Raw genomic sequence first — 72,089 nt, forward strand, 5'->3', positions numbered from 1 at the left:
GGATGGATGGATGGATGGATGGATGGATGGATGGATGGATGGATGGATGGATGGATGGATGGATGGATGGATGGATGGATGGATGGATGGATATGGCTATAGCCTTTAGATCAGGCGGTGGCTAACGCCGACAAGCCGTACTACTTGGTGAACCAAAAACTAGATTTATTTTTTTTTTCGTTTAAACAGTGAGGTTGAGGACTTGTACTTTGCAGTGAAGGGTTTACTTTTCACTCGTGCCTTGACTTTAGCCACCAATCAGATAACCTCCCTCTAGTTATTTCTACCCACTTAAAGTCTATTTTGTCCTCCCTGTCCCTAAGCCCCAGTGCTTTGATAAACTCCTCGCCATTAACCTGAACTATAGGGTGAAGCCCTTTACAGAACATTATCAAGTGTTCGGCAGTTTCCTCTTCCTCTCCACACGCACTGCATACTGTGTCTACCCCTTTGTATTTGGCCCGATAAGTCTTCGTTCACAATGCTCCCATCCTGGCCTTAAATAGTCGACAACTACCACGAGTATTATCATAGATCTTTTTCTTGGCAATTTCCTGCTTAAAAGCTCGATAGATCTCTAGTGCGGACTCTTTAACCATGCCGATTCCTCACATATTGGTCTCAGCTTCCTTCACCATCTTCTTAACCGATAATTCTTTATGGTTTGGCCCCCTGCTGTTTTCTAAGTATTTACCAGTCAGTTTTCCGGTTCGCTTCCTCCATTTTGCATCGACATTCTTCATGTACAAGTCGCTAAATATCTTCCTAGCCCAACGCGCCTCCCCCATTTCTCTAAATCGCTTCTGAAATTTTATATTGCTGCTAGCTTCCCTGCCCTCAAATGATGTCCATGCCTTATTACCTTGTACTCCCTGATTTGGTGTATTCCCGTGAGCTCCTAAGGCAAGCCTATCTATTCTACGTTGCTTATTTCTATTCTTGCTTGAACTTCTGATCTCATGCACAAGACCGCATTGCCGAACGTCAGACCAGGAACCAAGACCCCTTTCCATATTCCTCTCACAACGTCACACCTATTGCAATTCCAGAGTGCCCCGTTTTTCATCACCGCTGCATTCCTGTTACCTTTAGTCGTCACGTACATTTTGTGTTCCCTTAGGTACTCGGCTCCATTGCTTAATCATACGCCCAGATATTTGCATTTATCTGTTATCTCTAGCGTGACCACCTGTATACTGAGCTCACTACCTTCATTATCATTAAAAAGATGACTGCTGATTTTCCTTACTGAATCTGAAATCTAACCTATCTCCCTCATTACGCAGATAATCATCAATCTCAGCAAATCTTCCATGTGGTCGGCCATTAGCACTATATCATCTGCGTACATCAATGCTGGTAGTGCCTGTTCAATGAGTTTTCCTTGTTTGATGAAAGAGAGATTGATGCCCAGTCCACTTCCCTCAAATTTGGCATCTAATCCTTGTAGGTACGTCATGAATAACAAGGGTGGCAGAGGACACCCCTGCCTAAGCCCCGTTTTAATTCTGTAGGCTTGGATACCTGTTTTTCCCACTTTATAACTGCCTTGTCACCTTTATGGATATTCTTTAATAGATTAGTAACTGCATCTTCCACACCCAGTGTGTGCAGTATTCCCAACAAGTCCTCTTGAACCACGCTATCGTAAGCTTCCTTAATATCCAAAAATGCTAGCCACAGGGGCCTCTGTTCTTTTTCCGCTATTTCGATGCACTGTGTCAGTGCCAACCGATTGTCTTCCAACCTTCTGTGTTTCCGAAGCCCATTCTGCACTGCCGCCAGCACCCCCTCATCCTCTATTCATGCCTGCAGTCTTTCCTGTATAATCTGCATCGCCAGCCTGTAGACCACTGATGTCACTGTTTTAGGAAGGTAGCTGTTTATGTTAGCTTTGTCCCCCTTTCCTTTATAGATCATGCTCATCTTGCTAAGTTTCCATTCATCGGGGACTTCACCATCGATTATTATTTCGCTCACTGCCTCTCTCAAAGCCTGCTTAGACTTCGGACCTAACGTCTTTATTAGCATAATAGGAATGCCATCTGGGCTGTTGATGTCATACTAGTAACCCTCTTTGAGCCCTTTCCTACTCTCGCTGTGAAATTGGATCCATTGCACCTGTTGATTCATACTTGTCTATTGCGATGCCTAGAGCACTTCTTTGTTGAAATTTTTCTGTCACCCTTGTTCTTATGTATTCAATAGCTTCGCTCTCTCCTAGCCTAGCACCTTGAGCTGCAGATATAAACCTCTGCTCTCGGATCGTCTCATTTCTTAGGGAAATTAGATGGTTCCAAAATTTCGCAGCTGCCTTTCTATCTTTTTGTGTACTTCTGCCGGCCACTGAGGTTCCTTTCTTCTAATCTTTTCATTATTCAGAAGAGATGCATCCCTTCTGCAGCTTAGAAATATTTTCCATTTTCTTTCAAACTCATTTCGGTTCACCCGCTGCTTAGCATGTCTGTGTTCTCTAGAGGCTTCCTGACGTTCTGCTATGGCTCTATTGACCTTTTCATCGCACCAACTCTTGGGTTTGCATTTTCTTTTCTGGGGTGACTTGTCACGTGCCTTAGCAAGCTCTAGCTCAAACAGTTTAATTAGATTTGTGTATGTGCACACTGTTTTACTTCAGTGATTACTTTACCAATTTCTTGAGTAGCTATTTCTATTTGCCTTTCCGAATAAAGACTTTTCAGTAATTGCTCATCTTGTCTCCTTCCCACTTTCACTGCTCTTCCAAAGCTTAGCTTGATACGTTTGTGATCACTACCCATACTACTGGAGCCACCTACACTCATGTTCATTCCCCTGAGCTTATCATACATCCTATGTGACCCCACTGCGTAATCTATTGTCGACTGCAGCCTTCCTCCCTCCTTTGATATTTGCCCTTCACACTTCTCGGTACTTTTCTAAGTGATCAAATCATGTCTTTCACACATATCCATGATCAATTTGCCCATTGGGTCGGTATGCCTATCTATATCTTCTACGTGCGCATTCATATATCCTCTTATAATAATTTCGCACTCTTCTCCTAACTCCTCATTGTCGTTTCATATACATTCTGCCTGGTTTTCCTGTCTGGCCTTTGCTCCCGTCCACAAGTACGCCACACCAAGGAGTGTCATTTGCCCTGCCACTTTCCCTTTTAGCCATAAATGTTCCTTGCACACCTGCTTCACTCTTTGCCAGTCTGTACAATTATGAATGAATGCCCCAATACCATCCCCCTTTCTGCTGCCTTCTGTTCAATTACAATATTCCCACGCGTAGATTGGATTGTTAGGAGGTTGTTCCATGTCCCTAAAATGTGTTTCTACAAAACAGTATACCATCGGCCTCTCCTCTATTAGCTGTTCTTCTATATCTTCCCACTTCAGCCTGTTCCTCCCACCTTGCATGTTAATATACCGCGGTGTCTGAATTGGCTCGGCGCTCGTGGCTACGTCTATTTCTGCCCCGGACTCTACCTATCTTATATACTGGTGCCACTTCGAAATATTATCTGTCCATACCACCTGTCAAAGAGTCTCCCTGCTTGTTTTCCTCGTTACTAGCTATCCTGCACCCCGAGCCCCCCCCCCCCCCCAAAGCTACAGCGCGTCGTGCAAGTCCCCAACGCACCTCATGACCTAGCCGCTCATCGAAGTGAATTCTGTCTCGTTGAAAACCACCCCACCTATGCGCCTCTTACACTCTCTTTGATTGCTTCTGCCCATCGATTTAAATTCGAGTCCCCAGCGATTATCACATGCTGTGGCTATTCAGCGTCGTGTACCTGGGGGCTACTTGCACTTGTGACGTCGGCTGGTTTGGCCCCTCCCAGCTCCACCACTAATTCGCTGAAGTTGGGCCTTGCGACAATTGAACCGGCTGAACCTGTTCTTTCTAAACTTGCTAGATCTTTCTTCTCCGCCATTCTGGTGGCCGGTGCCCAACTGTTCTCTCCGTGGGCCGCTCCTTTGTTCACCTATTACTCAGCGGATATGAGCCTTTCTCCCATTGCCCTCATTTTTTCTTGCGCTATCGCTAACGCAGTCTCCAGCTCGGTGATTCTCAACAGCAGTTCACTCTGGGCAACCATCGTTTTCTACATTTTTTCATCGACCTCACATTGCCTACACTTTGCGTCAGTCTCCTCTCCGTTTGCTTCTGCCCTTGGGTCCATTTTCAAACTCACTCCGCATCCTGAACACTTTAACTACTTTTTAACCATGTCTAAGACACCAATAGTCCTTATGAATCGTCTCACTCGATAATTACAAAACACGATCCCTGCCCTTCGAAAAAGAGAAAGGCTGATCTCTACTACAAAAATCTGCGTGTTCAATGGTCGTGCACCTCTCCCACGGGGTGGCAAAAAAAAAAGACAAAGAAAGACACACACACACACACACACACACTCACTAGTAAATACCTGGTGACCGACCCCCAGAAAAGCCGTACAATGTTATAAGTGCTACAAATATTTTAATTGCTGCCTTATAATTATAACATATAACATACAGGGGACGGTAACACCATCTAGTGAACACTGCAACAACTAAACGAGAGGGGGCTACATACAGGGGAAGCACAACCCACACATTAAAGAGCTTCACCCCTAAAATGTTCTCTTTTTTGTGTACAGAAGCGATAATATTCAAGAACAATTGAAACCCCACGTTCAATGGCCTGATATGAATAGCACGTTGTCTGACGTACCGTGAGACTCAGCCGCGTCACTTGTTACTGAACATTCCTACTCCTTGAAAAATGGAGTAACCACAGAGCAACGCGCGTGTGCACTGCAAGTAGTTGAAAAGTTTGTTTCAGGGGCAGAGCTCTTCTTAGCCTAATCTTGTAATGCCTCACGCATAACCGAGAAAAGAAAAGACGAGAGAAGATGATAACATCTCCCAAACAGTATAATCGGCGCGCGTCTGATAGCATTTATTACAAACTGGAGATGAGTGAGGATATACTAGACGGCGCAGTACCGCTACTCTCCGATTGGCTGCTTCGCGGGCTATGCCTCAGTACGCGAAAAACGAGCGCCTCTCAGCCTCTTTGTTTGTGGCCAGACTTGGCGGGTCATTGGTCGGGCATGGACAAAGCAGCTCGGCAGGTGCGTTGAAGCCGCTTGCGCTCGGCTTCGTTGGCTCCCGTTTCATCGGTGTTACACACGCACCATCTCCATTCTCTAAAGCGATTGGACGCATGCATAAATGGACGGACACATAGGCGGATTGACGGATGTACGCTTCGCACGACTTATCATTATTCAATACGTGTATATGGTGTGAACAGCCCGCGTTTAGAGTGAGGGACCACTCAGACTGCTCGCAACGGAAACTGTGGTGTCCTGAGACCTTCCCGACCATTGTTCATCTCAGAATGCGCTTTTGGAAAAGAAGAGCCTTGGTTTTGGTGGTGATTCGGTGGCAGTTCTGACGCGTCGATGGCCTGTGAGTCCGCTTCTGTGATTCAGGCAGCAGAAAGTGCTAATATTAGGCAAGTATAGTATTCAGCTTGGCTCGTCTTGGTCTGCAATACTACCGTTCTGGCATCGACCAGCAGAGAACTGGCCTAAAAATTATCATTGATCATTTCTTTTGCAATTTCCTGCTTGAAAGTTGGTATGACTCCAGTGTTGATTTCGTAAGCATTCCAATATTCTACATGTACCTCTCTCTTTCCCTCACAGCAATCGCCGTAGTGCCGCGCCACCTATGCTAAAACGCTCAAGCCATTGCCGCGTTAAGTAGGAACCCTTAAAGTTATTTTGGACGTTCGCTAAGGGGCAGCGGTTTCAATACATTTGAAGCGGGAAGCTTGGCGCGTATTCGGTATCGGCCCGTCACCGTTGCTTTGTCGCCGCTTTCGTGCCAAGCACGCTAGATCCTGGGCCCGCGCGCGTTTAAATCGCAAGGTAGAGTTCGACAAACTAGAGAACAAGCACCTTCGTTGTGCCAAGCTTTGCGTAAGTTAGTGCAAGCTTTCCGGATTAAAAAATGACTTTTAGGTACCTAACAAACAAACATGCGCTGTTTACGGGTGTATGCTTTTTTTGCCGTTCCTGTGGTCTTTCTCTGGAAAACGTTGCCTCACCGAATAGCTAGAATGGAAACCCCACAGATTTTTCACGCGCTCTTAGCTGACGCAAACATGAATGGGCCGCTATATGATCCCTACCCATCTCGCGTTGCCCCTGCCTGCTAGCTTAACTCTGCGAAGATCTGAATAAGAGTATTGCACCCATGGCATATAACTTAAACGAAGTGACCATTTTGACTATCAGCCGAAAAAATCGGTGCAGTAGAGCAGCTGCACATTATGTGGAGGGACAATGGAGTGTGAAATAACCAAAGAAGAAAGTGTGACTCTTGAGATCTCCCTCCCCCTCATTAACCTAAAATTCTTACGCACGTCTCCCACCTCATGAAGTACTCCGCATACCCCTACGATTCTGAGAAGACTCTCTTGAGTTCCAAGCTTTACACGAATGGCGGGCACGTACGAGCGCACACAGAAGTACTGAATTCACACACAACAACCAGAAAACACAATATAAACATGTTAAATAATTTCGCCGGTTTTACACACTGTCCGAAATTTGTTTAGTTCAAAAAGGTTGGGCACGTCTTGAGGGATTAGAAGTATACCTTTGCGGAGCACTTTTTATATGTGTTACTAATAACTTTCATAGTGTTTTAGAGTCATTGTTTAGATGACTGCCAGGGGATGCCCAAGTCTATTCCTGGATTCATTACTGCCGTATCGTGCAACGTATCGCAGAATAAATAACTAACCTTGTACAGCCAGTCTCATGCCAAGAGAGCCGTAATACAACCAAGCTGTAATGGTGATGATGATTATGACTTTCAATACAAAATGGCCTATTTATTGTCATATTTCATGTATAGTGGTGTTTTCGTTTTTCTATTTTCTTCATTGGTCATGTTACCTGCATGGCTATTGCTACAACAACAACAATTACTGCTTCTTCTTCTTCTACTACTACTACTACTACTGCTTCTTCCACTACTACTACTGCTACTACTACGACAACGACGACGATGACATTGATGATGGTAGTAAAGAGCACACACGGTCGAAGCAGACTACTTTAGTGTAAAAAACCCTAGGCTCATGTTGAAGGCACCGCACAGTCACAGCGAAAGCATGAAGCGTGGCCTTTCAGAGCCTTTTCTAAATCTCCTTGGCTAAGTGCTTGAAGCATACTTGCTGGGTATCCACTACGCTATAATTATTCATATTTTCGCATAGTAGCTTGATATTCCCTGTGCTATCATTCGTCATTTTTCGCAGAAGCGTGGTATTCGCTAAATACTTGCAACAAAATTTGTGCAAATTTCGTGTTACATTCGACGGCTGACGACGATGAAAAATTACACCTGAAGTGCGTATGTGCCACAATTATTAGGTGTTGAAGAACAAGCTTTTGCAATCTGTTGGAGCAATAAACGACCCATTCGTTATGCGATTCGCATTGTGTGACGCCTGGTTGTTCTTTCGCTGTTCTAAAACGCCTTATTTCTTACATTACCGCTTTTCCTTTCCCGACATCAAGCCTGCCTAAGGCAAGTTTGCGAACGCGTACCAAGCACCTGTGTGTCTTTGCGGTAGAAAACTGGGCTGGCACGCATTGGGCACGGGTTCCAATCTCACTACGTCTCCATAAGTCTATTGTCTACATTATTTTAATTATCTTCTTACTTCGTGTCATGATAAATACGGACACCGGTGGTGGTGAACAATAGGGCACTGCGTGTGGCCCGTGTTGTGATTTTATAACAGTTTTCGCTGTAAAAATGCGTACTCGGTAAATATTACAGGACATCGAAATCCCTCAGAAGCAGCAAAACCCAATCTGTCACAATGTGCTAATTTATAGGATTGCTCGAGTTCTTTTTTGTTTATTTTAGGTATACAGTGTACAACACAGACTAACGAGGCGTTCAACGTGTATAATACATGACTACATCTCGTTGGTTCACCCTCACTCGTACCTTTCTCTCAGTTGGTTGCATAGGCTGCCCGCCGATAGATCAAGTGAATGTCATCTTACGCGCAAGTAATGAAATATCATCAAGTCGGAATGAAAAAAAAAACACATCGGTATGGAATTAAAAAAGATAAAAAAATTAGTCGTCAAAAGCATTCCAAAGGTGTGGCTGCTGCACTCAAATGAGGAAGTTTGTTATTGCGTGGAAAGGAAGAAATTAAAGGAGGCGCGTGTTATGAAGTAATTACGGTCCTTCTTGATCGAAGGTCCCGACAGAAGAAAAGACGGTCATAAGAAAAAAAAACGCCAGGTCTGTGCGTGTCACGCAGTAGAGTCTCAGGGAAAGCTGGAAGAATGACCTTTCAGAGCTTTTTCTAGACACTGTTTGGGTAACTACAACAAGCACCATTGCAGAATACCCACTACAACATAAATAATCACAAATTTTATACTGTAGGCCAGCATTCACTTTGATATTCACTGTTTGTCGGAGATGCATGGTATTCGCTACACATTTGCTAGGAACTTTGTACATTTGATTCATGAAAATGAGTTATGCCAGAAACGGGTATGCGCCACAGTTAATAGGTGACCAGGAACAGTTTTCTAATGAGTTGTATATTTGGACGACCTAATGGTTACGTGATTACTATTGTGTGATGCCTGGCTCTTCCTTTGTTTTTTTTTAAACACTTTATAACTCATATTAACGCGATTCCTTACCCGGCCTCAATCCTGCCTAAGGATAGTTTAGAAACTAGTTCCAATCACCACCTTGGCTCAGTACTATAATATTGGGCTAGTGCACGCAGCGGACCCGGGTAAGGATACCATTATGTCTCTGCTGTTTTTGTTTACCGATTTTTTTTTCTGATTTTTCGCGATACTGGTTAGGAACACCAGTGGCGGCGGTGATGGAAAACTACGGTGCCGCAAGTGACCTGTATTCTGATCTTATGAGAGCTTTCGCTTTAAAAATTCAAATGCATAATTGCCGGCCTTTAAAGAACCGCCTACTCTATCGGCGCACTCTAACAAAAATAGAAGTCAAAAGAGGAATCCGACAATCTAATTCTTTACGGGTGCTTACTTTACGCCTTTTGAAAGGCAGACGCAGACAAAAAACAGAGTTGCAATTTACAAGGAAGTGGTAGAACTCTCGCGAAGCGCATTTCGATTGTTTTCCGCGTCGAAGGCTCCGCCGTATACGTAACACATATCACGCGTTTGCCTTTAGGCGCCGTCTTGGCGGGTTCACCGATCAGCCCGGCTAAGGTTACCCCGGCAATGGCGGGGGTAGCCGGGGTATCGCGCGTTGCGACTAGTACGGCAACAACTGCAGCTCCACCACCAGTGCCTCCTCTTTTTCTCTCCCTTCTCTGTGTTTTGAGTGCGTTGCATTGGCCACTGGTTTTCGTAGCTCTGAGTAAGAGCGAACATGCGCATTTCCGGTGGCAGTCACGCATAGCTTTGGGGTCGAAGTGAGGCTCAGTATGAGAAATACTCATGGAGTTGCGGACACGGACAACGTGCGCCTGTCAACAGTGAGAATACTGCTGAAACGGTGTTATTTTGTTTCAAGATGCTTTTTAGGGTACGTCTACGTCATAATGACATTTTTATCAACAGTAGAGTGCGCAGGGTGATCCCGCACATGAAAATAATAAAAATAAAAGAAAAAAACGCCTGTTTAAAGAGACGTAGTGCTTAAATTGGCTTTTGATCGCTTAATGACGGCAGTTTGAGGTGAAGATATGGTGTCATGTTGCCTGCAAGTACGCGGTACCCTTTTCAAACGTTTCGGACACACCTCGCATGTAACGGGAAAAGCTCTAGACTTTCGACGGCGCGCGATGTTGCGGACGTCGCCGTGCGCTGATTTCCCTAGTTGCTGTTTGCTGTTTCGTGGTTAGCCTAAACATGTGATGACCTTGGGCGTTATACCAGAATCTAGTGAGTGTACGTGACTGTAAGAGCTGTCTGCCATAGCCCTAGCACAAACCATGGCTGATGGTTACGTAGACGGCGCCAACACGCGCGCTGGTGTTGTTCGAGTGGTCGTACTCGCTAGTGTTTACCGAGTATTTGCGGATGGGTTCCGTTTGTAAATCCTGCGGTCAATACCCCTACATGGTGGGCCTCTGGCTGCCAGAGAATGGGCTTGATTGCCGGAATACGCCGGGGGCCTATCCTGAAAGCAATCTTTGAAGTCATTTATTAAAAATGTTGCTTTGATAGATGTTACCCAGCGCGTATGCAAGCAAGCGCGATCACTTGTTGAACGCCTTCAGAGACGCCAATTATTATTATTTATTATTAGTAAAACAACCAATTCAATTCAAATTGGGGGGGGGGGCTAGAAAAAATTAGTTACCGTTAAAATGACAGAAAACAAAATTGAATGATTATCCCTCCCCCTCGTGTTTTTGTTTTCATCAGCCAACAATACCTCCAAGTTGACAGGAACATGAAACATTCCATTGAGAATAGCATTATTTCTATACGGCGCGGATAAAACAAAGTGAGACTTCTCAGACAATAAGAGAAACCACGAAGAAAGCACGCTGGTGAACCAAACCAGAAGTCGTACAGGAACTCTGGTTTTAGCGGGACGGCTCAGTGTTCTCCCATAGTTGAGTGCGAAGTATTCGAAATCGTTAAACTTTTTCTTTCTAAACACAGAAGGCACATTCATTGTTTGGGTCGTGTTTTTTGTCCCACAAGTCTTCATTATGTTGTAACCAAAACAACAGAAAATGTTGGCGAATATTTGCGCAGAATGAGGCTCGTTTTTTGCGACCGTAATAGTGCAAGTCCACTTGTCGTAGTGGCGACTCAGTCAGCGTTCATTCTTTGAAGATGCATAATTCTTTAATGATTTTACGTGAGTGCCTCCCTCATTGAAGTCTTGATAATACGAAACGTCTATCAACGAATAATTGCTTTCATATGGTTGTTGTGATGCGCTTGTTTGTCCAAATGTTTCTGATGATCACGGCGTTTCTGCGACTGTTCGCAAGAGTAATGCGTTTATTTGAAATTAAGTAAAGCTTGAATGACAGAAAAGCACGGAATACGTGCAGTGTTCATTTTAATCAAATTCGAACGACAAATTGTTGATAATGGGAGAGTTATTGAAGTAAGTGAAGGCCATTTGGCGTAAGTAATAACGTGAGGTAAATTCCCATTCTCTGCAAGAATGTATGCACCTGAACAGGCCGTGATGAGGGAGTATTGGACACAATCTGCGTTACGAAAAGACCAGCACACCATCAATAAAATGCCATATAGTGAGATCAAAGACAAGAGACGATTCGTCTGTAATCATTATCGTTCAGTGCGCTAACAGGTCCCGCTCTGACGGCATGGAAAAAGCCACCTATGCTTATGGTACGTGTGTGAGGGCCCGTTTAAGATATATATCTTGCCAGGTTGCCTGAAGTTCGCAATCGCCAAAGAACTGGGCTGTTGTCATGCCAAGCTGTGAGAGATGATTGCAAATACGCGGTGTTTCCAAATGAATGTCGCACTAATCTGGGCCATATTTTGCCCGCCTATCCTTACAAGGTATTTTGTTGACACAACAGTGTAGTTGGATATAATGTACGGATGAAAATTGCTCTTTATTTTGTGAAAACACCTCCTGATAGTAGCATGACGATGCAATTAGTTTGCTGGCGTAATGAATAAATGTACAAGGTGCTCCTACACAACCAGGCGTGATGGAAATGATGTGACTCATTCTTTTGCTCGTCATATAGGTTTTGGGGGAAGTAGGCCTCTTTCTGGGGAGAAAACCCTTCAGCGCGCCGTGGTAACAAACTTTGAAGGCGACAGTTAAAGGGCGCTGTGCAATAGTTCATACGTCGCCCTCAGGAAGGCTTGCCGCTGCTCATGATGGTAGAAAAATAAAGGAGAGTAGTGTTGTATATTGGTCTGTTTGGTTTCGGTTCCACGATCACTGCCGCAGGTGGCGCCAGTGTTGTTTAGGTGTATAAGCATGCGCAAGTTGAAATAACGGGGCTTTTGTTCTGACGGACACCCAAGTTGTCTAGTCGTTCATTAACGGGCGGCACACGCCACCACTACATTGGTGACGAGGATGCTCGTTTAGGACAGGGTGTGATTTTTGTCATTTTGGCCGACTGTTTCCCGCACCATTAGTGTTTCCGGACTGGCACCACCGCCCCCGTTCCTGCCCACGCCTGGCCGCCCTGCTATGGCCCGGCCGCAATAGATCTGCATCTTCGAGAATTTTCTGCTCACATCTGGTGTTTCGGACTGTGCGCCGGATCGGCGCAAGGCTCTCCTAATCCCCAGCCTCCGCGTGGAAGGTCAGCGCATATTGTACATACTACCGCTTCAATCTTCGGCCAACGCAAAGTCCGGTGAGCCAACTACTGACACGCATTCGGGAGATGTCAAATACACTTCTCAGACGCAGCAGGAAGCGTCGTCGTGCGATACCGCTGTAGCAGCGCTGCATGCGTACTTCACGGCAATAACAAATGTTGTGGTTGAACAGCACCGGTTCGGTGGGCGCGTGCAGCAAGTCGGTGAAGCAATCAATTAGTAAATCACCGCGTTATGTGAGCTTTCTGCTACGTGCTTTTTTCTTTCTCCGGAAGATTACTTGCGTGACCAGTTCCTTGCGGGCGTATATCTCGGAACTTGCGCGAGCGGTTGCTGCTTGAAGCGTCTTTTCTTTCGTTTGTTCGAGCTGCATTAATAGCGACGCAGTTTGAGCAGGCAACCAATGATTAAAAAGAATTTGCTACTGCAAATGTCTGGAGCATAAATGCTCGCGAAAACACCCGTCCGCCCGCATCTACTGCCAGCGACCCCTCGAAGCAGCCACGCAGCCAACAGGGCCAGTGTTACCACTACGGTTCACCTCGGCACAACGCATCTTCATTCCGCTGCCCCGCCAAAAACAAGCGTTGTCATGGTTGCGGTATTATGGCTCCTTTTCGCTCAGTCTGCAACAGAAACGCCGCTCCTGTTCGTGAACTAAACGACGAAAGTTTGATAACTGAAGAAGTATTGAGCGTTCTTGCCGTGACGACATCCACTCATCTCGCAATCTAGGTATCGGTAGCAGTTGGGGAAACAAAGTTAACTTTTCTCGTGGATTCAGGGTCATCAGTACCAATTTTCACGCATGATCTATTTAGGCAGCATTTTGAAGGTCAGCAGCTTTCAGATGCTCGGATTAGACTACTGAACTATTCGAAGAAACCCATTCCAGTGTGCGGTTGCTACTTTGCTGATGTCACGTACAATAACTGCACAACAAAGCTTCTTTTTATGTCGTTGAATAAGGCACCTCGCTTCTGGGTATTGATGCAATCAGGGCGCTCAGTCTGCAGATTGATGGGTCGTCACTACAGTGTCTTGAAACGACAGCGTTGCGTTTTAGCGCTCGAACGGAGCACACCGCAGTCATGACAGAGGCGAAGGAGTCCATTCAACTTCCATCAGAATTAGTCGAAGAGTTTGGTGCTATTTTCTATCCAGGACCTGGCATCGCGAAGGGTTTTGTTCATCGCGTCAAAACACGGTAGACAGTTCAGCCAGTTGCTTCAAAAGTCAGGCGCCTTCTGCTCTCACTGCGGCCACGAGTCTCGGAAGAACTGCACCGCTTGGAAAAAATGGAAGTGATAGAGCGAATAAAGGCATCCGAGTGGGTGTCTCCCATTGTTGTGGTTGAAAAGAAAGATGGAGGTATCCGCCTTTGTGTAGATCTTCACAGGTAAACAAAGCCATCGTAGCAGAAAGCTTTCCCGTCCCTCATACAGAAGAGCTATTGCATAGTTTAGTGGGGGCAACACACTTTTCCAAGCTTGACCTTGCATTAGCGTACCATCAGGTCATGCTTCAACCCGAGAGCCGCGATTTAATGACTTTTATAACACACGACGGCCTCTTTCGTTTTAAGTGCGTGTGTTTCGGGCTTGCGTCGGCACCATCTGCTTTTCAGAGTATGATGTCAAAAATTCTGCAAGGCTTCAGCTGCGTCCTGTTTTATGTCGATGACATCATTGTGTTTGAGAAGGGGAGAGAGGAGCACATGGCAAATCTTACCGCAGTGCTGAGGTGCATAAAACAGGCAGGACTCAAATTGAACACGAAGTGCGTCATCGATACGCCGGAGCTTGCGTTCTTGGGCCATAGGATCACCGCAAACGATATTGTGCCGTTGAAGGAAAAGGTTGCTTTCATCCGAGATACTCTAGCGCCTACGGATCCAGCCAGCCTTCGATCATTTCTGGGATTGGTCGATTATTATTCTAGGTTTACTCCCAATTTCGCTGTATGGTCGAACCAATGCGTGTCCTGATAAGAAAGGGGCAGCGATTCGTTTGGTCTGACGAGATAGACGCTAGTTTCAGAAAGACCAAAGACGCGCTGGCATCTAGCTCTATACTGAGGATGTTCGATGAATCGCTTCCAGTCTGTGTCGACGGACCCATCAGAACTGAATTCAGGAACAGCGCAACCTACAAGTAGTTACTTCGTAACTACGGAAGCGAAAAAAACACGAACAGAAAAGGAAAGAAAAGAAAAGTTTCCGTAGTTACGAAGTAACTACTTGTAGGTTGCGCTGTTCCTGAATTCAGTTATGTCCTACCAACTTGCCCAAGCTTCCACGCTTCAGGACCCATCAGAGTTTGCAGTTGGAGCTGTCCTACAGCAGGTGGACGGAAATGTACTGCACACTGTCGTTTTCGCGTCTCGAGTCCTTTTGCCAGCTGAGAGGAAATATTCGGTAGGAGAACGGGAAGCGTTGGCCTGTGTTTGGGTGTGCGAGCGGTGGCACGTGTACTTGTGGTGACGCCGCTTCACGTTACTCACTGATCATCAAGCCTTGGTGGCATTGCTTTCAACCCAAGAAACAGGAAGGCGCCCCTTGCGGGTAGCTCGATGGACAGAGCGCCTAATACGGTACAACCAGACCATCGAGTACCGCAAGGGGTCGCAAAACCAAGTGGTGGACGAACTCTCACGCCTGCCCGCGTCGTCTTTCCAGGAAGAAAAAACGCTGTTTGACGAGGTTGTATCAATTCTCGAATTTCCTTCCTGCATTACCAGAGAACAGTTTGAGCAGTCCCAATTGCAAGATAGAGCACTGCAGCAAAAAAAAATCTATGTGCAATCATCGTGGCCTGCACACAAATCGTTATCGGCCGAGCTTCAGCCATTCTTCAAAGTACGTGACGATCTGTGGTAGACAATTTGATCTTGCATGGTGAACGGCTTGTGGTTTTCACGTCACTCACGCAGCAGGTAACCGCTGCAGCACACGAGTCGAATCCCGGAGTGGTGCGAACAAAAGCGCGGCTGCGAGAAAAGTATTCGTGGCGGGCATGGACCGCCAAGTCGAGCTAGCTATTCATATGTGTAGCATATCCCAGAAAGCAGACAAGAGCGTCAAGGTGCGAGCTACACCCTTGCAACCGGTCCCCTTTCCAGAGCAGCCGTGGCTCAAACTCGGCATAGATATTGTAGGTCCCTTTGAGAGGGTGCCCTACGATTGCAGATATGCAATCACGCTTGTAGATAATTATTCCAAATGGCCCGAAGTGCATTTCTGTAGCGAGACGACAACCAGCACAGTAACACGCTTCTTAGTCGCTGTGTTCGCGCGCGAATGCTACCCAGAAGAGATTATTTGTGATAACGGTCCACAGTTTGCATCTCGGGAGTTGGAGGTATTTCTTCAAGATGGCGGCATCCAGGTCAAACATTCGTCTGTATACTATCCACAAGCGAACGGCCAAGTGGAGCACTTTAACAGAGTGTTAAAAAGCTTCATTCAAGTGGCCGTTCTTGAGCAGCGACCCTTGCGCCAGGCGGTAACAGAGTACCTGAGGTTTCACCGATGCTCACCACATGCTACAACGGCAAGGGCTCCAGCTCTTCTGCTACACGGGCCGGCTGCGGCGGCTGCATTTCTGATGGAGGCAGAAATGTTGCAGGCCCGTGTGCTCAGAGTTGGGTGCACGTTAAAGAACCCCAGGTGGTCGAAATTTCCGGAGTCCTCCACTATGGCGTCTCTCATAATCATATAGTGGTTTTGGGACGTTGAACCCCACATATCAAATCAATCAATCTGCTACACGGGCGGCTGCAAAGAACTCGGTTGGATGTCGTCGGGCATCCGCCGGTAACCTTCTTTGGTGAACGTAACTCGGAACTCGGGTGTTTACGTGAGCGGGTAAAGCAAAAGCAACAGAGCAGCAAACGATACACGGACGCTCGGAGGGCTGCAAGAGAAACCAGAGTTGACGTTGGTGACTTCGTCAGAGTGAAGAAACGCACTACTAGATTTAAAGGCAACCTGGAATTCAGCCATCCAAGAGAAGTGATCAGCAGAAAGAACCATCTTATTTTCGCCTGGCTGACGGCAAAACGTGGAATGCATCCAAGTTCCCAAAGGTGCCCCGAGCTTCTGCCGCCCTTTATACGTGGGGAGGAAGCGGTACAGCTAGGGGAAAATGATCTCTGCCTACATGCGGGGGCCCCATCCCAGAGATAACTACCAGGACTTCAGCGGCTGCTCCTTCGGCTGTGCAGGAACCCACGTCTTTTGCCTACGCTGCGCAGGCAACTACTTCTCCTTCGGCTGCGCAGGTGCACGGGCTGCCTGCTGCGACACAGTCGGCCAAGTCTCCAGGAGCAGTCACACAACAACGCAAGGTGCAACCACCAAGAAAGAGACTACCACCAGAGCGTTATGGCTGCAAGGTGTAGCAAGAGAAGTTGTGCTAAAGTGAATGAAATGGACGTATCTAGTGTTGTTGATTTCTTTTGTAAATTGTGTGATTTTGTAGTACTAAATAGTTACATTCATTGTACAGGTTGTATTTTTGTATAGTGGCTTTTTCATATGTGCTAACACACTAAACTACTAAATAACTAATATATATGGCTGTTTTTAAGGAATGGAATGTGTTGTATAATGGTCTGTTCGGTTTCGGTTCCAAGATCACTGCCGCAAGTGGCGCCAGTGCTGTTTAAGTATATAAGCATGCGCAAGTTCGAATAACAGGGCTTTTGTTCCGATGGGCACTCAAGTTGTCTAGTCGTTCATTAACCGGCGGCACTGCCACTACAAGTAGATGGGCAGGGAAGGTGTTCAGATATTTGTATAAGATGAGCCTGAACACAAATGGGAGAAAAAAAACTAGGACAGTCACCAGTAAATATACGGCTGGCAGTGTGTGCGACACGACAAGAAAAAACATTTAGTGACAAGTCAGAGAGGTAGACTGAATTTATTCGACGACCGCGATGGAAAAGAAGCCGGCTCTGGATAACTACCGAAAGGGCAAGAACGAAATAAGGTGGGAGAGGTTTTATGATAGCTTAAGGGTTTACTGTTCGAAGCGAGGTCTGGTTGCCTTAGAACACATAGTCATAAAACGACATTCAGTAAAGAAGAACATAGTACATGCTGCGGCAGAATTAAGGAAACAACGAAACATGTTCTGATTGAATGCAGCGATATCAATCCAGGGATATGTGTCGATACAAACCTACATAAGGCTTTGGGTTTCAGACACTAACATGGAAAGCTGAACACACCCGCCATAGTAGCAAATAGACGGTTAGTTTACTGGTGGCTGAAAATAGAAAATAGGTGTGGAGATTAGGACAAGTCGCCGTCCCCATAGCGAAGCCTACCATTCACCTCTTCTTTATTCGAACACTAGTATCATATTTATTTCAATGAATTTTAATGATGATAGTCGCTTGTCATTTCAACACAATTTGCAACATTCCCCTAACCACCACAGTAAGTCCCCATGGTGAACAAAATCGCAGTTGCTGTAATTACTAAACACGCAATGTTCATCGCTAATAGTTCTGGGTCCAAGTCAATCCACGTGGCAAAATCCTGGTTTTCTCTTGCGCCTCGTCTTCCAGCGGTGTTTCTTAAGCTCTTTCCATGCTCGAGCGTCTTTGCGAACGCGTTCCCCATGATGGCTTTGAGATGTCAATGGTCAGTTTCCGTTCGCAAGAACAACGATGACGTCAAGTCTTCTCCGATGTTCTTCTGTAGCTAGTTTTGAACAGTTTTTTTTTATGTTCCTTGTCCTGGTTTTCTTCACCTCAGAATAACGAGTCATGTCTCACTGTGTTGGTTTGGTCTCTCTCATTCACGGCTGTGACGCAGTTTGGGCATTCTTCGCTGATGTGAGATGTGTTAACCGCGTTGCTCTCAGCCTTGACGTCATCATCTTTCTAGACGAGGCAAGCTTGTGAGCAGTACAAAGTAGTTGCTTTTGTGTTCTCGTGGTCTTCCTTGTGATTTTTGTATTCATTATGGAATAGTTAACCCGTTTAGTCTGAAGGGTTTCAACGTCGAGAAAAACACATTTTCATAAACACAGCAACCTTGTACATTTGATAAGCGATTCTATTCTCTAATAGAGCAAACAAAAAGCAAATTAGCATACAGGTTAGATGTTTACTCTCGCTTTATAAAGTGACCTTGATCTTTCTCCGTTGGGCACTCGCACGCAAGCCAGTGAGGACAATATAACATCTGAGTCTGTCAACGTTGGTTTGTACGCATCCTTGATATAACACGAATGACATTTTCAATTTACAAAGACTTTCTTGTTTTTGGTCATAGAAATGTCTACCCCCGCAAAACATCGGAGTTGTTGCAGAGATCTTGTCATTACCTTCATGAGTATTGCATGTTCACACAAATTCTGAAAATGTAGAAGGTGTCTTGGACTTTGAGGTTGCTTTTCAATGTTGATCTTTGATACCGCATTCCGTACAGTGAGATGTGATGGTTTGCAGGACAGGCTTCCGCACTTGACCCCACCCCGCCTTTCGTAGAGGGCCTCCGGGATCTGGTTCAGTGTGAGAAACGTGTGAATTCACTGATGATCTTGTCACTAAGTGATGTTTGAGTGAAACGGCAGCCGTCACAGAAGGTTCGCTGAACGAATATCCGTCTGTTGTCGGGCTATCATTCTTCTTGACCCTGCCAATATCTGCCGTCGTTGTGGAGGCCGAAGCAGGACGGAGCCGAAGTAGACGTGAGGGCTCCAGTCTCTCGAACCTCCAGACGACACCTGCACTCACGGGGCTGCAGTGTCAAGATGTACGATGTTGACCTTGATGGGCTGCCTTGACTTGTGAATATCGCGCCCTCATCGTGAAAAGCAAGTCAGGCCGGAGCTGTAGCAGACTTGAAAGTTCCCATCTCGCGAGCCTACAGACGATGCTTGCATGAATGTCAGTCCGTGGGTGCTCCTAGTGGTCTTAGTTATAGCCGGAGTCGTGCTCTCGGGTCTTGGTGGTTAAGCCTCGTTCAAAAGGTTGAGGTAACGGTGGCTTCACAAAAATCCTCCAGGCACACGACCTCCCGTTCTCGCAGCTGCGAAATAAGGGCGCGTGATATATCCCTTATATCGCCAAGCGAAGTACGCGTAGGAGATTAAAGCGGGTGCCGCAGCGCAATGTGGCGACGCAAGCTCTTTGCGCCATCTTGCTGGTAATGCTTAAAACACAATTCCCTACCGTATACTTGTGAACAGCGGTAAGCGGTAGATATAAGTAGCTTGCCGTTTGAACGTTGAAGGATGTGCTCCAGGGTTGCTCAGTGGTTAACGCCTCGCTTTCACGACGCATAGGTCCCACGTTAGATTCCACACGCCGGAGTGTTTTTCTTTTAATTGTTTTTGCATTTTCAATTATAGATACGTATACATATACGGTGCATGACATCGACGCCGACGCCGGCGGCAGAATCCAGCTGAAAGGGTCCATATAATTGCTACCGCAATAATAACTATTGTAGTGTCATTCGTGTCTAAGTGCATGCTCCTCACCTCCCCCGTGTCTGCTAGCCTTGGTAGTGAAAGCGCCATCTTGTCCTCGGATATTGCTTCCACAACAAAACCTGCTTACCCTCCCCTGTGTGCCGATAGAGCGTGTGTCTGTGTCTGTTGTTTCCTGCTCGACGCTCTAGGGGCGCTGCTGCTGCTGCTGCTGGGAGATGAGGCAAAGGCAAAGGGGTGTGGTTGGCACTACTTTAGTTTTTTTAGGGACTTGATGTACTTCTCCGTCTCCACTGCTTCACTGCATACTAAGGTGCATGCGGCAGTTAGAGGGGCGACCATCAGAGAGCCGCACCTACATAGCGCGACTAAAGTTACTGTATATGCTACCTTTAGGTCGCTGAGTTTAGGAAGCCGCCTGCAAACGTGCACTGGGAGAATCTGGTGCAGAGGCCACACCCGGAAAGCATGGCCGCACCATCGAGAGCAGTCGCCGTCCATCTCAAATCTACCAAGGTATGGTCGTGTGCTCTGCAAATTGTTAGCTACGAACTTGTTGTGCCTTATCAGCTTTAAAATAAATTTTGACAGCAATGTATTTGCCTGAAATAGACACTATTTTCTAAAGACATACTAAAGTAATCGATGCTGTAAACTTAGCGAGGCACTCCCTGTACCTCGGCGGACATGTTGTTTGTGTTCGTCAGTTGTTGCTTATACTCCATAGCTAGCGCCACTTGACATGGCGGCAGCAGCGGCACATGTTATTCAGTACGACACTGCTTCTTTGCGCTTTGCGATTCTCGACTAACTGAAAAAATTTTTTTCAACTTCGTTTGCACAAATAATGAAGGTGTTCCTTCATTATTCACCGGTCATTGACACGCCAGGCACACCGACTGGTGAGCGGCGACACGCTTCGTCGATCAGCGGCAGGCTTAAGTCACCTGCGAAAAGAGAGTGCAGCTTCGCCACGTAACTATGGTTGCTAGCCAGGCAAGACGGCAGGCCTCTGCGCAACTTTGCTCCCGTCAAGGGCATATGCTGGAATAATGAGCGTGAGCCCTTTTGCCATAGTTCCTTTCTCATAGCCAGGAGCTCAGTGAGGGCAGATTTCTATGCATCTAGTCATTTTTAACCCCTTGGAAGCGAAAAGAGTGGTGCGGAGAGCTCGCAGTGCGGCTGCAATGTGTACCCACCACCAAGCCCCAAAGCGTGAACTTGCGAGACCAAGGAACGACGTCAACACCGGCAGCAATCGCAAGCTAGCATCAGTATTGACCCGGAGGCAGCGGCGGCGGTGATGAGGGCTTGCGCAGACGAGACAAAGCGGGCTTTTTGACAGCGCATGCCGAAGTGAAAGCCCACAAAACATGGGCCGCACGCAAGAAGCGACAAAAGAACCTCGAATAGGAGCTGGCGCGTGAGGTAGCGGTCAAGCGCCGAAGGCGGCCGCCATCCCAGGTAGGTAGCACTGACGCGTGCTTCAACCATGACTTCCCCGGTAGCTCGCTTTGCCACAAATGTAAGATATGCGGCAGCTTGGAGTTTGAGAACAACTTCAACACCGTCGCCTTGATTCACAATGACCAGAACCGTGCCAACGCTGCCACCTTGCTCCAACAAGGGTTTCACGGTTTTAGCGATAAGCAGTCGAGCTTCGCCTCCCTGAACATCGTTCACTTCGTGGAGATGGCGTGACTTCTTTTCCTTCATAGGGCAGGTAGATTATTTAGCCTCTCAGATGGCACGATGCCATGGCGAGACACTAAGATTTAATATGCAAAAAAAATAAGAACACACAGGTTACTACATGCAATCACCTAATGTAATTCGCAAACGAAAACTATCTTCTTTTTCTGGGACCCGATGTATTTATCCCATTCATTAGTCGATCCTATACATTGCAAGCTTCTGCGCGTATTGATATTTTTGTTCTCAGTCGATGCAATGCTCATACGAAGCCCTACTTTGTGACCTATCCCCTACGATGCCCTACCTCGTCACCTAACTGCTGTGCGTTAAGTGTTGTATATTTATTCTCACAGATAGACGTGTGGGAATAGCTATATTATTCAAACGGGCAGATGCCGATATGGTGGCTTGCACGAACACCCTAACAACGTCTTCAACATGGGCCAGGCTCACAACGACATTTATTATAGCGTTTGTGGGTGTACACATGGAAGCAGATTTTATACAAAAACTAGGTGGTAAGCGCGTTACCGCATCGTGTATTGCGCTTTTAAACCAAAAGTTTGATTACCCTAACTGAGTAAGGTGCCATGTGGTGGTATGCTCGAAGTGATGAAGCAACGTTCGCAGCACCTGTAGATTCTTTCTTTCTTCTTCTTCTCATTCTTTTTGTCTCGCGCCCTCTCTCTTGCATTGTATGTTGGCCGATCTTGTGAAAATGTAACAAAATTTGAAGTCGGGATTCTTCGTCTATGTCGTCTTGTCCTTTCCTAATCGTTCTAAGCGCTCCTATAGCACTTTATGATATGCTTAGTGCCGGATATCGTCATTTATAATTCCGTCACGATGAAATCTCTAAATTTGCGTATCTGAGGCTTCATTCATTTATCCTTTTCTGACATTACTCATGTAAACGCCACCGACGGTCAATTTTTGTATTTAGGAGGCATTGAGGAATTTGTCCTCAAAAGGTGTCATTGTCAAATATCATTTTAGTTCTGTCAGCACAACTATACAACTACAACCACGCTGCGCAGGCTACTCACACTCCATCTACATTTAAATTAACTTTATTACAAGCAATCTCAATCAGTATCACGCGTGATATGCATTATCAGAGCGAAACAATTCTACAAGACTGAGTAGGATGAAAAGAAGCCGAATGCATGTAAAGGAGTTTTCAAGTTCGTGCTCGAGGTGAAAAGACGGTGAAACGAAGCTAAGCCAAACCCTTTGCACTGTGAATGACCTTCGCATTCCCGTGGCTGCCATTTCTTGCATCAGCAATGAAAACGAAATGAACAGGGTAAGCAACCTCGATATCGGACCACAAGAGTAAATTTATCGTCCAGTGAGAAAAAACAATACTCAAGAATAATGTTAAACTTATGATCTGATATTGTTTACGATTACAAGAGCTTGTATCTTCAACAAAAATTAACGGTTTTTAATTTTTAACTTGAACGTGCTTAATGGCGGGGTCAACCTAAGCTTCGGGGACGTATTTTCACCACAGAATTGACGACGTGAAATGAACACAATGAGAGGGCAAATAAAAAGAAATATGGCTGATTCCTATATGTAGAAATCGGTATAACACAAAAGTGAAACGTGTCTTTACAGCGGTATACCATGCGCGGTCATTTATGAAAAGAACATTTGTCGTAGCTATAGTAGTGAATATGGAGAGTGCAATCAGAAGAAGCCATGTTGCGGACAGGAGAACGTCTCTAATTCGAGGCATAAATTAGACTAGTGTCACGATGCAGTAGCATGTTGATGAGTTATAAAACACTAAAGTTCGACTAAAGGCGAATGAAACGCCGGTTTTGTCCGGTATCTGGGGCGATCGTAAACGGGGGACGCGGTGTTAGAGCCATGGAAGGCAGGTGCGTGTCACTGTAGCTTTTGAACGAAAGGAGACAGCAAAGCCTTAGGGTGCACAGAATTTTCGAGGTCAGCATACTTGCGCTTCAAAAATACGCTTCAACGTGTCAGGGCAGGACTTTCTTCAGAGCAATGGTCAGGGATTTATATGCAATGGCCCGCTTGATTAGTTTTTAATGCGGTGAGCGATTGGGCCAATGTGGTTTACTGTTTCTTGGCCGACACACCCAGCGTAATTGAAAAACCAATAAAAGTGGAAAGTCAAGGAATTTGTAGCCATTTTTATTATATGTGTATATGCCATGAGTGAAGCCGACGGCAAAGCTAAGGTCTTCTCCTCACGGTGTGTTGAAGCGTTCAAAAAATTGTCATTTTTTTTACAAACGCGCCGAATAAGACAGACGCGTCAAACATGACGTGTCTGTATCAGGAAGAATTGTGAGAGTGGTTCAAGATTGTCATGTGTACATTTGTGGGCTTCTTTCAGGTGTCTTTTTTTTCTCTATTTCAACAGCGCGCTTTCGGTGTCCAGCTGTGACAGTTGTTAGTGCACGCTCGTCCTGTGTTGATTAATTTCTTGCACGCTTTCTTCTTGAGGTGTGCACTAAAAGTTTCGAACTTTTTGCTATTCATAATTTGTTGCTGTTGCTGAAATAATGAACAATAAATGCTCAACTATGTCGATGGAATGAACTTATACAACCAAGTAAGTGTGCACGTGGATGCATTCAAGCTCGAGGTGTCCAGGTTTGACGGTGTGGTAGCTATCAAACAAGAATGGTCCTTGCGCATGCTATCTTACAGCAGTGTACAGTAAACAATTAAGAACTTGTGTAAGGGTGAACTTTTTTTGTGTTGCAGCGACCGCTATGGCAGAGAGATTAAGCAAGTTTTATGAAGGCTACATATGACCATTCGGAAACCGAATTTAAGTTTTATACTCTAAGTGCCTGGAAAAAAAACTATAGTATTATTTCATCCTCATGCCATTAAAGAAAAGTAGAAGGGTGGCATGGCGCTTAGCTGAAACAAGGGCATCATTTATCTACATAGAACGCGCCATTGTTCAGGACGGATGAGTGGCGCCGGTTCGTAGAGTGTAAAAATGCGTCAGCAATATCGGCACACGCTTGACTAATTTTTGCGGTATCTTTATGAACAGTGTACTGTACTTAGAGAGTATACACAAAAAGCCGTTTTAGAAAAAAAAAGCTTTTGTGGAATAGGAACGGAGTGAATTTCTATTGCTCGCAATCTCTGGAAGCTCTCGCAAGGAGCCCCGCCGCGGTGGTCTAGTGGCTAAGGTACTCGGCTGCTGACCCGCATGGCACGGGTTCGAATCCCGGCTGCGGCTGCTGCATTTCCGATGGAGGCGAAAATGTTGTAGGCCCGTGTACTCAGATTTGGGTGCACGTTAAAGAACCCCAGGTGGTCTAAATTTGCGGAGCCCTCCACTACGGCGTCTCTCATAATCATATAGTGGTTTTGGGACGTTAAACCCCACATATCAATCAATCTTTCACAAGGATGTAGTCGGCGCCGTTAGAATGATTTGTTCCTTTTCTGGAGCATTTCTTAGTAAATCTCTCGGAAGAGAGGTCGAACGGGATAGGCTTAGAGCATCGAAATCACTGGTATTATGCGTTGTTTATAGCCGCATGTTGCAACAAGATTGACTGTTTATGTATCGCTTACTTTTGCAGTTTGCATTTTTACAGCAACGTCATTTTGTAACACGGATTCGTAAATTTATACGCCGGTGATTTAGCTCTGTCTTGGCGTTTGCACAATAGCAAATCCTGCCTGTGCACATGGGACAACTGAGCTGAATTACAAAGTTCCCACGGAAATTGAGTGTAGTACAAGATCGGTGTTCATCGTCGCAGAAATTTTTGGCCGCTTTATTTTATTGACTACAAAGTCTAAGCGTGGTTGTCACAAAAGCACAATATGTGATGGCGTCCCACATTGCTCTTTTTTTATTTTTTGTTACCATTTTGTATGCCGACTTCTAGCAATTTCACCCGACATAACGGTTTCATTTCAGTGCATTCGAGTTACTGAGATAACGCAAACTGAAGTAAGTGCTGTGCCTTTTGATTGCCAACTTTAGAGATTAAAAAAAAAGATGACAGAAAGCTTGGACTTGCCTTCGAATCGCCATCGGCAAACGCATAATGGACAATGTCACTTCTATCACGCGCAGAGTGCATGAATCACATGGTACAGCAGGATCTGATAGCACACGCACTTCACCCGGATAATCACTGCGCCGGCGAATAATTCTTGTGATTACATCGGCACTGCATTGTTACCACAAATAAAATATTTCACAAAGACAATGCAAAATCTGCTCTTTTAGCAAGTCAAGTATAACTCGTTGGCTTGCAGATGATTGCCAGTAATCTTTGATAACAAAACCGAAAATAATAATCACTGAAAAGTATAAACGTTTCATAGGATATGCAACAATTCTGAGTGATTTGTGGTGTTTAATGTCCCAAAACCACCATATGATTATGAGTGACGCCGTATTGGAGGGCTCCGGAAATTTCGACCACCTGGGGTTCTTTAACGTGCACCCAAATCTGAGTACACGGGCCTACAACATTTCCGCCTCCATCGGAAATGCAGCCGCGACAGCCTGGATTTGATCCCGCAACCTGCGGGTCAGCAGCCGATATGCAACAATTCTATCTTTTACACACGGGAGAACAGAAAAATGGAGATGTAACACACAAAACAATAGTTCCAATACAGTTAGTTGTTCCAAACGAATTCGCAAAGTGCCAGATCGCTTGTGAAGTCCAAGAGTGAAATATTCGGGAGTGCTATCAGCACGTTGTTGAAATCTCAGTCCGTGACATTGCATAGCCACCACAGTAACAGGCGCTCCCCCCCCCCTCAATAAAAAGCGCTCTTGTCGAGGATCAAGATCTGTACGTCTCTAGAAAAAGGACGTTGAGTACGATTTTACGGCATCGATGAGTTGCTCTCTTTGCTCAATTTTATTTTCAGGAAAGATTTAAAGCACAATGTTTTTCCTCGCCCGACAACCGGCGAATGCGGACTAGCCCGGTGGACATTTCTGAGATGGCATTTTCTTATTCGTGATCGCTGCAAATAATTTCACCCTGGATTATTTTAAATGTCGCTCTTCTTGATATTCGAAACCTACAGATTTTCGCTGCAGCCATTCGCGCGATAATTTTGTCTCTTAGCATTAGCTTCTTTTCGTTTTGTTTTCACATAATGTGAATGTGCTCACATTTATGATTTGTAGTAACCTTGAAACAAAGCCTGCTAAAAAAAGAGCCATAAAGGAAAAGAAGTGTGCTCAGGAGTGTGTTGTGTGTCCGAATCCTATCTGCTCACATTCAGCATTACCGTGGCATTACTCTCAGCTTTACCTAGATTCCCGTTTTTAGTGATGTTTACTCGCACGTATTTTAGTGCAAGGTCATTCACACACCATTCAAATACTTATTAGGCAGAGGCGTGAATTACCTAGGCCATGCACTGCCTCCCCTCCTCGCCAACTCTTCCTGGGAAGGTCTTGATGAATAGATCTCATCTTGCCATGTCTTTCAAGAAAGATCCCTTTGCTAGTTTGTGAGCACTCATAACTTGTTTTAGAAGGTATTAGTAACGTAGAGTATTTGCGATGTTGGTTCGTCATTCTCTGTTTTTTAGCGCATGAAAAAAAAACACGGACAGTGAGAGACGGGACCCTTTTCTGCAGTGAACATTGTTGCAAGTTGGCACCTGTTTCATCTTGCTCTGTCCCCGTTTTTTCGTGCGCTAAAAAACCCAGCTATATACTAAAAGGCGCCAGAAACGGCACCGATTACGGGAGATATTAATATTGAAGAGAATCGACACTATGGTCGAAAAAGTTAATGATAGGGTGGTGGATTCAATACACTATACACCAAATTACACCCTTATTGGTGTTTTATAATGTCTATAACTCACACCCCTACACCACGTAATGGGTATAACAAGCAGGACTACACCTATACTATGGGTGTATGTCTTGATTCCCACCCCAGGGGACAAACATTTTTGGGGTGTAAAAGCAAAGGTACACCAAGGTGGCCTTAAGGGAATGAGGGTGTAAAAGCGATGTACACCCAAATAATCTTAAGGGCGTAAAGATGTAATCTTGTTAATACACCTTTGAACAACACAAGTAGTGTAGGGGTAAAATTCACCCAAACATCTAAAAGGGTGTGAGGGTGCTTACGCAGAATTATGCCTCAACACTCATGCGAAAAATACCATAATTTGAGTGCTACCCCCTTCCAGTAGGCCCCCGTGGAAGCACTACAAAGCTTACCCTTTTGCTAGACCTTTCAAGTGCAGGTGTCTAATTGTAGTGGCTCCTGCCATAGTGTGAAAATCCTGGCCCTAGCACTGCTTTTATGGTGCATATATGAAGCACGACCTATAAGGCTCTCACATATAACAGGTAATCGTAGCTGAATGTGAAGGCATCACCAATAATGAGCTGCCGCACATAACACAACGTTTACAAAGTCATCCCATAGTGCAAAATGAAATCAACCTTTATTTTATTAGACACAGAGCACACACATGCTTCAGAGACAAATTGTAGCTTAATCAAAAACCTTTTTCGAGTGTGCAGAGCAGAATGCCATTCGATACAAAAAATGACCAGAAATCAGACGTTAACGGTATGGCATGGAGCTCTAACGACCAAGGCATACATACCAAAGTACAACAGAAGAGCCTTTATTTGTGCTTAAAAATAAAGAACTAATTTTAACATGCTTCAATGCAACACAAAAGTACAGTGCAGTGAAACATACAAACAGCAGGAAGAGTGCAGTGCAGCATGCCTGATTTTTCCAATATACTGAAATAATATATCAAAGCAGACTGCCATTGCCGCAGTTTGCATGTGTTGTGGCATGTCTTATGCATAATATTGAAGGCTAGTGGTATTTTATTGAGTATACCAAAAAAACACTCTTAAAATGGCATTTTCATTTCACAAAAACCCTTGTGTGTTCAAACATTCAGAACATTGTAGAAACAATAATACAGGAGTGAAAACAATATGAAAAATTACAGTGACCTAACAGCCTCACTACATACTTACCATGCAGAATAGTTGATGTAAAGATGTCAAATATTAAACGCATCACATGATAACATGTTACCTTGAAACAATGCAACATCAAAGACCATAAAATGAACAAACAAATTGGGGTGAAAGAGTAACCACTTAGAGCTACCAGGAGTAGAACAGCCAAGAAAAGATCTGGAGCAATAATTTCGAGCATTATATCTTCCTTTTCCAGGAAGAAAATTTAACTTTGGAGCAGGTTTCAGGAAAAAGAAACGCAGCAGTTTTTAGCCTGAAATTCTAAGTTTACAGTACTGATTGATATGTGTGGTTTAACGTCCCAAAATAACCATAAGGTTGAAAGAACGTCATAAAGAAGGGCTCCGGAAATTTCGACCACCTGGGGTTCTTTAACGTGCACCCAAATCTTAGCACACGGGCCAACCACATTTCTGCCTCCACCGGAAATGCAGCCGCCCCAGCCGGCATTCGATCTCGCGACCTGCGGGTCAGCAGCCGAGTACCTTAGCCACTAGACCACCACGGCGGGGCTCCAAGTTTACAGTAGTACAACATATCAGACTGAATCACCCAATTGAATAAAATATATTTATGAAATTATTTAACAACCGCTTATTCATTCAAAATACATGAAAGCGCAGTTATTTTAATAAGCAGCCTCTTGAACTGCCCCACAGTGCAAACAATGCTAAAACTCACAATAGCATTTGCCGAGCCTAATAAGTTGTTTGACAGGTGAGCCGTAAATTGGAGAGATTCATAAAGAAGGAGTTCAAAGTGGTGGCGAAAAGAAAAAAAAGTGGCGTACGATTTTCTTTATTGTCTCCTAAGGCCGTAAAAACCTCATAAATCAATCTAAAAGACGGCCAGCACTCATACTAGTACTCGTTATTGTATGACATCTGCATGCGTGAGTAACAAAGGGCAAAAATATTTTTTGTCCTGTGATAGCGAGTATTAGTAGCCACTTCCAAATCATAAAGAACTTCTTCGCAGAGCAAAAATGTACTGTGGCAAAAGCGACTTAAAAAGTGTTATGCTTCTGTGAGAAAGGGGTGCGAAACTTTTTTTAAACCGCTTTACTTTTTTATTTTTTTTGCCGTGAGGTTAGTGTATAGTCAATTAAAAATATAATTATGGTTGGCGCATATTTGTTAGATTGGATGATGATGGCCCCGCAGCGGTGGTCCGGTGGCTAAGGTACTCGTCTGCATTTTCGACGAACGAAAATGCTGTAGGCCCGTTTACTCCGATTCGGCTGCACAAGAGCTCCAGGTTATCGAAGTTTCCGGAGCCCTCTACTAAGGCGTCTCATAATCAAATGGTGGTTTTAGGACGTTAAACTTCACACATCTATCAATTGAAAGGTGATGCACAAAGTTATGGTGATCACTGAATTTCATATTTATTAATAAAATTAACAATACTGAGAAAATATTTACGCCGGCGGGGCATTTTATAACGATTTTGTGCAAAAATAAGAAATTGTATCTAATGAACCCTATTGGTGCAGCTCTTGTGCTCTTGAACAGGCAAATATGAATACAAAAATAGCATGTAATATTATGCTCTGGAGAATAAACATGTGCTGTAATTAGATATGAATGCCTGAATTGAATAGTCAATTTCTCAATCAAACCAAACCACACAAACGAAGAAAACACATGGTCAGGAAGGGTGCTCACTAGCAACTGTTTCTAACATATATGCATAAGGTTACACACAACCTTAAAAAGGTGGCGAGTCGGCATGAAGTACTGCTGGAGTTCGCTGCCCCAAACAAACTAGCAAAGTTGCGCCTGTGCATCACTGGAAATCATGCTGAGCAGCTGAAGCGCTGTAAAAAGAAGCATGCGTGGCCGTTTACGAAGTGTGCCACTGAAGTGGTTTACAAAATACCCTTATTGTACAGAAAGAGACATGTTAGAAATGAGAGACAGTTGCAAATGACTGCCCATACCGTTTATGTGTTTTCTTCGCTTTTTGGTCGTCATTTTGGCACAAAATTGACTAATATTTATGTTAGACATAAATATTAGACATGTAGACATGTATTAAAGCGTGTCGGCTTTAATACAAGAATGATGTTTGTCAACATCAAAGTAAACTCGGCTACTCTTCATGTGCACACTATTTCCACGCCTTAGTGTAAAACAATACAAAACTTGCTTTGAAGTATTAATGGGCGGGGCTTTCACCTAACGCTGATTCCTTTTTTTTCCAAGCTTGAGTTCATGAATGTAAATGAACAGTCGTACATAATTGATTGACTGATTGAATGATTTGTGAGGTTTAACGTCCCAAAACCACCATATGATTATGAGAGACGCCCTAGTGGAGGGCTCCGAAAATTTCGACCACCTCGGGTTCTTTAACGTGCAGCTAAATCCAAGCACATGGGCCTACAACATTTCCGCATCCATCAAAAATGCAGCCGCCGCAGCCGGGATTTGATCCCGCGACCTGCGGGTCCGCAGCCGAGTACCTTAGCCACTAGGCCATCGTTGCGGAGCAACATCCGTACATGGCCATATACAAATAGCCAACTGAGTGACTAACACGATCACTGAGACGCTATTTATACCAACCACATATGTACTTCTTACCGCATTTTCGAGTGCCAGCTGGTTTTAAAAAGCCTCTCCCCTATCTAAAGCACTGCACTCGCTTTTCAGCGTGGCCCCTTTGTTTACGCTTATGCGTTCATATATTCTCAGTTCGAGATGAAAATGCCTTGAGATCACTATAAGTAACTTTCAAAATAGTGGCTTTGTCGATTTGTGTGCATTCTGTACAGCGCTTTTTCCTTTCCTGCTATTGCTTTTTTAATCTTAGCCACTTTCCCTCTATCTGCTGAGTGTTGCAAGTGAATTTATTTATTACTTAATTTTGCTGTTTTTTCATCGTTACTTTTACGACTTAGCTTACACCCTTGGCATCACTCGGATATTCATAAAATATTTACCTTTCTTCTCGGCGATCGGTTTCAAAAACAAAAAGAAATTATAGAAACCTCACAGAAATAATAGAAATGTCTAACTATACGTTTTAATTCTGGGATTTTCACTTTCAAGGCTGTTCCTAAGTCAGTTCTTAGTTGAATTATTTTATCATAGCGTGTTTGTAAGCTTGTCTTTTCGCAGCCTTCATCGGTCTCAGGCCTTGCTTTCACGAACAATGCAGAGGAGAGTGGAAGCTTATTTATATTGTTGCGTATGGTAAGGTAACTTAAGGGATTGGATTTTATTGCGCACCGAGTCAGCGATCACAGTATGGTGAAGATCACCATTCCAGCTCCATGGCTCGTACCCACTCAGGGGAATCGCAGTAGAACCAACGTCCTCTTCATTTTCTACCCGCGCTTCCCTTGTTTTTCCTGGTAGTGACACTTTGTATCATTCGTCCTGTCTCAGACGAAGCCTTCTGGGCGAGTCATTCTTGTATCCTCTGTGTAAACGGCTTCAGGTGGGCAACATGCGTCACCTCTGTCTTGCTTGAATGTCGGCCACTATAGTGGTGACACCTGCAATTTCATAGTTGACCACGCTGAGACGATGGAGTATCATGAACGGACCATCGTAGTGTGCCAGTAGATTTTGACTCAAGCCACGTCTGCGTATTGGAGTTCACACCCACACTAGATCACCGGGGACATAGGTTACATGCCGCTGTTGACTGTCGTAGCGAGTTTTGGAGGACTCTTGTGCTGCCAGTGTACGTAAGCAGGCAAGTCGACGTGTCTCTTCCGCACAACACAAAGTTTCCGCAATTGTTAAATTGTCATCGACGGCAAAAGGAAACATAGTGTCCAGCGTATGTCGAGGTGAGCGAGCGTAGAGCAGATAGAAAGGGCTGTAGCCTGTCGTTTCGTGTTTCGACGTGTTGAAGGCGTACGTGACAAATGGTAATACTTCATCACAGTTTTTGTGGTCGGAGGTGACGTACATTGACAACATGATGATGAACGTTCGGTTTGTGTGCTCGGGGAGGCTGTTAGTTTGTGGATGATACGCAGTTGAGGGTCGGAACTTGGAGGTACACAGACAAAGTAATGATTCCACATAATCAGGGGCAAATTGTCGTCCACGGTCACTTATTATCACGTGAGGTGGCCCATGTTGGAGGATGACAGAATGCAACAGGAACTCCGAAACCTGGACTGCCGCAGCGGAGGATAAGGCAGGCGTCTCGCAGTACCGCGTTAGGTAGTCGGCGCATACAATTATCCATTGGTTATTTTTTGAGGAGCGTGGAAATGGTCCCATCAGATAATGCCAATCATTTCAAAAGGCGAACAGGGAGGCTTTACGGGCTGTAGGTGACCAACTGGACCAGAAGTGGGCCGCTTGTGGCTCTGACACTGCGTACAGCTGGCCGCATAGTTTGGATTGTCTTGCTCATTTACGCCAATAGAACCACTTTTTCATGCGACTAAGTGTTCGTGCAGTTCCTAGAAGGCCAGAGGTGGGGTCATCATGCGTGAGACGCAGAAAAGACGTTTGGAGGGACTCGAGAACAACCAGCAGAAAGTGGGCGCCCATCGTGGACAAGTTTCTCTGGTAAAGAAGACCACGTCGGACGCAGAATCGACCTTCGCCTAATGACTTTCTTGCTCCAGGGAAGAGAACTTTAAAGTTTCGGTCATTACGCTGCTCAGCGGCAAAAGTCACGGTATCGGGAAAGCCATACGACAAAGAAGCGATAAGGTTGTCAAAATAATCGGCTTCCCAATCTGTCGTCGGTAGCGGCATCCCGGAAGGGCAATCCGCATCAGCATGTAAATGGCGAGATGGCCAGTCTTGTGTGAAATAGTGAAGACACATTCCTGCAAACGAATGGCCCATCGTGCGAGGCGGTCGGATGGGTCATGATGGTTGACCAGATAACGCAGGGAATGGTGATCTGTGACGATAGTGAACGGGCGATCATAGATGCATGAGCGAAACCATTCTACGGCAAATACTACTTCTAGGCATTCCTGTTTGGTCACTGTGTAGATGCGTTCAGGATTGCTTGAAAAACGACTTGCGCACGCCACAACGTGTTACTTATTGCCAGAACGCTGAACGAAAACTGCACCCATACCACTGCCACTTGCGTCGTGTGAATTTCTCTGGGCGACGAAGGATTGAAGATCCTAAGTATTGGTTGCGAAGTTAACAAACACTTAAGCTGGTTAAAAGTGGCATAACGCATGGAGGTCCACTGGAACGGGCTGTTCTTGCGTAGATTGGTCGTCAGGGGGTGAACGACATCCGCAAACCTGTGTATGAACTGGCGGAAATACCAGCACAGCCCGATGAAGCTACGCAGTTGTTTCACAGATTAAGGACACTCGAACGATTCAACGGCCGCTGTCATTTGTGAGTCAGGTCTAATGCCATCTTTGTCGACGAGATGTCCCAACACAAATGTCTGTCACTCGCCAAAGTGACACTTTTTTGTATTCACTACAAGGCCAGCTTTTTTAATGCAGTGGAGCACGAGGTCAAGACTGGTGTTCTCAAACGTACGTCCAAAAATTACGACATCGTCAAGGTAACACATGCATATATGCTATTTCAAACCACGCAATATAGAGTCCATAAATCTTTCGAATGTCGCAAGAGCATTACATAATCCGAATGACATAACGTTGAACTCATAAAGTCCATCGGTCGTAACGAATGCCGTCTTTGTCAGCTGCGTGCATCGAAATTTGTCAGTAACCTGATCTCAGGTCAACGGATGAAAAGTAGGACGTGGCATGCAGGCAGTTTAGAGCGTCATCGATGCGCCAACAACAATAACGTAACAATATTTTAAAACGTTTTGTATAAAACCTTATTATGGGAAAAAGTTGTCAGATACTTCAGACGCCTTCAATGCTTTACTGAGGCCATGGTTGCCAATCGGTTCTTATTTTTTGACGTCAACACGACGTCATCTTGAGGTTCCTCAAGGTTAGAACATGATGTTAACTACCAACAATACCAATATGATCTGGATTATAGTAATTCAATAATGTGTGGATAAGCTGAAATCACCTTGCGAATATGCCACGACTCAGCTCATGAGTTTCTCCATAAGTGCAGATGGTTGCGCGCAACGCGTGCGATGTTGATTAGCAACGTCCCATAGCTCATCATAGAACAACACGGATGGTAAAAGAAATGGTGCATTCATGAGCGTACCGATAAAAACAGGAAATTAATAATTACTGAAGTGGTACTTGCCTAAAGTACGATATAGTTAGGGCGTAGGCCACAGCGAAAAGCTTCTGAGTGCGCCTAACTAAATAGCGTTCCACCAATGTCTGAATGAGGTGGCCGTGGTGGGGATCAAACTCCTGACCTGTGCGACAGCAACTGAGAAGCATAAACACTGTACTTCAATACTAAAAAAAATGAATGTGTACTCTAACGAGACATAACTAACTTTGGACATGAGATGAGAAAATGGTCACGTAGAGAATGAATGGGGCATACACCAGGAGCGATCACCTTGAAAAGTGAGCTTCTTGGTTAGTTGACAAAGATGAATGTACGATGGCGTTCAAAATTTTGCGCACCACGGGACCACGTGTTAAACAGCGACGCTGCACCTTCTGACGGCTGCCTGCGAGGCTCAAAAGAGCACACTGCGCACGCGCGCTCTTTTTTACCTATTAGCCTGCTCACTCGCTGCCTTCAAAGAGCATGAGCACCACAACGCTAGAACGACTGCAAGGTGTCACTCCGGTTGTCAGCGCTATAAACCTATCACAAATGTCAATTTTCAAAAAAAAATGACGCAATGTGCACGTTGTCGACAGAGCAGAGTGTCTGGTACTTAGGCGCAGATTGCGGTGTGCACCGAGCGCTGCTAACAAAATAACTTTTTGGTTTCACATCACCGCTCGGTGTTTCCGTGGTGACAGCAGGGGTGACACCTTGGGCTTCGTCTTGCGTTCTAGGGTGCGTGCTCTTGAAGAGAGCGAACGAGCGGGCTGCCAGGTAAACAAGGGCACGCATTCGCAGTGCGCGCTCTCGAGCATCGCAGGCAGCTGTCAGAAGGCGCTTTGGTTCCTGTGGTCTGCGATATTTTGACCACCATTGTTCGTGAAAGCGAAGTGTCTTCATTCGGTAATATTCCAAGAACTGCTCTCCCCGCTACAACAACGATGAAGGCCGATTTTGACTGAAACTGAACAATGGTGAGTTAGCATTTTCTTTCTGGTAATATGGCATACTGAGGCTTATAGGGCACAAAAAAGACGGAAAATAGAAGAAGTGTCAAACGTAGGCGCTAACTTGCACCAATATTTTATTCAAAAACATGCAAGCCCATATATAAGCAACATGGATTTTTGACAGTCCACAGTACTTGTGTTACGTTTGCAATAGACGTGCCGTAAAGGACTAGAAAAGTTCCGGGTGAACGACGTTTACTGTCCCATGCTCGTGGGTTCATGGTTCAAGCGAGAAAGGCACTGGTGCAAAGCGGCACTCTGCTTTAACACCTATTGGCGCATGCGGACATCGCAGAGTGCTCTTAATAATGGATGGAATCCCAGCAGACAAAATATCCCCATCCGCCTTTCCCGTAATAACACACGCACTGTTCATCAGAGTCCAGCTTGGAATATGTCTGGTGGGCGACGATTTCGTATGGGGGCATGTGTGGCATGTGGGGTAATCGGAGTTGCTCTGGCAGGAACCAATACTTCGCCAGTCTCAGGAAAAAACAAGGAATTTGCTGGTCGTAGCTTCGCCAGCTGTCTCATGCATAGAGATAACTTCCCCTGCAGGTATATGCCACAGCCGATCCTGGTGCTGACGCCAGGTGGAGGTGTCGCTTTGTTTTTTTGCACGCACTTGGAAAGAGGCAGGACCTGTTTGGACAAGAATCACAGCGGGAGTCTATTTTGGTTTTCCAGAATAATTATGCGCAAACACGTTGTCGCCTACCACGAAATGACGTACGCGACACGGATGACTCAGTGCCTGAGTGCCGTGTCTGTGGCCCATTCTTGCCCCAATGGAGGGCTTTACGGAATCAAGCCGACAGCGTAAGCGTCGAGCTAGGAGCAATGCTGCCGGTGATTGCACTACGATAGCAAACAATTAGGCAGCTTTACCTGCTGTGTCTCTCCTCTGCCATTTTTGCTAAGAGCGTTCTTTAAAGTCTGAATAAAACGCTCTGCCAGCCCATTGAAACTGGGTTGCTAGGGAGCTGTAAGGACATGTCAGGCCCCCATTTTCTGCACGAAGTGTTTGAACTACTGCGAATCAAACTGAGGGGTTTATCGAAAACAATTGTTTCAGTGAAAATTAAATGAGCAAACAGCTCCGTAAAACAACGAGTCGTGCTTTCTGCAGTTGTCAAGCGCATTTCGAAAACCTCTGGCCAATTGGAATGTACGTCGACCACCTATAAAAGCATGAGATTCGGAAAAGGTTCTGCGAAGTCTACATGAACATGCTTCCTTGGTGAGTCGGCCATAACCACGGACGAAAAGGTGCGTTGATTGGCACGTTACGTTGCTCTTGACAGCTAGCAAAGATTTTGATGCGACGTTCTAGGTCCGCCTCAAGCGCTGGCCACCACGCATTGCTGTGCTCTTGCTCTTTGCTGCGCACGATGCTAGGATGACCGTCATAGAGTTTATCCAAGATGAACCCTTGCAGTTTCGCGGGGATGGCTACTCTTATTCCCAGCAAAACGCAGCCATAATACACCGTTAGCTCATTGCATCTGCAAAAAAAAGCCTTCAACTGCTCCTCCGTGATCATCGTGGGCCATCCATCATTTATGAATTCTTTCTCTAGACGAAGAATCTGGTCTTTATTCGTTGCAGCTGCGATGTCTCTGCTAGAAACAAGCAGCTAGTCCAATCGCAATGAACAAAACGCTTCTTCTGTTTCTTTGGTTTCCACTTCATCATCTGGCAGCGGCTGACGTAAGCATAAATCGGCTTCCGCGTTCTCGCTCGATTTTTCAAAGATTATTTTGTACGAGTACGCTCCCAACTTGACGGCCCTGCATTGTAACCGAGCTGGCGCGATGGTGGTAATTCCTGTACTCGGGTCCGATATGGTTTGAATGATTCACCTTGGTCGGTCACTAAGGTGAATGCGCACCCGTATAAATAAAAGTGGCGCTTCTTTTTACCAACAACATGCGCTAACGCTACGTTCTCAAGTTTACCGTAATTCTTTTCCGCTTCAGATAGCGTTCTTGAAGCTTAAGCAATGGGCCGGGCCCTACCGTCATCGTAGACATGAAATAGGACGGCTCCTACACCATAATGAGACGCGTCGCATGACAGAAAATTGTTTTTCAGGGTCCTAGTGTGCGAGTTTATGTGGTTTCGCTAGTAGAGGTTTCACTAGGTTGAACGCTTTTCAAGCTTGCTCGTCCCAGTTCCACGCCACCGTCATCTAGAGAAGTCTATAAAATGATTGAGATACCGTAGATAACTTCAGCACGAACTTGCTGTTACTGTTGACGACGCCCAACAAAGATTGTAGCTGCTTCTTTGACTTCAGTTTTGGTACCTGGAGAAGTCCGTGAACATTATCTGAAAATGAAGAAATGCCGTCAGTTCTGATTTAGGGGCCAAGGTAGTGAAGTTATTTTTGAAAAAAACGAGCAGTTGTCTTTGCTTACTTTGACAACTCGACTTTGAAGATGCTCTTTAGCAGCCCTTCAAGGTTGGCTAAGTGGTCCTCTGTTTTCCTCATTACCAAAATGTCGTCTTGGTAGCAGCAAACACTTTTAAGGCCCTTCAACATAGTATCCATTCTCTTTCGGAAAATACCTGGCGCGGAAGAGATTTCAAAAGGTAATCGGTTGGCAACGAACAATCCCCTGTGCGTATTGGGTGTTAGATATTGCTTTGAGGCCTCAGACATGACCACTTGCTGATAAGTGCTGTTTAGGTCAATCTTCGGAAAATGCGTGCCTGCGTCCATTACCGCGAACATGTCTTCAACCTTCGGCAACGGATAATGTATGTCTTCGAGGCATGGATTCACTGTCGCCTTATAATCGCCAAAGTGGCGTATGCCGCCGTCTTTCTGAATAACAGGTAGCACTGACGTGGCGGTTATGAAGTCCATTTTTTCCATCTTTTAAAGCTCCACCTCGACTGCCTTTTTCAGTGCAAACAGCATGCTTTTTGCTTTAAGAAACTTCAGTGCCTGATTAGGCTTGAATTACACCTCAGCTTTTTTCTTCTGTAATCATACCAAGCTCATCCTTAAAAAGATTAGTCGTACTTTGTGATCAAAGCGTGTAGCCTTTTTTTAATGGCCATGAGATGGGCAGCCGCGACTGTAGTAGAGGGTGGACGTTCCAGATTTTGCTCCACTTCAGCCTGATTGCCTATAGCCATTTCCAGCCTAGCAATGTCGGTTCCTCCTGGTCGACGACGTATTAAGGCAGGCTCGCCGTGTTGTCGCCGTGCTGCACCTTGATCTGTAAAACGCCTTTCGGGATAACTAGGAAGCCTGTGTAGTTGCGCAGCTTGACTTGGGTTGGCCAGAGTGTGTTGATGCAAAAAATTGGGGGTATTAGTTGGAAAGCACGACTGTGATGCAGGCACTTGGGTAGAGACTGTCACATCAATTACTTTCGTCGGTACCATGATAGGCTCAATACTGGAAGCAGACACACTCTTTATGGCTACTACTTTTAAGCGGGATACCACCGCGAAAGTTTTATAGTGCTTTATTTCAGCGTTTTTCACGCAACTGGCCGGAGGCACTACGGCAGAATTCTTGAAGGCGCCCTCTTTTGTTGTACTTATAGCATTTGTCGTATAAGTGAGGACACACTTTGCCGTAATCTTTCGGTGACCCGCAGCGAAAACATATGCTTGCGACTAGTCACTTGAAGGCGCGTGTACTCTATGCATGGCGTTGGCTGCAGGCAACGCCATGCATGACTTCATGTTAAGCAGTGCTTTTTGTTGCAGCATACACAGCCAGCGTGTGCTCTACGGCTCTCTGAAATGTGAGCTTGCTGTCCTCAGTGAACAACACTCACTGCAGATCCTCTCCTAACAAACCAAACACGAAGTGTTGCTAGAGGGATTAGTCTAACGAGCTTATAAAATCACAAGTTCAAGCTAGCTTACGTAGCTCGGCAACGTAATCAGAAATGGACTCGTCTCAGACTTGATGCCTTTTGTGGAACTTTGCTCACTCGCCGATTATCAACGGTTTCGGCGACCCGGGGTCTCATTCTGTACCTCGAAAGTCTTCGTTCAAGGCCGTGCCAGGGCGACCAGCGATTCCAGAAGACTATAGGTTCTGGGACCAACGATTCTCAAAAATGGATGTGCTCTGTCGTTTTCGGCCACCTGGTTGACGATTAGAAACGACGCTAGCCGCTCTTCCTACGACGCCCAATCACTCGTGGAAATGTCGAATGGTTGCATCTGTCCCGTGCAGTTGAGCAGCAAACTGTATCGAACGTGCACTGGCTTCTTTGTTCATTATGTCAGTCAGTGAGACAAAAAATTTCAGCACTCTTCAATCGTCAATACAGAACAGAGGATGAATGCCGAGAACACTTGCCTTTCTTGACGCTGTGCAACTCTGTGCAACTCCATCTTCGTCGCCAAGTGTTTCGCCCGCAACAGACGAGCCGTAAAAAGCCAGACAAGTTACGGGAGAACCACGTTTATTTTCCCGTGCTTGTTGGTTCCTGGCTCATGCAAGAAGGGCTCTGGCCGAAAGCGGAACTCTGCTGTTAACACCCATTGGCGCATGCGCACTACCCAGAATAATTTTATCAATGGAGAGCCTGCAGACACTACAACATGCATGCCAGAAACATGACGATATTTCTGTAGGTAGGATAACTCCTAACAGTGGAAGACAATCAACGGCTGTATATTGCTGACCTGCGATACTATCAATCGATTCAGCCTCGATTATATCCTGTGCTAGCGGACTCCTGCTGGTACTGGCAATTGAACGCTTCTGAAAAATATACATGCCCGTCATGTGAACATTTCGCTTGCACTGGCTCCTAAATTTCTGCGATACCTGCGAAATGCAGGAAGAAAAAGATGGGTTTTTGGATACCCATTGGCAGTATTGCAACGATTGAGAAGCCAGTGCAACTAAGGATGGTTATATCTCGTGCATGTCAACTTTACAGGAGTGTTCAATCGTTCATACTGACACATGTTAATTAACAAATGGAGTAATCAAAGCTGAAATTAATGGGAGGCGTTTAAATAACTGTATTAGCAAACCGCAACAATTTATCTGCCCTCATGAGAGCCTCTCTACGTAAAGATTGTTCAATTGGTAAAGTGCGTAATATTGCGATGGTTATAAATTCATGATACCTGTATATATGGTCACGGGGTCGTGACGCGGCCGAAGACAGGAGACTCTATGTTGGGATTTAACTGTTTATTTGGGCGAACCTATGCCGGCTAAACGGAAAGTCCGATACAGTACCAGTCTTGCACAGATAGCAACAAAGAGAAGTTTATTGACTTCCAACCAAGGATAAAGTACATGACAAAAACATCGAGCTTCACGACTACAAAGGGTGCATGTACAATCAGGAAAGCACCACTACAGAGGCAAAATGTATGTGGGGGAATGTACCCGTCTATTTACTGTACAGCGCGTGGTGCTCCAGCAGGCTTAATCATGCGCGGCGGTAGGTCTTCTCAACACGCGGTTGGAACAAGTAGCGACTTCGCGCTGTACAACTCTAGGTATTATTTCTTTTTTGTCGCCTGAAACAATGCTGCTTTTGTACACGGTAAGTGCATGCCCGGAAGTATAAAAGAGGCCTTGAGGCTGGGGGGCGCAGGGAGGCGGGTGCAAGGGAGCGGGGGGGGGGGGGGGGGCTCTTGTCTTCCCCCAAAAAAGGCATCAGCAACAATCTGCGCGTAAAAAACCGACTGAAGGCGCCAATCAATGAAGAAGGCGCTATACAAAAATTAACTCAAGTGTCGACCAGCACACTTTGCCCGAATCGATTACAAATAACAACGACAATGGGGTGATGAAATGAAAAAAGTAATACAGATATACAGATGTATTTATATATATATATATATATATATATATATATATATATATATATATATATATATATATATATATATATATATATATATATATATATATATATATATACAAGTCCCCTTCTGCATGTGCTTGACAGCGGGAGGGGGGTCACCAGGTACTGCTGGGGCAGCTAGCTTGCCATTCCACAGAAAAAAGAATTTGGTATGCCAGCGACGAAGGAAGTTTTCCTCGCCGCTGGCCTCGAGTTCGCCGGATAGGTGGGCCCTTAGCAACCGCCGGATACGCGAGACTACCGGAAACGCGCTCCGCACAGGCTTTCTACGCGCCTCCGCTAGCGATCTCCTTTGCCAAACAGCTAGCATCGTGAAGATCAGCACAAGTTGGCAGAAGGCACCTTTGTTGCCCTTGTGGTGGGGAGGTGGGCGGATACCAAAGGAGTGGGCTACTATCCGCCACACGGGTTTCACCACCACGCATAGGAACAACGCGTGATCCTGCGATTCAACTGCATAACAGTTCGGGAAACGTGCATCCGGGACTATTCCAAATTTATGCAGGCGTTGTCTGGTGGGGAGGACGGACCAGGCCTTTTTCAGGAGGAAATCCTGTGCATCACGGGGGGGTGCCGCAACGGAGCGAGAATAATTCGCGCCTCGCGCGCTCAGCTCGTTTTTTTTTCAGTGTCGCTCAGCTGCTTCCGCGTGATGGCTTCAACGATGCGCGCTGGCGGGTCCTCATCCACATCGCCTTCGGGCACTTCTTGCCTCAACATGCGCCAGGTAGCCGAAGCCGTTTTACAGAAGGGCGCGGTTGCCTCAGCAAAGGGCCCGGTGTGGCGGCCAGCATCCAGCCAGTCGTGCTTCACTCCACTCCAGTAGAGGAGTAGGTTGCGCCCTAGGTAATCACTCGCGCGCGCGAGCAGGCGGGCGGTTTTCGGGACAAGGACTCTGCTCGTGGTCAACACATGAGGTAGGCCGAGACCCCCTTCTGACACTGCCAGTTGTAGCAAGTTTTGCTTCAATGGTGGCGGTTTCCCATCCCAGAGGTATGCGTTAATGAGTTTGGTCAACTGGCTTGCCGTTCTTGTAGGCATCACCGCTACTCGGCTCGCGTGCGAGGCTAGGGCGCAAATGCTTGTTTTGACGGCTACGTCTTTCTCGTATAGCGTCAGGCTTTGTAGGCTAGCGCTCTCTTACACTTGTGCAGCCCTGTCCACGACTCGGGACCACGTTGACGCCGTAACTCCCTCGCGGGAAAAGTATATACCGAGGGCCTTAACAGCGGTGACTACCTCGAAGTTGCCGATCACGTGCGCCAGGAAATGGCCGAATAGGAGGGCTTTACACTTCCTCTCATTTAGCTGTGCACCTGATGCTAGGGCGTATGACGCGAATACCTGGTGAAAGCGCTTGAGACTGCTTGGATCTCGCACAAAAAGGGAGATATCGTCAGCGTATGCAAGGACTTTCAGGTCCGCAGTTCCTGTGAGAGGAAGGCCCCGGATGTGCGCGTCGCTTGCCAGGGATGTAAGTAGCGGCTCTATCGCGAGTACAAAGAGGGTTGGGCCAAGCGGGCACCCCTGCCTGATCCCTCTCGTGTACTGAAAGGTGTCCGTCGTGGAGCCATTTACTACTACGTGGCACCTGAGGTCTGAGTACAGGAGCCTTATCACTTGTACAAAGCTTGCCGGTAGGCCAAACTCTCGCAGAGTTTCGAACAGGTAGGTGTGCCTGACCCTATAGAAAGCCTTGGCCTGATCAAGAGAAAAAAAGGTTCCAGTGACTCTTTTCTCCGAAGCGTACTGGAACACGTCCCTTGTCGTGGTCAGGTTGGTGAACATTGATCTGCCCCGGACTGCGCAAGCCTGGTGTGGAGCAATAATATCCGGCAGAAAGGTCCTTAGTCAGCTGTTCAAGATTGACGCCACGATGTTGTAGTCTACATTTAACAACGTGATCGGGCGCCAAGAAGCAGGGTCGTCCGGCGGTGCACCTTCTTTAAGAATGAGGACTACGCGCCCCATGCCGAAGGAGGCAGGTTTCGCGTTCCTTTGAGGACCGTGTTGATTATGGCTAGGAGCGGTTCACATAGGCTCTCGAAAAATGTGGCGTAGAAGCCCGCTGTGAGGCCGTCCGCACCGGGAGCCGAGTTTGGTGGCATTGACTGGATAGCGGCCCTCAATTCCGGTAACGTCGCTGCGCTGCACATAGTCAGGCATTCATCCTCTTCCAGACGCTTAAGGAATTTACACAGCTCCGACAGGGACGCTGGCTCCGAGCGATCATTGTGGCGTCCGGCTAGTGAAAGGCTGTCTCGAAGTCGTGCAAGAAGGTCGCCTCGATTTCGACCGCGTCTGTCGCGAGAGATAAGATCTGGGCGCTTTACTTCTGCAATACGCACAGAGCCGGTTCCCCTTACTTCGCGCGAGACTACCTCTGGCCGCTCGTTCGAGGTGGCCCAAGTCGCGCGCTTTTCGCCAGTAGCTGCCCGAAGAAGCCGTTCGTACTGCACCTTGAGCGAGGCTAGGTAATCTCGTGTACCTAGCCTCGTGTACCTAGCCTCGTGAGGGTGTCAGCACTCTGAATGATACGCATTCTGCGCAGTAACTGGTTCATCTGCGATGTCAAGCGCTTTTTCCTTTTACGGCCTTCGTCTTGGAGGAGCACCTTCCAGGCCTCCTTGAGGTCGTCCCAGGTAGTCGGGGTTACGCGGGGGGATGCTCTAATTGAGGCCTCTATGAGCGTCTTGATCTGTGGTGCAGACACCGGATCCTTTAGTAGTGCAGAATCCAGGCGCCACGATGTGTCGGCTGGTTTGGGGCCCGGCTTTGCACGGAGGGTTGTTAGCAGTGGCGCGTGATCAGACAGAGTGGCCTGAGGGGGTGGCAACGGGATCACTTCGCACGCTGTTAGGGATGGAAGTAGGAGCTCCGGTAAGTACGCACGGTCTAGCCGGCTAGCGGGGACCCTCGACACGCGGGTGGGGCCGAAGTCGTTGTCGTGGAGGCAGACCCATGCGTCTGAAAGTCGGAGGCGTTCAAGAACTTTGATCAGTTCTTTTGCACGGTAGGCTGAGCCTCCGCAACTTGGTCCCCGGATATCTCTCGCAGTGTCGACCACACAGTTAAAGTCTCCAAGGACAACGTGCGGGAGGGGGGCCAGCAGGTACTCGCCAAGCTCCCTGAAAAAGGGGTTCGTCTCCGATCTAGTTACTGGCGCGTGCACGTTCACAAACCGGACTTTCTGCCCATCGATGAAGATATCAAGCATGAATGTGTGGCTGTCAACGCCAAACACGCAATGGGCTTTTTGCCTAAACCTCCCGGTGACGAACACAACCCCAACTCCGCATGACCTGGTCCTCGTCAATGAGAAGAACGCTTCGACATGACAGAGGCTGCGGAAGCGAGCGACGTTGAGGGGGGATCGGAAGTTCGTCTCCTGGACGAACAACAAGTCGATGCTGCGGGCTTTCGCAAAGGAAACGACAACGGTTTGTTTCGTCGTGTCGCGGAAACCGCGAACATTCCAAGTGGCGAAACGGATTCGGTCAGCCATCAGTCGCACTATGATGGAGTGGAAACGAGGGGGGTACGTGAGTGTGTGGAAGGGAGTGGTGGAGGCAAGGGGCAGCAGCGCATGGGGGAGTGAAACAGGATGGGGTAAACGGCGGCGCCGGCACGCACGGGCACTGCTGTCTGTAACGAAGGAAGGTGTTATCAGATCGTCGCGCTGGCTTTAGGGGGTGGTTCCCCTTCGCCTGCGGCGCTTTGGCCGAGCTTCTGCGTCTTCGTCTTCGGTGGGGCATCGCTGTCCCTCGCCGTCGCTTCTGACCCAATTCGGCGTTGTCGCGCCTCTCTGCTTGTGGCTCTCCCTCTCGTTTCTTTCTTGTTCTCCTCTCCCTGGCGTCGGCACAAGCGCGAACGAGCTCTCTGCTCGCGGCCTGGCACCCGCTGGGACGCGAGTGGGTCAAGTTGGCGGTCTGTGTAGGGTGATGCTTTACTGGAGGGGGGCTCAAAGGAGAAGGGCTGGTTTATTTGAGCACGGTCTTGGTCGTCAGGGAGCGCGTAATACCCGCGGCTCACGATGGGCAATTCGTCCTTGGCGGGGTCATTGGTAGCGTCGTCCAAGTCCTGGGCGCACACTCGGGCCAACACGTTAACGGGTGTTTTGGAGGCGGTTTGGGGGGCTCACTTCTCTTGAAAGTTTCGGCAAGCACCGGGAAGTTGTGGCCTTCATCTTAGACTGACAGGAGGACGAATGGCATAGACGGGGACGATTGGGCCGAGACGGTTTCGAGGTAGCTCGATTCCGTTTCCGATGACATGGGGGCGGCATCGTCAGCCTTCTCGGGCTTGTCTTCCTCGTTGGTGGATGAATCTGCCGCAGTGCTTCCTGTGACCAGGCTGGCATCCGTTTCGCGGCCTTGGAGGGAGGGAGGCCTTGGGGGGCGCGGGCCACGGTCCTGGGTACGAGCACTTGTAAGCGAGAGGCGGGTTCGCCTGGCTTCTGCGACGGGGAGCCACTCGGCTGGACCGCGTTCGACGCGAGGTCCGATACCGAGGGGAATCCACGAGCAGCTGACGCATAAGAGCGCCTCCTAAAACATTCTTTCGTTCCGTGGTGACCCCGGCAACGCTTACATTCGGCTGAACAGCCCTCAGTTTCATGACCGAAAGTTCCGCATCGTTTGCAGTATGGTGCGGAGCATGCGGTCGCCATGTGGCCCACCTCACTACATCGCGTGTACACCCACCTCATGCCTCTATATTCGAACATTACCCGGTGCCCCGCAATGGTCGCCAAGTTGGGCACCGGCTTACTCATTTCGATTTTCACGACTCTGACGCCGTTCAACTTATTTTGGCGGGTGGCCACAGTAGCAAACGAGATGCCCCGCACCTTACCGTACTGTGCTAGGGCGTTGCCAAGTATCTGGTCAGACAGGTAGGCGGGGTATCGGTAGCCGTTGACGTACGTGACCGGCGGCCCAACGGCCTCAACCGGTACGCTTACTCCATTAACCTTGAAACCTTCCACCACAATTAACTTTGTTGCCTGGCTGGCGTTACGTGTACAGACGAGAAACTTGGCCCCGCCCATATGCTGCATAACAAGAACACTATCATCACCAGCTTCAAATTCAATAGCGTCTATGAAATTCGCTGTGAAGAGGAAGCAGTTCTCCCGCACTGGTAGGTCGGTAGTGGCCGCCATTCTGGAGGGGCTGTCGCCAGCAGAAGGGGGCGTGTCTTGTAGAAAACTAGTAGCGTGCACTCTGGTAAATCTGCACTCTGGTAGAGTGCAGATTTACCAGAACTGCACTCTGGTAAATCTGCAGCTAAGCCTGGGGAGACGCTGCTCGGGATCAGGTGGAGTCGGGTGGGCTGCAGGAGGGTTCTGGGAAGGTTGCGTGGACCGGCAACCGTGCTCCTCCTGGCATAGGGGTGTGGGGCTCCGGGCTGGAAGGCCCGAGACACAGAGGTGGCAGTCGCTCGCACGAGGCGGCGAAGCCGGTAGGACCTGGTCTGACCGTGAAATCCAAAAGCCGAGAAGCGATTGCCCCAGCACGGATAGCAGTGACCGGAGCGTCGACCGTCGATCAACTACTGACAAGCGGCGAAGCGCGTCGGCATTTATACTCTTGCCGTCGAATGTTCTAGCGTTATCGCTGGCGGTGGCGTAGATTCCAGAACAATCTGTACCGTTCGCACAGTGGGCGTGATCTTATCGAAATGATCTACTACAGTCCGGAACCTTCTCGAAAACTGCAGGCGTGGTTTGCGCTGAGAATCGTGGGGTGTTTTGGGACGATAACAAAAACGTGGGAAATGGAACGTGGCATTGCTCCCTCTGAAAAAAGGCATCGTCCCGATGCTTTATCTAAAGATGAAGGTACAATAATAATGCAAGAAGGTACAATGCATATATTACGATACAACAATAATACAAAAAACGCTGTTTCAGTTTGTTAACGCGCATGAAACGGCTTGAGGCGCGCGACATGGACGACTTCAGGTCGCGATCGGCGTCGTTGAGAGTTCGTGATGCCGTCGGGGACAACCTCGTAATCAAGTTGGCCGAGACGTCCAACCACCCTGTACGGTCCGAAGTACCGTCACAGAAGCTTTTCACTTAGTCCACGTTGACGTATCGGCGTCCACACCTAAACACGTTCACCGGGCTGGTATTTTACGAAGCGTCGTCGAAGTTTGTAACGGTGGCTGTCGGTCGTCTGTTGATTCTTCATACGGAGACGCGCAAGTTGTCGGGCTTTTCGGCGCGTTGAAGGTACTCGCTCACATCGAGGTATTCTTCGTCGGTGACGTTGGGTAACATGACATTGAGCGTCGTTGCCGGGTTCCTTCCGTAGACCAATTTGTATGGAGATATCTGCGTCATCTCCTGCACCGCCGTGTTGTATGCGAAGGTCACATACGGAAGAATGGCGTCCCACGTTTTGTGTTCGACGTCGACGTACATTAACAGCATGTCGGCGATCGTCTTGTTAAGCCGCTCGGTGAGGCCGTTGGTCTGTGGGTGGTTACTGTCGTCCGGCGGTGGTTTGTTTGGCTGTATGCAAAGATCGCTTGAGTTAAGTCGGCAGTGAATGCCGTTCCTCTGGTGGTGATAAAGACCTCTGGGGCGCCGTGACGTAGCAACTCCAACTGGACAGGGCCAAGTTTCTGCTGTCACAAGCGCTGGACGAGGATGAGGCTGACAACTACCAGGAGGCCCTGGAGCTCTACACACTAACAGTTGAGCTCTGCCTGCAGGTGAGAGCTGCTACAGATGACAAGGCCCTTCACGAAAAGCTTACCAGCATTGCATATCAAGGACTTGAAAGGGCGGAGAGCATAAAGGCCAAGTTGGCCAGCAGATGTGGCTGTGGCAGTACGATCATTCAACCTGCGCCGTCAGCGCCTATGCTCGAAGGGGCCACACCCATTGGTGGCAGCAAGGCCTCCGACACCTCACTGACCACCAGGTTCAGCTCGGAGGCATCTACCACGTCCTCTTCTTTGAGCTTTTCCGGAGCTGATGGAGAACAAGTGCGAGATGCCATCAGCGACAGCGAAAGTTATACACTTGATGATATTGGGGTCCTAAGGAAGACATTAGTGATCAACGGGCGGGAGTACGTCCCTTTTCTGGAGACGGACAAGCGGGAGCGCTTTGCCTTCAAGCTGCCATTCTGTGATCCCGACGGCAGGCTGTCTCTGTCGCCCAAGCAGCGGGCCTCCTTCAGCCACTGGGCACGACTCGAGGAGTTGTCGTCCGATCCCAAGATCATCGAAGTGGTCGACTGCTTCAGCCTTCGCCAGACTGTTGTTTCAGACTGCTCATTTGTGGCATCCTTGGCTGTGGGTGGTCTCTATGAAAAGCGGTTCAAGAAAAAATAATTACAAGCATAATCTTTCCCCAGAACAGGCCGGGACAGCCTGTATACAATCCTTGTGGCAAATACACTGTCAAGCTTAACATAAATGACGTGCCAAGAAAGGTTGTCATCGATGATTACTTACCAATGGGCAAGAGCTCGGAGATGCTGTGCTCGTACTCGAACAACAAGAATGACTTTTGGGTGTCACTGCTGGAGAAGGCCTTCATGAAGGTCATGGGTGACTATGACTTCCCTGGCTCAATCTCTGATATCGACCTACATGCACTCACTGGCTGGATCCCCGAACGCGCCAGTCTTCAGGGAAGCGCAGACACACCCTTCGACGCAGAGGCATTATTCAACAAACTGCTCAACCGACACCAACGTGGTAATGTGCTGGTCACCCTTTCCACAGGGGAGCTGAGTGAGGTCGAGGCAGAACGGTCAGGCTTGGTACCTTCACATGCCTATGCAATGCTCGATGTACGCCAAGTGCAGGGTCGGCGTTTGTTCCTGCTCAAAAACCCCTGGAGTCATCTTCGCTGGAGTGGCCGCTTCTCTGAGCGTGACACCACCAGCTAGACACCAGCACTAGCCCAGGCTTTGCGATACGACCCGCACAACGCTGCCATGTTTGATAACGGAGTATTCTGGATCGATTATGACTCTGTGTGCCACTTCTTTGACGTCGCGTACCTCAACTGGAACCCGGGCTTGTTCCAGTACACCTACTGCACTCAAAGGTCATGGAATGCCGGAAGTGGCCCGGTCAAGGATTTGTACAACATTGGTGAGAATCGTGTGGTGTTGTGGGACGATAACAAAAACTTGGGAAATCGAACGTGGCATTATGAATACCCGTTTCGAAATACACATTGAAGTTAGCGCATGTGTGTGTCACACCTTTGTCTTCGTGTTTTTTTTTCAGTGAACTAAAACAATAATTCCGCAGGGAGCATCACAATCTATGTTTTGTATCCATAGCAAAATTTTATTCTGATGCGTTGCATACAATTGGGTCACATTTTAAAATCCTGCCGAAAATGAGACCAATGAAAGTATAGACGTTTGTTTCGGTAGTATTTCTGTATAATTTAGATATATATGTCTGGAAAATACAGCGAACGAAAGGCAACCTGATGCTGGAAGAAGCAAAATCTGTGACACAAGCAACTCAAGTTTCCAGGTTGCTACGGGGTCAAAATTGACATTTACTTCACTGTACTCTCTCCACATTTATGTCACAACTACTACGATAAACCTAAACTCATCAAGAAACTTTACATATTCTTTGCTGGCGTCACTGTCAGCTCATCTTCATGAAGAATATGTAAAACAATGGAAACCAGCCCTCAAAAACGTCTTTTCTTTAATTTATTTCGGTCTCATGACAGACTGAGAATTCGCTTGATAATATGGAGATGTCGCAATATTTGATTTTAAGTAAGAATATGTGCGCTAAAAAGCCGAAATTTCGAATGGTCTGTTACTCTCAGACATGGAATGAGGTGGTGTACAGTAAAGTCAGCTGTATGTTCGAGCCTGCGCTCATCTCCCTTGCTGTTGTGCCGTTTTTTTTGCGGTTTACATTCAATTTAGCCTTCTATTTCCCCGCTATTACCCATTACCACGGCTCAAAGAAGGCTATACATAGGACACTGCTACTGCAAGTGCATTCACTTTTTCAGCAATGGAGATGCAATATATTTATATGAGATGCACATTTTAACTAATAACATGAACAATAGGCAATGCATTAAATATTAGGTACAGATTGACAATTGTGCGTGGTGGTGGGTTTTTCAAATTTATTTCATTTTTCCCGGAGAGCTAATTCTCTCTGACAAGTTGCTGAGAGCGACCCTAATCGCAAACGTTTCCTCTCTAATTGCACATTGGGTTTCAACAAACAGTAAGAGGAAGGAGAATTTGCATCGGGCACTTGAAGCAAAAAGAGACTAAGATGCGGAAAGTATAAAATAATCGCTGTATTACCGCAACATATCGAAAGCATACTTTGGCTTCGGCTCTAAGGCATCCTCACCAAATGCATTCGTTTGAAATGGCACGTGGGTAACAGCCCCTTCAAGACGGTCTCTTCAGAACGTTCCCCAACGGTTTTGTAGGCTCATAACGGAAGATGCTTCTTGCCATCTATATTTTTTTGAGTACAATGAATGACATGCTCGAATGAAAAGAATAACACTGGCCACTTTACTGGTGTTGAGTAGCATTGGTATGCAAACTGCCATCCACGTAACTCAAGACGCTCTGCGCCCACACAGCTGCCGCTGTCGCCTGCTCTGTAAGCATTTTGAAAAATTGACTTCAAGAACGAGGCTGAACATGTACGAGATGTCTCCTTATAGTTTGTTTCCTTACAGCCACTCTTGGTCAAAGTACTGAGTCTGGGAGTCGTGCGGCGTTTCTCTTCTCTGATATCACAGTAAACAAAAGAACAGCAACTTGTAGGTGCGTGCTTGATTGTCCTCTCGAGTCGAGACTGGAGTTGGATCTTAGCAAACATTCCCTTACCGAATTCTTCCCTCCAGACATTGTCGCCAAAGAAGTCACACAAGTTTCGCACTCTTTCCTAACAACCACTTTCCTTGCAAATTAAGCTTTATGCGCCCTTTAATTTAGGCTATCTCGATCACCGAGTCTCGCGTCCTTAATTTGTTCGCCCGCTTTTCAATGTTCTTGACGCTAGAAAAGATGGTCGTGAAGATTTTCTAAAAATAACTGCCTGTTTATGTGAAGCCTGAGGTTAAATAATGATTTTGTACTTTAGGTTGTCCTTATAATGTAAACTTCATTAACCAGGCTAAGCCTTTCTTCTATAAACACGAGGAAATATACAAGGAATTCATACAACTAATTTCATTTGTCCTGTGCTCCACAAATTTTAAAGGGCGTTAGTACGCCCTTTCAAAAATATTTTGTGTGACGGAAGTTTGCATGCATACGATTCTACAAAGAGATGGTTTGAACCATATTTTGAGTTTAATAAACTTCCTTTACAGAATGGTGTGACCCACATAAAAGTCAACGCATGAATTTACAAAGAATCAGATATGTTTTTACTCAGGACTCACTTAAGAGATCAACACATACTCATTCAATTTCTTAGAATGTACCGCACTCTCTTTCACACTACGGTACCCTGGTTGGGCAACTAACACTCTTGCTATCGGGTACGACGCTTTTTCGGCGCTTCAGTGAACAATTTATGGGCATTCATTAGGCTCAAATGCTTCAAAGCTGTGAAGATGCACCGATGATGGCACGTTCATTACAACTTCAGGAACGATCTAATACCAAGTTTGTTAAACCGAGTATAAAAGTGTGATGCCACGTAATGTATAACTAAATAATGTGGAATGCAATGCACACGCAGAGAAAAAAAGACTTTACTGTGTACGAAATTTCGGCCTATATTTATTCGAAGCAGTAAACAGGTAATTGCATCAGGTGTGTCACAACTAGAGAGGGGAATATAGGCAAACGCCTAATTTTTACTTGCGTTCCAATTGCGTCATTTCAATACATGAGCATAAATAAAGTTTACAGGGCATTTTCTGTGTTTCTATGGTGCGTATTTCTACTTTTCAGGCATTAAAGCCTTTAAATACCTATAACTGCCTATTTCTTTATTCCCGGTATGTACGTACGCTATCTAATCTCAAGTTAAGCCTTTGGGTGCAGTTCAACACCATCATTCATGTTCGGAGTTTAAGGCATTTCACATAGTCCTCCAGTTCAACCGGCTTCCGCAAAACAATCGCTAGCACCAATGAAATGCGACGCGAGGAGAACAGTGCCCTACCGCACTCACAAGACGTTAGTATTAGCCACGCGCAAAACCATGACGAGACGTCAGGGCAAACATAGTAAAATATCAAACTAGATCAAAATATGTCGTGCACGTGGTTTCGCTTTATTTGGACCTTATTAAGTCGTAAACTTTTTCCAGTGGGCGTAGTAAGGCTGATAACCATAATAATGAAGACGCTCATCGACAAGATTGAGATTGACGCTATCTGATTCAACTAGGTTAAAACTATCAACTTCCCTCTTTTCCTTATTTAGCAAACCAGCTATACGTAATTTTAAAGACTCTGATGTTTCTTAGGCTGCGATGAAAATACGACGTAATGCACGAGAGAAGGTCGGCCATCGGCCAAAGACTGCCATTTTTTTTAAAGTAAAGACAAACTGTCGGATAATCCTGAAGCGCGATAAAGTTAGCAGCTCAAAGCTCACATCAAGCTAGGCGTATTATACCAATCCAACCGCAAGCGACGAATGACTGTATCACAGAATTGTCAAACTGCAGCTAGAGTACCTAATATAGTGTGCCTAAGAAATTCAAATAGAAGTATCCAGCCATTTCTTGCACAAGAATCTGCTTCTAAAGGGGCAGTAATTTGGCGTTTAATCAGTGCGCTAGTAATGTTTAAATTTACTTAGAAAATAAAGTGTGAAATACTCACTTTACACAAAATAAAAATTCAAGTAACACATACATCTTCATTTATCTCTTTCTTTGTATTCGTTCTCTATTTCTTTTTCACTATCTACCTCTTTAAACTCGTTCTACCCTGCTTCTTTTTTCCTCCTCACACTAACTACCATTTTCCGACCCCTTGTTATACAATATTGTAAAAAGCTGTATGTGAAACTCTGCTAGCGTGCACGCGGTGGGAAAGAAATGTTTAGCTTATAATTTACTCAAGGATCTACTTCAACAGAATGGTGACAGCTAAGCGATAAGCAAAAGCAAATGGAGAGTCCGTCAAATAAGAATTTTTATCGGTGGCGGGCCTGTGCATCCTTACCGCCATTGTTGTGTATGACTGAATAACGCCGTTACTTCAGTCTAGAGATAAACACTGATATTTCAGCAATTTTGCTTTGCCATTAGGCTGTGATGCTGAAAACAGGATACAGCATAGCCATGTGCCATACGAAGTTGGCCTCCGCCCTCTTTTGCATGATGTTTTGCATGCTTGTGCGCACTCGTTGGATGTTATGGAAGGTTTACAGAACGAACGTAGTGGTCCCTGCCATTTCTTCGCAAACGTAACGCGTTACCAGTACTGTACCACTGATCCTGAATAGAACAGTGGCATTCCTCTATTTCTACCATAAGAAGCTATTTCCTGTAACATCATTCTAAGCAACATGGTTCCGTAAACACCGAGGGCAAACAGGTGTTTTGCCAGACAGGCATGCGTCTGCTTGGAAATACAGTGAAAATACCTTTTTCTTCTTCAACTTTTATGCTTTACAAATACACGCGTCTTGTGCACGGGTTTCGTATTACAACACGTTATGTCCCAGTATTATTTCGTGGTGCAAGCGCACATTTCCATCGGGCGTCTGAAGAGGTGTTTATCATATCGACTTCAAGGCTTAAAGCCGCGGACAAGGCACACACATTACCGCGCATAATTCTTTAAGACCACTATGTTGTCTTAAGGGAATACTGTTGCATTACCGTGTTAACGTAGCATTGAGGCCTACACAGCTTTCGCGCCACACTCTCAGGAAAAATTCAGATGTGTCGTCATTGAGATCACGTCTTCGCAAGACTGCTTTAGGGTCGTTTGTTCATACATCACTCTGAATTCTACAAAGACTCTTGTTTGTGTGATGAGGCCAGTGTACGGTAGCAACGAGTGCCGTAGTGTTTCGTGTGCTGGACTGGCGCTCTGCCCTCAAGGGAACAGCCGGCGATGCACGCGCTGGAATACTTGAGCTATCATTCGGCAACTCAACCATGAGTGATATAAAAAGGTCATCATCATCCTCTGCGGGTGTTTTGTGTTGAGCGTCAAGTGTGGTGCAATTAGCCATTTTGTTCTGACTGCATCTGTAGTGTTCGTTGATTCACAGGCCGTTGTCTCTCGACTGACTGCGACAAGTGGCGATAACTGCTTTTCATTGATTACTCGAGTGTTAGAAAATGCGGGCTCGTACTTTTGCTGCCCAACTCCAGATACGAGCCATACCAGCCGCTGTTACCGCTGTTCGTATGCCGCTATGACGCAAGTGTAGTGCGTAGCAAATAGACCAAAGGGTGACAAGCCGAGCCGAAGTCAGACGAAGCCAGCCGCTGTTACCGCTGTTTGTATGCCGCTTTGACGCAAGAGTAGCACATAGCAGATAACCAAAACGCTGAAAAGCCACGCCGAAGTCTGATTTTTATTAGGAAGTTGAGCATCGCGACAAGTGCTTCGCAAAAACAAACTTTTGCAGGTAAAGCTTTCGTCGGACAGAGCTTTCCAGCTCGACAAAGTCGGCTGAAGTCATATTTCTAACAAAAAACCGGCAGGGCCTTAGCGTATAAGTCCATTGTTTCATGTCACTCTCATTAAACTTGGGCCGTTGTTCACATCGTCTTCACGCTTGTGATATCCTCCAAAACAGGCAGGTCATCGACAATCATCGTGAGGCAGGTAAGCTAATACACAGCGTTCTTGAAAGCAGTGTATCTTGAAGGCCTCAGCTATTTGGCGTGCACGCTCGGGTCCCTAACAGTTGAAAAGAGTTGGCACAGAACAGTTCCAGACACACCTATTTCCCCGTAAGGAAGCATTGTGCCATCAGTAGGCTGGAGAGGGGAGAGGGGAGGGGGGATAGAAGAGTTTGCTAAAACTATGGTGGCTAACCGATCTCCTCGTGGGAAAAGTGGCCGAGGAGTAAAAACTACTGCAGAACACCTGTCAATTGTTCATGGGGTGGTTATGCATAGCACAACGGCTTTAGTGGCTGGTCCACGCTCATTGTTGCTGCCGAACTGGTGGATAGTCTGTTTTAGAAACACTTAAAGGTTGACCGCTTTGTTACCATTGTTTATTGCGAGCTAGGGCACGTTGACCAGGATACTGCTGTTGAGTCAACACCCAGAATAGCAGAAAAGCTTCATCAAAAAAAAAGATGCCAATTCATTGTCTGTCTGTCTGTCTGTCTGTCTGTTTCTCTCTTAATTATACTATCTCACCTATAAATACTTTCAAGCGTTCTGTTTTAGTGGGTAAATAATTGAATAGGTATAGTTTTTTATGTTTTTTGCATGAGCTAAACAACAGTTCGAATGCATTCGTTAGAGAAGGCTGCTTGTAGGCGCAGTGTAGTCGGCCGCCACGCCATGCTAACATGGCGACATCATTGACACGAGGGGGGTGCCTCGTCGGCGAAAATTCGTTTTTTGTGACATTTCCTTCAGTTTAAAAAACTTTTGAAAAAAACCTGATAAACACGGGGTAGTATTTGCGAAGAGCACCAACGTTTTATTCTCCACGGATGTAGGTCAGATAAGTAATAGATGAGATCAAAACTCACTACGCGTGAAAAAGAAAAGACCCATAAACAACAACTTTGGCTCCAAGCAGATTGCGCACACAAAGTTTAGAGTGCACACAAAATCAATAAAGCAACTTGTGATTAAATTCGAGGCTTCCGTGACCTCGACTCCTCTGTTGCACAACATTGTACATTTTTTAACAAGCGATGCAAGTTTAAAACCTGACTATGTTTGGTGCAAGTGAACGATGGCCAGTCAGTAGATGGCGCTTGACGAGAACTGGAGATGATGAAAATCGGCTGCTCAGACAGGTCACTAAGCCATTCACGCCTGCAAGCCCTTTTGCCGCACACCACGTCAGCTTTTAATCACCATACCTTGCGCTTGTGAGTCACCCGCACGGCGGAAGCGTTCTCACACAGAGTTAGACTGAAAACAATTTGCCCCTGTTGCGACGCCCATAGAGTTTCCTAAACATAGACTAGAGGAAACTCGAGCGCTAGTGTCCATGGGAGCTGCGACGCACGGCGCTACAGCAAGCACGGGAAGGATGGGTAGTACAGGTATTCGTCTAATCTTCGTATTCTGGCTTAGTTTATATTCTCGTAGCTAAAAATTTTGTTGCCAAAAATAAAATATTAGCAAATGTTGAGCAGTTCAGCTTCACCACCCCAAAATTTTAAACTTAGCATTTGAAATCGTGTTACGATGTTCGAAAAGGTTTGTCGTTTCCTTCGGAACAAAGCCAAAACAGAGCAATAAATGAAGCCACATGTGCGACTCGCTGCTCGAAAGTACGAAGACTAGACGAATCCATGTACTCTCTAGTTCCCCCTGGTTTATATTAGGAAAATGTATTGCGACACCACGCTTGACAGAATGAATTGGTGGCCTGGTTGCATGGTAACTGTGGACAGGCGGCTGAGTACTTTCTTGAGACAGCCGACCATCTCTCTAGCCAAACACATCGGTTGAGTGACAGTACCTTTAAGCTGTACCTTCAGTAGATGTATGATGGCTTGAGAAGCTAATTTCCGGCACGGTAAAGTGCAGCAAAGTGCCAGAGCGCAGAGGTGGAGACGAATCTCTGAGAAAAAGAAAGTTGTTTGCTTCATCGATGTTTCTTCAAGAAGGGGCTGATCCCACAAGGCAGCCTTTAAGAAGGTGGGAATTATTTAAAGGGAGAAATGGAAAGATTGGGACATTGGTGCTCAATAAAGAGATCAGGAAGAGGAGACGGAGGTCGTGCTTGGCACCTACTGGGATCCAAGGACTGAATACTACATCGAGAAGTTGGCGTCGATGATGGCTCTATATTAAGCGCTCGGCATGTAACACCTGCGCTGGTACAACCCAGTTCTTACTGCGTCATTTGTTGAGTGGCCTCCCTGGCCTTTGTTCAACTCAGGGGTGGATTTGCGTTTGTTTTACTGTTAGCTTGTTCTCATGGGGGTGTCGCCCGAGCTCAGGAGGATTCTAAATATTGCGAAACTCGGCCGATCCTGCACAGCGCCCCTGGTGTGTCTGCTGTTTAAATGACGTCATTTATTTTTTCGAACAATTCACGTAGCAGTTGATGAGTCCTTATAGTTAATAAACGTATGTTGCAGTATTTTATAGGTCCATTATAACAGCTGGCTGGAACCAGAATGATTTATGTCGTGGAATCTATATTTTTTACGACAAATTCCTGAATATTCGGATAACAGGATGTAAGTGCTTGAATGCCAGTCGTTGAAAGAGAAACAAACGCTACACTCGTCCCTCATGCCAAAAAAAAAGCGTTCAGAAAAAGCATACGATTACAGAGCTCCAGAAAACCTAAACAAAACTTCCCCCTCGCAGGTTTGCGCCTCCCTCTGAAAAATACGAAGAGTTTTGCGATTGTACCAAATGAATGAGGAAAGAACAGCTTATGGTATGTGATATTTCTGCAGAACTACCGAAAGAGTACGTGATAAGTGGCCGGTCACACACGGCGCCTTAGGTATCGGTGGCAAGATGGAGGACCTACGCCACTGAGAAGAAAAGACCAACGAGGAGTCACCAAACCATTCGCACCGTGAGTTTTTATAGCGTAGCGATGGAATTGCGCAGCGACTGTCGGAGTGCTTTTCACGAGGGATACCCCGTCGCACCTCGGTTGCACTTCTCGTCGGGGTGTTAAGATAGGTAAGGCAGCCTGGAGAGATGCATTTGGACTTTTATATTCGCTATATCAATATATCTTTCACACCTTTGTGTATTTACGAATACTACGTGGGCTTTTGTTCTCATTTCTGATACGAACAAAATATCGAAAGGACAATAGAAGTGAGGTGCGGATGAAAATGGTGGTGCTCTAGAACGGCGAAGACACTTTATTACCTCTGGGCGTCTTTTTGACAGGAGACCACGCGTGGCCGCTTGCAGCAATTGCGTAAGTTCGAAACGCAACATATACATACAACTCTCTAGATTAACTGAGGTCGAGGCGACAGCCATATATTACTTTTAGTCCAAAAGAAGGCTATTGTTTCCAGCACCCATTGCGGGAGCTCTCTATAATTTTTCTCGCAAGCGTGAATAGTACCACTGCTATTCAGGTGGTCTGAATGGAATCGAATCTTTTACTATATACTGTGTGGATGTCATCTGGGGGGGCATTGGAATACTGCTCGTGCTCTGTTGGTCATTCAAAAACACAAATGTTACAAAATTACAAAAAGATATCTTGAAACTGTATTGTGAAGGGCGACGTGAGGTTTGCAATACTTGCCTATTTGTATTCTTGCACAGTTGCTTGAAGGTGGTCATATTTTTTTCAACTTCTTTCTGAGGATTTGTCTTTCAGAAAGATGAGATTCCGGCTTTATTTTCACAATGCATATACGCAAATGCGTTTGCTGAGGCTAACAAACTGCGTAAAATTGAGTTCACTTGTAGTGCATTGATTTGTTAAGTGTGAAAAGCGTGTAGTGCAAGTTCAGTACCCCTCCAATTCTGTATCTTTCCACAGATGCAGGGATGCAAAATTGAGCACGTGGTAAAGCGGACCGGAATATGGAGCTACAAGACCGCAATGTGACCGTTTTTTTGAAAGAGTTAAAATAAAAGGTGAAAAGAGGGGTACAGAAAGGATGCGCATGTCCTGTGCGCCCCTCTACTGCAACCTCACCGAGAAAATCATTCCTTATTCAGGGTAACGTTTCTTCGAGTGTTAATACAGCAGAAGACGTGCCACTTAACAAATACCGCATGCTCTTTGATCATCTCAAGCGTTCTTCTTAAGGCTGCGTCACGTGCGAATGCCAAATTTTCCGACTTTTAAAGTCGTGAAACACGCGAGGCACGAAAAAACGACAAAAAAATAAAATATGTTTTTTAGGGCAGATTTTCGGGTAATTGGTTTATTGAAACTTTTATTCGTCGTAGTCATTTAACCTTTTGCCATGCGCAAGGCCCAATTGCTCTCCTCGTAATAAATGTGATTGTGGTAAACAAAAATGGTTCCACGATCTCATTGAATTTGTAAACGTAGATGGACACGTTAAGGCTAGAATGCACTTCTTCAAATAGTTACTAGCGCAACGAGTTGCGGGAACGCCACAAAGTCTGAAGAAAAAATTCCTTCCTTTCACACTTTTTGGCATTCGCCTTGTCGTCAACGCTCACCTTGACGGCAAGATGTGATGTGCTCGTCATACGCAACAGCTGTTTTTATCCGCTCGCAGGTGCGCGGGCTTGTTGCTGTGAGTCTTCGCATGGAGAGGAAAAGCACTCGGCCAGGAGAGAAGAGCTAAAAAACAGTGCACGGCTTCGAAAAAAGCCAGGGGAGCGAGAGCGCCTTTATTATCGTCACACATTGATTCACACTGTTACGACGCCATTTAAAAAGTCTCAGGGGGATAGGTTCGCTGTGAAACAATGCAGGACTAAGGCAGTACAAATACATTTGGACTTCTGGGTGCTTTAGAGGCTCTTTACGGGGCCACTCAAGGTGCTCACGATGGCTTGAAAAGCAACGTAATGCCAATGTACTTGAAAACAGCCCTGTTTGAGAGACCGCAAATTACAGTAATGCCTTGCTTTCAATGTATCTCTTTCACTGATATCGAATGACTTATCGAGATTACCAGCTCCACTGCCTGTCGCTCTTCACCGATTATAATGTCTAGTTTTTTTAGGTAACGTTATTTCGTGGTGATATCTTCAATGTTTATCCTTTTATGTACGTTTCATGGCGTCTGCAGAAATTAGCGATAGTTTTTAACTATGAGAAGCAAGTGTTTTTTTGTATTTTACGCAGAATAGTTCGCAAAAAAAAAGTGCTTTTGAGGCGTGCGTCGCAGACGGCTACTTGGCTGGGCTGAAGATGTGGACGCGTGCTATTGACACAAAGAAAAGCGGTATCTCAGAACACGCGAATGAAGACACGATAAAATTTTCTAAAAGCATGACTGTTATTTTTTCGAAGTGTGGGATAAAATAACAGCATGACACCTTCTACAATTGGTGTTGCGCACAAATGAAAGTCACTCATATGCATGTAAAATGAAAACACAAACAATGTCACTCTGGTTCATGCGCTGACAGACAATCATACATACAGGACAGAGACACGGTGCCTTTCAGTACAATGAGCTGTAATAAAAATAACTCCACGAAGCTCAGATTCGGTTACTCGGCAGTACAAAATACTACAACCTTTTCTGTATACTTGAAGCTATAAACAAGACCTCGTATGGTTTGTTGACATCATTTCTCGAGCACTATAGAGACAAAAAAAACAGCAGTAAGGATAATTTCGCGTCGACAAGCAATGTGGAACATTAGCAGCTCTCACTGGCAATGATTGAAAAAAAAAGAATAAGCCACCAGCATCTTCCCACAGGGGGAACTTGATTAAATGCGTTGCACAGTGGTGGGGGTAGCTCGTGAATGTTGCGTAGTTGGGTATGGTTTGCGGCTCACCGGGTAGCGTTCATCTTGGGTGTGCGGGTCGAGGCGGGTAAGGATAACCGTAGGTCACGCTCACCGACGATACGTGCCCACGTACTAACGAGTCCTTACACGATGCACACATCAAGTACTATTTGAACAGCTCCAACAGTCTCTCGTCGTCATCGTTGTCGCTGTTAACGTTGTCGTTGATGCCACCGCTCTTCAAGTCGACGTTGACGTGCTACAAAGACCCCATAGTGCGTTGGTCAGCTTCGTTTTCTTCTTCATGCTCCCGACTAGCGTATGGTCGTTGTCGAAGCGCACTCGGTCACACACCTTACAGCTCTGTCCGAAGCTGTGGTCTTAGAAGTCGCTTTTGAAACGAGCAGCTGGCTGCGCAAACTGCTTGGCTCGCCCCGCCCTTTTCACAGAGTGCTCGCGTTCACGAGCAGTTGCCATCCATTAGTATCTGTTGCTTTCATCGTATCCACTAGAGTCAATCAAAGCGTGAAGTCAAGCGAAAGAGGGGGAAGAAGTTGGGATAAAAGGGGAGAGAGCGGGGAGGGGGAGACGAGACAAGCATGCACAGTGTGGGTGTGGACGCCGACGACGAGTGACATGGCACGACTAAGAAATGCTTCGCATTTAAATATTATGCACAAAGCAAACGGTATTCAAGCCGTCGCTGGGCTCTGGTGAATTATGGCGGCAGAAAATAACGGCTCTTTCAAGCTTACATGAAACTCAGGACGCTGTTACGGAACTATACTTGAAGGAAGGCAGCATATTCAGCTCCTGAAATGATTCAGATACGATAAACACTTACGGGGCCCACCATGGAGGCTATGGTGCTCGAGTGCAGAGCTGCAGGTAGCCGGGTCAAATTCCGGCTGAGGCGGCAGCATTTTAAATGGTGATGACCTTTCTTGAGGCACATGTACTTCGGCCTATTTTCACGTGGAGAACTCCAGCTGGATGAAATTTTCGCAGCTCTGTGCTATAGCATCTCCCATAGGTCGTAGTTTTGGGACGTCTAACCACAACAATTAGTTATATATTAAATTTAGGTTACACTATGAAGATGATCGCGGCCACTAGAGAAAAAAACAAGGCTGAGCTTTTGTTACTACGATGTGACTGCGAGGATATTTTAAAGCTCATTTGTGATTCATGACTTTGCACGAGCGGCATGTACGCACCAAGTTAAGACCACAAACTAATACAGATCACAATTATCAAGCAGGTGCGCGAGAAATTTCATAGTATCATTCAAACAGGCCTACAAAGAAATACTGGGATAGGCTAATCACGCCTGTTTTTCTCTTTCGTACCACAAGTATGAGTTTGAGCAATGGATGATTTCTCCAAACGGTCACATTTTATAACAGCCACACTTCACATAAGTAGTCATACCTCAGCGGTACTTGAAGGTGCTACTATAGGTAATGCGGCTGCTGTCACACACTGTCACACATTCATGAGCTGCTATTTAAACGTAGGTCTCGTAAACTTTTAGGTGTGAGCGTCACTGCTTAGGATTACTGCGCGATACCACGAAATGTTACGAATGGTTTTTAGCATGTGTGGTGTCATTATCTCCAACAAGAAATGACGAAACTCAAGCATCGCTACTCGGCGACTTCTTGCTGGTAGCCCGCTTCTATGCTGTCCGACTTCTAGTGAACTGGAGCTGTTGTATGTAGCCAAAGAATTATTTCATTGCTCGTTTGTAAAAAAAAGATAAAAATAACTGTAAGGCCGTATTTAACGCACAACCTTTCACAGGGCAATGACACGGAAGGGAGGAAGCAACAAAAAGGGAGAAGGCAGGGAGATTAACCAGAAAGACATCCGGTTGGCTACCCTACACTGGGGGATAAAGGAAGGGGACAAGAAAGACGAGAAAGAGCGAAGAGAGGGAAAAAAGGGAGTGGGGGAGAGACTGACAGTAATTTCACTGCAGCGTGTAGAACTCTACCGCATGTCAGAGGCGTTCACACAAGCCTGTCTTTCTCAGGAAACGCAGCAGGGCTTTCACTGCCTTGTGGGCTGTCGAGGCATGTGTACGTTGCTGTAATAGCACCAGCACAGAAAGAGGCCGATCATCCAGTCGCCGCATTGCGTTGGCAAGTACTTGTCTCTCTGAGGCAAATCGAGGACAATGACACAGCAGGTGTTCGATATTTTCGTCGGTGCCGCAAACATCGCACGCCGCACTGTCAGTAATTCTGATTAACGTGGTATAAGCTTTCGTGAAAGCAACTCCCAGCCAAAGGCGATAGAGAAGCGAAGCTTCACGTCGATGTAGGCCGGGTGGAGGCCGGAGTTGTAGTGAAGGGTCGAGCTCGTGCAGTCGTGTACGTCGTATGCTTGGTGTGTTCCACTCAGTCAGTGTGAGACTGCGGGCCAGTTGACGAATCTGCCTCGCCGCATCCGCTCTTGAAAGCGGTATCGGAACGCTGTTCGCTCCTTTATGTGACGTGCGAGCAACATGATCTGCAGAATCATTGCCGCCTATACCACTATGCCCAGGTAACCACTGAAAGACGATGTCATGGCCTTTTTGTATTAACAGGTGGTGAAGTTTCACGGTTTGGTAGGTCAACTGGTCGTGGCATCCGCGTCGGAGAACTAATATCAGGCACTGTAACGCTGGTTTTGAGTCAGAAAACACAGCCCATTTACCTGGTCTTTCTTCTGAATTGATGTGTTCCAGTGCATTGCGCAGAGCCTCGAGTTCTGCCTTCGTCGAACTTGTCACATGTGAAGTCTTAAAACACCGAGTTATCCCTTGTGATGGTATAACCACTGCTCCACCTGAACTAGACGGCGTAGTAGAGCCATCCGTGTAAATGTGCACGTGGTTACTGTAGTTTTCTTCCAGTAGGGATAGACTCAGTTGTTTCAGGGCATGTGTCGGTAAGTCCGATTTTCTCCTCATTTCTGGAATCATTAAGTGAACTCGCGGCCGGCTCAAGCTCCAAGGAGGAAGCAGTGGCTTTGATGCAGGTGCGTATGTCTCAGCAGACGATGAACGATGCTTGGAGACAATAGTGCCGTATGTCGTGCGGGGCCTTTCAGCAGCTAGGCTCGCCAGGTGGTGAGAAGGGGTCCTGGCATAATACCTGAGGTGCATGCGCATTGTCTCGGTAATAATATGCGTATTTATTGAGTGATCTTGAGCGATGGCAATGGTTTCAGCCGTTGAAGCACTGCGGGGTATTCCAAGGCATATCTTAAGTGCTTGGGCTTGAATGCTCTGAATTGCGCGCAGGTTGGTCTTGCCGGTGTTAGACATTGCAGGTAAGTTATACCGTAAGAATCCGATAAACAGCACTCTGTACAGTTGTAGCATGGATGATATGGGCACTCCCCAATTTTTTCCTGCATGGAATTTAAGCATGTGGCATGTTGCGATCAGCCGCTTCTTCACATAGTTCACGTGTGGAGTCCACGACAGGTTTCTATCTATTATGACTCCCAATAACTTGTGGCTTCTGCTGAACGATATGTATTCTTCATTAATCGATATACTGTAAGCAGACATTGGTTTCCGCGTGAACGCTACCACTGCACATTTTCCGCAGGACACCTCGAGGCCTTGTTTACGAAGATAGCATGACGCCGTTGTAGCAGCCTTCTGAAGGCGGGCGCGAAGCTGAGGCCTTGTCACACCTGATGTCCAAATGCAGATGTCATCAGCATAGACAGAAAGTTCTACAGTGCTAGGTAGCTGCTCGACTAGACCAATGAGAGTTAGGTTGAAAAGGGTAGGGCTTAGCACTCCTCCCTGAGGAACTCCTCGGCTGCTGTAATAATCAGGTGTTGGGCCATTCGCTGTCATCACGTAAAATGATCTCAGCTGTAAGTAGCTGTACACCCACATATATATCTTGCCACCAAGACCTACTGTTTCCAAAGCACTAAGGATGGCTTCATGGGTGACATTGTCGTAAGCCCCTTTAGCGTCTAGAAACAGGGCGGCACACAGTCTCTTACAGGCTTTCTGGTGTTGAACATATGTCACCAGATCAACAACGTTGTCGATTGACGAATGGCCGCGCCTGAATCCGGTCATGGATACTGGATAGATTTCGTAGTGCTCTAAATACCACTCCATTCGTGTTAGAATCATTCGTTCCATCGTTTTTCCCACACAACTGGCAAGTCCGATAGGACGGTATGAGGCAATATCCAAAGGAGATTTACCAGCCTTTAGAAGTGGAATGAGGCGACTTGACTTCCATGCCTGGGGAACAGTACCAGTCTGCCAGGAGTCGTTGTATAGGCGTAAGAGTGCCTTCCGAGCTTCGTCTCCAAGATTACAAAGGGCACGATAGGTAATGCCGTCAGGACCGGGTGCTGAAGAACGTCTGCACAGAGCCAGTGCCGCCTCTAGCTCATCCATAGAAAAAATGGCATTCCATACGGGGATCACGTTCGGGCGGTGGGTTGTCAAAAGTTCCCGTTCTTGATACTGTGAAATTGGAATCACCGGCAATTCTTCTACAGAAAGATTCTGCGACGTCATTCTCTCTGCATCGAAGGTGAAGTGCCAGAGATGTAAACGGGTGTCGCTGACCCAAGATTGTGCTAAGACCCCGGACAGTTCGCCATATCAGTGATAGGGGCTTTCGTGGATTCAACGACTCGCAAAAGGATGTCCAACGTCGCCTAGCCAGTTTATCCATGTGCCGCTGCATTTTCTTTTGAATGCGTCTAGCCAGCCTCAAATCATCCATGCACTTTGTCCGTCGGTACCTTCGTTCTGCACCACGGCGTATTGCGCGAAGTTTCTCAAGCTCAGTGTCGAAATCGGTGCGCTTGTGACTAGTCAAATGTGTATGCGTGGTATTCTGCAGGACATCCTTTATCGAGTCCTCTAGGTTATATGATGAGCCGTCGGTACAGCAGTCTTCCATTAACATTTTGAATTTCGGCCAATCGGTGTACTTGAAGCCTCATGAGGACTTGGAGCTGGTGAAACCTTCTATACACAGGTAAGTTGGTATATGGTCGCTGCCCCACGTTTCCAGATCCGGAAACCAGTGCACTTTCCTGATAAGTGAGCGAGAAACCAATGTAAGGTCCAGGCAGCTGCTATAGGCTGATCCGCGTAAATATGTAGGGCTTCCATTGTTACAAACGCAGAGTTCGTACTCCGAGGCTAAGGACACCAATTTTCTTTCTCTAGAGTTGTCCCTGGAGCTTCCCCATAGGAAATGGTGGGCATTGAAGTCGCCAGTGATCACCCATGGCCTTGGAGTCGATGTCAGAATACCGCGTAAGCGCTCGCAGTCAAGGCGGCTTCATGGAGATAAGTAAGCTCCGATAATCGTGAAAGCAACCTTATCCTTCTTCACAGTAATGCACACATACTGATTCCCTTCATCAGGCGAGACTCTGTGGTGAACGTAAGTGAGGTCATGGCGCATGAATACAATAACTTTGCTGCAGTCTCTGTGAGTGGAGGACATAAAGCACTCATATCCTGACAGCTTGAGTGAAGCACACAGGTTGGGTTCACAAATCACAATAATGGGGAAGCGGTTCACCAATACAAATTGTCTAAAGTCAGACATGCGCGACTTCAGTCCTCTGGCGTTCCACAGAAAGACAGATGCATTCTTGACTTCCGCTCGAAACGACGGTGCCTCGCTGGCCATGGTTTTACCTTAGAGCTGCAAGCACCGGCCTCAGGGTGTCCAGCACATGCAGTGCGGTCTGTGCAGCAGAAGTCTTCATATTACTCAGTAGGACACGCATGGTACTCATCAGTGATTGCAGCAAGCTTATCACTTGATCTTCATTCATCGCATCACTGGTTTGAGGGGTCGTCGAGGGCGGCGGGATTTGATGCAGCTCCGAAGTAGGTTGACGTCGTGGAAGAGAGGGCCACTGTTCGGAAGGCGCGACTGCTGTCCCTTTCTTCTGTTTGGCAGCATCCGTCTTCAGTGAGCTCGGTGTTTGTGGGTCGGCCTCTTTGATAGAGGATGACATCTCTCTATCGGTAGAGGCGTTTTTCCGTGATGGTCTTCGCCCACGATGCCATCGTCGGCGTAGTGTAGCGGCAGCTTCCCTGTGCGTTGAATTGTTCCACACCATACGCCTGAGTACCGCGTGCTCGTTTCGCACCCGCGGGCAATCTTTGGATGAGGCCTCATGAGCGCCGTGGCAGTTTGGACATCGTAGTATGGTGGCACTGCAGGCGTCTTTTGAGTGAGACTCAGCGCACCGCGGACACACAACTTTGTTCTCACAGACACCTTTTACGTGTCCCATCTTGAAGCACTTGTAGCATTGCAGTGGCTTCGGTAAGTAAGGACGCACTGAGTGGCGAACATGGCCAACTTTGACATACGAGGGAAGGCTGTCTCCCTCGAACACAAGCCTCAACCAGCGTGAGTTGCCGAGTGTGGTAATGTGCGTAACGCGGGTGCCTTCAGTCGCTGGCTTTATTTGTATTGACAGGTCATTAGCTGAGATGGAAAGATCCACATCATAAATGACGCCAACAGTGCCATTACAACCTGTAGCGACCATTGGCCGAACTTTCACGTTGCCGATTTCTGTTATGTGCCGAAGGCTTTGCAGTGCGCTACGGTGCATAACGTCTACAGCAAGGACATTCGTTCGTGCATTGATCCTCACGTCTTCGATCTCATTCGGCGCGGTTTCCTCGAGGAGCACAGAAAGAACTTGCCTGTTGAGGAGTCGCAAGTTAGATGCAGGGTCTTCAGGCATAAACAGCATGGTGTGCGGCCACCGCCGTGGTGCAGTCTTAACGGTGGAAACACTTGCCGACGATGCCGTTCGCAGCAGTCTTCGTTTTGTAGATCGATTCATGACGACCGTGAAGTCATCATCCGATGACTCAAAGCCGTCCGAATACAAATCGGTTGCCTCACTGTCGGTGTCGCTCGACGCATTGCTACGCTTCCTGGACGACGAAGTCCGGCGCGACGGTTGCACGCCTGGAACATTCTCAGGTGTGTCCTGAAGCATCACCGCAAAGGAGGGAGCGGCAGCTCCCAGGATTTCCAGGAAAGCAAATTGAAAACACTGAGACACGGGCACAAGCGTTCTGTGAGAGAATCACTTCGTCAGGGCAATGACACGATAGTAAATAAAAGTGGGGATGCATATACCTACAAAAGAAAAGATAACAAAATTTCAAAAACATCACATTTTTGTATTTCTACGGCTTCTTTTTTGGGTCCGCATATACATGCCTGCCTTCTTTTATCATAAATCTGCATCGACTTTGTTAACACCCCGTCATTCTAAGCACACCGTTGCCGCTTCTCTCCTCTTCCTCGTTGCCCGAAAATATACATGCAATTTACATTATTAGACATGTCAGTCAGCTGCTCAAAAGTTCGTTTTCCATCGGATATTGTAGAACGAAACATGGACAGGAATTGAAGACACCTTGAAGGCTACACAAGCACACTCTACGCAAAGAGATGCTGCATCGCTATAATAACGTCGAATATTTTTCTTCATTAGATTTCTTTTTATCCTTCTCTTACGGCATTACCACTTCAATTCATTCGTAAACTTCCGTAGGACGACACATATCATGATCCACTCACAGATAACACATCTGAGCAAGTGTGTCACACTTCGAGAGAGTTAAGTTGTAATTGGCTGAATCACTAACAACAATGAGAGTCTTAAATATAGGCACATCCTTGCATATAGTCTTATGCCACTGCTCGTAGTAGTGTGGTACCTTTACTACTTCGAACAACACAGGTCGTCGCAAGGAAGGGGAACACAAATGCTTCGACGCACATGTCACATTAAGCCAGAAAGATTGTATTTTCTTTTCGACGGATTGCCAATAATTGTGTTTCACTCACACATTTTTTGTTTTTGGAATAGTGCATGAGTCCCATACCAAAAGCGGATTGTATTTGAGATAGAATTTCGTTCACGTGTGCTTTAAAAGCCCATATTGTCTATCTAAAAAATTTTCTGTAATCGAGAAAGTGTGGGCACAACGTTCACGTAACAATATTTTTCTTGAACGATAAAAACAACAACGCACAATATAGGACACATTACTCAAGTACTGAGGCAGTAAAAAAAGCTGCCGCCGTTTCACGGCAACGTGACGGGACGCGATCATATGACACGTGACACGATGCTATGACACGATGACACGTGACACGATGCTAGCACCCTATATTCACCCCACGAAAATCCACAGGCTGACAACTAGGGTTTCAAAATCGAATGTAGCGCACAAGGTTTCGACAAAATTGATGTCAGTAGAGTTGCAAAGTGTGTAAAATAAGCACTCGGAACTTTATCAGTGTCCCCTTAATGAACAATAAATTCAGTTTTTGGTGGATTCAGGTTTTTGGTGGATTTTTGGTGGAATTCAGTTTTTTGGTGTATCCATGTAGTGTGAACATTGGAATTGTTGATGCAATGTGATGAGATAAATGAGCACCTGAATGTCGGCCTGGGCACTAACAACGTGTGAAATGTGGAAGCGGTACACTGTGGATTCAGTTTTGAAGGCGCCACTAAAAATCATTGTTTATACACGGAGAAGCGGCAGAGTAAATGCACTCAAACGAGGCTCCAGCACTAAACGCAGCACTAAACAAAGGCGTGAATGAATTCGTGATTCGCTGCCTATATTTGGCCATGTTGACTATGATGGGCTTGTTCGTTGGTTTCATTGAAAGGGCCACTTCATAGTCTCGAAGTGCACCCGAGTAGTCCCTCTGAAATGAAACGTGTAGCATGCCATGTTAGCTAAATGAATGCGCTCAATGGATGCATTCTTCAAGCAGAAGTGGGGTTCTAGTAATTGAAAAATAAAGAATAAGGAACAAACTACTGTGAGTGTCCTTGAAGACTATAATTGTTTTGCCAAAGTTCGCAAATTCAAAGCCCACCTCCAAGTGTCTGACCCAAGCAAAGTTCACATAACAATTATTTATTTATTTATTTGCATACACAAGGACACAGGGGAAAGAAGGAGAGAGCAAACTGTTCTAACTTGTTCTAACACACATAGTTTAGGAGTGTTCATAAACACATATAATTGTAGGCTGTAACGTCTCCTTAACGCCTACGTTTTTAGAGCGTTTCTAAATTTTCTGGAAGGGTGTTGCCCATGCGACAAAAATACACTTTCAAGGGTGTATTTTTGCAGTGATTGGTTTTATCAAGTTATTAACATAAAATTTGTTCAGCTGCCTTCCTAATCTCATTTCATAATTGGTATTGGAAAGCTTCAATATTACTTTGGCGGATCCTTCCCATTTGACCTATAGCTTGTTCTTTATGGAGGGCTTCAGCAGCATTACTGAACTTCATACTTCAAAGGGGTGTTTCTTCGCCTATTTGTCGTAGTGTTGCTTCGACAACACTTGTGCAGCCTTCATGTGCCATTCCACAAAATCTTGTGTACTTACAAGCCTTTGAAGGAGGTTGAGAGCATACGCAACCATAGTAGGGTCCTCATCAAACCCCTTCCAGGTCTCGCGTAGCATTCGCAATTGTGTTCTCTTATTCCTGCCATATACAAGCTCTACAGGGCTAAAGGCATTCCTTTCATAAGGATCTGATCTCAATGTTAACAGGAAGGAATACACGCTTGCCCGTCGCATTTGTGCTCGTAGCAAAGAGCTCTCGGTATCCGTTTCAGAACGGAATGCATTCGCTCTACTGGATTAGATTGCGGGTGATGCAACGAGTTGTGCACTACTTTTATTTCTTCGTTATTTACAAATGTAAAGGTAAGGCAGTTCTTCAAGACACTACCATTGGCCTATTGGATTGCAGAAGGATGGATGAAACAAAGGATGGTCGTCCATGGTTACCGCTGAGTCTCAAAGTGCTCGATACCTTTTCCCATTGACACTAATTATCTGAATATACGGCTCTAACAACTTAATGCTATTTTCCCATTCTTGAATTGCTGCGAAAGCAAATGTTTGTTTCAATTTACTGCCTTGTGCCCTTCCTTTTTGCAGTTGTAGCAGATTAGCAGCCTCAGTGACTCAAACACGCGAGTGGTATAGTGCACTGTTTAGGAACCTCACTCGACTTCTGCACTTCCGTTTGCTCTTCCCCTACAGTGTCCTTCGTGAGAGATAGGTTCTTTATGAAGTCGCGGTGCGGAGTGGGCTTCCTTTCATCAGGTTTCTTCTAAAAGGCCTCTCTTCTTTCACCATTTTTCAACGCGCACTGCCCTGCTATGCAAACTCAGGCGAGTATAGTACTCTTTAGCTAACTTTGATGCCTTGTTTAGCTGTACTTCGCCAGCTTGTCCTGCAGCTAAAGCTTGACGTCATCCTCGATGCAGCGATAGAATTGTCTCAACGTAATGAATTCCACCACCTCACGCGATTGTCATAAACATCTTCGCCCTTGAGTCATTCAATTAAATTAGCTTTACGACAAAACGCAAAGTCGACGCGTTGCTCATTTCCATTTTTCGCATACCAGAATCTTTTCCGGAAAGACTCGGGTGACAACTAATAATGCCTCAAGAGCACTTAACCTCGTTATAGCTCTCAAAGACTTCTCTCAACAAGCATGTTATCACGTCAGATGCTTCACGGGGAAGTAGAACTAATAGGTTCTGTGCCCAAAGCGACCGCTCCAAGGCATTTTTCTCACAGACGTGTTCAAACTTGACGTACTTCGCTATCTACTTGTCTACTATGAACGGAGGCAATTGGTCCCTAATCCTATGACCGCTGACCTGAACCGTCGCAGAAGCTACGCTAGATGCCAATGAACACTTTAGGATTACAATTCTATTTTTTATCCACGAGGCGCCCCTATCTCTCGGGCTTCCCCTGGCGCTCTTGCCTTTCTGGATCATCGCGAAGGTCCCGCTTTTCAGCCTCCTCTAAAAAAGTTGTTGCCTTTCGGCCCCATCAAGGTGTGCTTTCGTATCTATCCA

The 72,089-nt window shown here is 46.3% G+C and overlaps 1 protein-coding gene and 1 pseudogene across 1 annotated transcript; one reads left to right on the top strand and one right to left on the bottom strand.

Moving 5' to 3' along the window:
* Nucleotides 1–44,078: 44,078 nt before the first annotated feature.
* Nucleotides 44,079–44,807, bottom strand: LOC142786341 (uncharacterized). The gene has a single exon (XM_075883972.1). The coding sequence runs from the start codon at nt 44,805–44,807 to the stop codon at nt 44,079–44,081; it is 729 nt and encodes a 242-aa protein (XP_075740087.1).
* Nucleotides 44,808–44,924: 117 nt separating this feature from the next.
* LOC142786342 (calpain-7 pseudogene) lies at nt 44,925–49,800 on the top strand (annotated as a pseudogene).
* The last annotated feature ends 22,289 nt before the right edge of the window (nt 49,801–72,089 follow it).

The sequence above is a fragment of the Rhipicephalus microplus genome, unplaced genomic scaffold, assembly GCF_043290135.1.
Source record: "Rhipicephalus microplus isolate Deutch F79 unplaced genomic scaffold, USDA_Rmic scaffold_22, whole genome shotgun sequence".
NCBI classification, from domain to species: domain Eukaryota; kingdom Metazoa; phylum Arthropoda; class Arachnida; order Ixodida; family Ixodidae; genus Rhipicephalus; species Rhipicephalus microplus.

Bases quoted from the DNA above. Each gene is read 5' to 3' on its own strand.
- LOC142786341 (XM_075883972.1), bottom strand. From the start codon at position 44,807: ATGCTTGATATCTTCATCGATGGGCAGAAAGTCCGGTTTGTGAACGTG.